Source organism: Erigeron canadensis, chromosome 1, assembly GCF_010389155.1.
Source record: "Erigeron canadensis isolate Cc75 chromosome 1, C_canadensis_v1, whole genome shotgun sequence".
NCBI classification, from domain to species: domain Eukaryota; kingdom Viridiplantae; phylum Streptophyta; class Magnoliopsida; order Asterales; family Asteraceae; genus Erigeron; species Erigeron canadensis.
The window spans coordinates 1,434,174-1,490,437 of record NC_057761.1 but is presented as its reverse complement, the minus strand read 5'-3'; the positions used below and the strand labels follow the sequence as shown (position 1 = coordinate 1,490,437).

Genomic DNA, 56,264 nt, shown 5'->3' with positions numbered 1-56,264 from the left:
AACAATTTCTTTTGTCTAATGATGAATTGTCAACGGATTTCCATGATTTATGCTATAAAGTATAGAATACAATATAAGTTACGAGTATATGTTTAAAAAGTATAGAATACAATATAAGTTACGAGTATATGTTTAAAAAGAACTTATAATTCTTCTTAAGATTGCTTGAAACAATTCATGATTTCATAATACTAGTTATGCATAAAAGGAACATTGTTCTTTGTAATTCACTAAAGTAAATCATAACGTGCTACGGTTATGCATTAGAAACTTCAAGGTTTCCTCAGTAATTGTTTTTTTTTCGTTATTCACTAAGGTGGATCATAACTACGGTTATGCATAAGAAACTCCAATGTTTCCTCACAAATTGTTTTTTCATTATTCACCAAGGTGAATCATAACTATAGTTATCATAAGAAACTTAAATGTTTTCTCTTTTTGGATTGAATCAATAATAACATAACTAGAGTTATGTTTTGAAGAGCATGAATTTTGATATAATTATTTTGCTACTCTTTGAATTATTCAAAGTATAAATAATTGTAGCTCATATATGTAAATAACAACGGTTATTTACAATGACAATTGACTTCAATATTTGTTAATAAACTAAGGTTTATTAAACAAGAACTTCAATGGACTACATATTCTCTTATTTTGTAGTAATAATGACAAATCTTGGAGAGGTAATAAGACCTCTTTGCAAGAGCGTGTAAAATCAATAATTTTTCTTTGACGATTTCAAAAGCGGATATATAACGACGAAAGACTCGTTGGAATTATGACAACACTTGCATATCTGCGGTGAAAGACCCGTTGCAGTTATAGGGATACATGAATATTTAACAGTGAAAGATCCTTTGGAATTATGAGAATACTTATATTTATATAACATGACTCACAATTATGTGCATTCCATGACCACAGTTATGTGCATGATACTTTGAATTCATTCAAAGTAAGATAATTATATGTCATTGATTACTACCACGTGTAGTTCAGATTTAATAAAGAACATGATGTTCTATTATGATTTCTTTGAACATTCAAAGCATGAATAACTATAAGTTATTATATAAATTACCGCATGTGTTTATTATTTGGTAAAGAACTTAAAGTTCTTGTATGATCCTTTGAACACGTTCAAGGCAAAACAAATAACTCTAGGTTACTGATTAAACTATCTCATGTAGTTAAAATTTGTAAATCAAAAGTTCTTAATGATTCTCCCCTCGAGTTATGATAAACGAACTACACTTATTTTTTATTTTGTTGGATCAAAAATCATAATCAGAAGTTACTGATTTATATGATTGAATTTTGATTTGCTAATAACATCAGTTTATTAGGCGACATGGTTATTTAATATCATGCAATTATGTCATATACTTGACATGAACTACCTAAATTAGTATACATGAATTTCATGGCTTGAACAATTTTTAATATATAAATGGCAAACAAATAAATGTTTGTAATAAATATTTTCTCCAAAAGAACAATCATAAATTTGTATTCAATTTTAATATAAAAAATTTATACTTATTCTTATTTATTGACTGAGGGTCAACTCTAATCATCAAGTCATTAAATTAATCGTTGTTGGTAATTCTGACTATTCTTGATACGATTCATCTTACTTCATATAATTATGAAGAATCACTGTAAGACCTCAATATGAGAGCATGTCCAAATACATGACAATGGTCATATGAACTATATGATAATCAAACATGTTATTCATTTTAAAGTCTCCTTATAAGTAGTTGCACATAAAGTTGCAAAAGTTATACAATACAAGCCAGTACAATTTGACATAGATGCTCATGAAGTAGCAACTTGATAGAATTTCTAAAGCCGTCTAATGGTGTTGTATCCATTCACTAAGGTGAATTCAATTACATATGATCAGAATGATCAATACATGTCTTGGTCATGCAAATAAATATAGTGTTTCATTTATGACCACGACATAAAACTCGCAATGATCGACTTCTATATGATTAAAGTCATATTATTGACATTTTGATGGTTTCTGATGTGCAAAATCGAGCTTTAAATTTATAAAACTTAAACTACCTAAAAACTCACTACTACGCACTCACGGGCAGTGGACCCGATCGTTTGTAATATAGTTAAGAGATAAGTCCGAGTTCGTTCTCAGGGATTGGAAATGACTAGTTGCTTATGAAATGGTTTGGAAAATGGGTGTTGCTTTGAAAATCCTCTTGACAATTAAAGTAAAATTAGTTTGCAAAATAATTGCATAAATTTGTAAAGAACTTCAGTCAATATAACTAAAAGTCATCCACCTTGACTTCCCTCGACTTCAAATGTGATTGCATTTAATTAAGAACAAATTCTCTAGAATTTAAAGATAATCGTGACAAGATTAAGGTGCTCACGTGGTACCACCAACCGTGAACAAAATATCTAATCACCTGACTGCTAGTTAAATTACCCAAGCCGGTACCACCAAAGCAAAGACAATTCTTCCAACAATCAGTTTTATTGACTATCAAATTATCAATTGAATCTATGTGACAATAACGTGGTACCACCAACCGATATCAATCACGTTGACAAAATTAATCTTTTCTTAAAATGATATTCATTATCATACCATGAACTAGTGATAATTACTCATAGACAAGTAACCGTTTTAAAATCACATACACATTCAACTGATACCACCAACGAAGAATCATATGCAACCAATATCAAAATTAATTAATAAAAAGAATTAAAGTCATCAAGATCACAGAACAACGATAATTAAATAAACTCTTTTGAATTAAAAATATTGCAATCACATTATCTGTCTCATTTCATCAAGGTGGATGATTAAACTCTTAGCCACTCATGATCAATCCACAATAATAATTAAAATAGAAGAGAAACATGATGTACCAATCGTTTGATGAAAAATAAATTGCAAGACAGTAAGTAGATACGATCTAGATGGGTACTCGTGAATCTTCAATGAATCCGCCTAAGAAATTATCTTGATTGGAGATTGAAGAACCCTTGTAGAACAGCTCCTAGAAAGATTTTTGATAACCTATTTTCGAACTAGGGTTTTTTCTTTTATACTCCTTCAAAATCTGATGCAGAAAATGATCCAACCCTTCAGCCCCCGTGCACCCACTGCGGCGCAGTGGGCTTTGTCTCCCCTCACTGCAGCGCAATGAGTCATGTTTGACTTTGACTTCAAGGTGACTGCGGCGCAGTGCGCACCCTCCACTGCGGCGCAGTCTGATTCCTCGGCCTTCTTTCCCTTTGATTCGACTGCGGCGTAGTCGTCCTAGTGCAACCCCCACTGCGGCGCAGTGGGGTGTGTTCCACTCTTTTCTGTGGATATGGACTGCGGCGCAGTGGGCATAACCTCCCTCCACTGCGGCGCAAACATAGCTTATCTAAGACAAACTTCTTTCGATCTCGAATACAAGCCGAGCTTCACCGTCTTTTCCACTTAAATCAACTCTCAATCATTCAATTCAACTTCTAGGCCAATAACCCTTCGTAATTGCACCAAATGAACGTGTAACCTGTTTAGAGCCTATAAACACTAACAAACACCATAAACGCGCCAAATGCATACAAAATATACTTAAAACGCATAAGAAATAGGCCAATAAGGATGTGAGTAATGGGTATAAATTAGTCACATCAGTTTCTAAAGATCTACTTAGATAGCTAATATAATATGATCAAGAGGAACCATATTTAAGAGTAAATGATACACTTTTTTTTTGTATCATCTTTGTATATGAATTATACAATGCATAATGAAATTGAGTCACATATGGTCATAACTAGAAGTTTATGAACCATGATTTTATAATTAATGTTTGGCATGACCGGCGGGACCATCTCGGGTCATTATGATGCAAAATATTACGTTAAGAATCCATGGATTCATCGATATATGAGATTATATGATGTTTATATGCTCTCAAAGATATCAATTATTCACCAATAGCTAGCCAAGTGTGGACTCATTTCCTTAAATATCTAAAGATGATACAAGGGGATGTATGTGGCCTATACATCTAATATACCATTTAGTTATTCAAAAGCGATGCATCGTCTAAATGGTCATATAACATGAATAGTGCAACATCAAGTTTGCGTCAAAAGTGGCTTAGCTAATAAGATTGCGAGTATTCATAAATGGTGGTGAATCTTAAAGCGCGTATTTAGCGTCTATTGCAAATGGTATGATTAGGAGAGCAAAACACCGAATTATATGTCTAGGCAAAATCATTATACAATATGAGCTTGCATCATGCCAACAAGATAAACTATTTCCTCCCCGTTATCTTGGATATGGTACATATTCTATAACAATGCGGAAAGATGTATTTCAACGGAGGAATTGATTCAGGGGGAGAGAATAAACAATTTAAAATGCTTATTGTGTGAGCTTACTAAAGAACATGAATATAAGGTTCATAAGGTAATTGATTCACTTGAGTTTGGGAATTGACTCACACGCTCACTAAATCCAATAAAGTCATATACATTTGAATTTCAATGTTCCAATGGTGATCGTATCTCATAAAGATGTCTTCTATAAGTCTATGTCACGCATGCAAAGTGGTATATATCGATTCCAAATAAAAAGCCTCGAAATAGAAAGGAACAATAATTGTGATGGTCATATCGAGGTGAAAAGACTCAGACATGTGTCTTAAAGAGAATATAGACATGATGGTTCATAAAGAACCGATGATATTTGAATAATGAATAGATCTCTTACATACATATATCATGTCAAGTATTGCATTAAATTGAAAGCATGGAATTGAAATAAGATTGACATCGACAACAATTATGCATACTATTAGGCGCTAAATACTATGCATGAAATTTTTAAGGGCATATATGCTATGAGGTGCAGAAATTGAGATACGTTGGCTAATATAGCAAGACACACATTGCTACTAAATATTTAAAGCCTCTTATCGTGCACAAAGTTTTGGACATGAAGTCCATTGTGAGTCCACCTAAACAAGATGTACAACGAGAACAAGATATAACAAGATATAAAATAGGTTAACAATAAACACAAGTATATCAAGTAACCCGACTGGCAAGTGGTTCGAATCTAGATAAAGACTAGTTACGAACCACGATCCAGATATGGATATGAACAATAATGAACAAGTGCTTGAAACTATATATATACTAATTATATTCAAGTATTATGGCAATGAGTCGATATGTATTTTTCAATGTATTTTATTTATTTCTATAAACAAAATACAAGAGTTGTTGCGGAACAAAGATAATCACACTTGTGAAAATATCTAAACAACCCTAGAAATACAAATGATCTATGCGACAAGGAATTACTTGTAAGAATACTTAGAGTAATATCACACGTTGCAATTGCCAAAATTCCCAGCAATTTTGCAAGTGTGAGAAGTCTTATATTTATAGGCAGATATGTCTGATGACATGGCAATCTGTCGTACAAATAAAGTATGTAAGTTTCTTTGATGTGACTTGACATACTTTATTCCCAACCTTTTGTCAAAACTATCCCGATCCCAGGTTTAAAGTTATTAACCGCGTAAAGGTAGTTTAAGGTTGCAAAAAAACTTTCCTCGTAATCAGTGAAAAAGTGTTGTAAATACTTTTTCACTGAGAGCCTTCAGATCTTCAATCAGGTAAGATCCTCTCTGAGCTCTGCTTCTGAGATGATCTTCTTCTTCAGTCTTTGACTTCAGTTTGAACATTTTCAGATATGTTGATCTTGATCTGAGGTGAGACTTCAGAAGAACTAATTCTGAGGGACGTCTCAGAATTTCTGTACAAGTATTTCTTCTAAGCTTCAATATTTCTTTACAAATTATACTTGGTCGATTTTCGACCTAACATCCATACATAAGAATGTATAGCTTCATTATATAAGTTGGTCTTTGTGCTAAAGCGAAATGAGAAATTGTTATATTGACATATATGACACACTTAATGCTAAAATAGATTTTCGAAAAGGCCTAGATATATTTCTCTCATTGTTGATAATATTATCGGTAAATTTGAATACCGTGATATACAAATATTTATTTGTATCTCTTTGTTATCATTAGAGCCCACAAATGGCTTAAACTTTCACATGGATATAAACTGCTTGGACCATGTATCATATTTTTAATGATCAACATATATATGAATGGTTCTTATGAACAATATTTATTTTGAAATTATTATGTCATTATATGGCCAAACAAGATATGTGTATGGCAGATAATTGTTCGCATGCAATATCATCAATTGCGTATTGACATCGTTATGTACTCTTTGCACTTCACTAGGCTTTTGCCTCATTGGGTTTACCTAGTAAGACTTTAACAAAGCGTAATATTGCAAGTGGACATCCAAGGGAAGATTAATAAGATAAATAAAGAATGGATGGTCCAAATTCATATAACTGAATCTCATGAAAAGCTGGATATACTACAACTTAAAGTTGTATTATCTCGGAAATCGAGCATTTATTGAATAAGGCTTTGTTTATTTATGAAAATATATTAACGAAAGGTCAAAGAGCCTCAATATTGGCAAGGCTTGCGCATTAAGCTATTATGGGTTTCGAACCGCAAATGGGATTTTGATGCATTTTACAGTACTACAAATAGTACTACATATCCCCGGTATCACATTTTTCTATAAATGTGTTAGCAATACATGGCTCCGAAACAACAAGTTATCACTGGATGAATCTAAAGACATACTTCGTTACATGCGATATCAGATTATTTGATCAAAAGAGTTCACTTAAAAGATGACTGAATATGTTGATGTTAGATATTTGTCTTATCCGCTCTAAGGACAGTCACAAACAATTTAGTTTTTCACACACGGTGACATTACAAATTGTAGAGATTAAGCAATCATCAAACTACGAAGATGATCATGGTCAAAGATCGATAATGAAGATGCCCAATAAGAATGTGTTCGCGATATTGGCAAGAAATATTCAATGGTATCATTTGAAGATCAATAGTGTGATGTATATAGATCAAGCTTAGACGGTGATAGATTCAATCTCAATATATGATTAACAAAACGGTGACACAGTCAATCATCATCAAACCTGATTGTGCAATAAATTGGCAGATTATTAAGTCATTTGTATACAAGATCCATATTCGATATTCTGAATACGGATTTTCAAATGAGGGGGAGTATTATACGCGCTGCACTCTTTTTCTCTTCACCGAGTTTTATATCACTGGGTTATTCTTTGTAAGGTTTTTAATGAGGCAGTAAACACCATATTTGCGTCTAATAACTTGTGAATATCTAAAGAGGAGTATTATGAATATTTTATTATTGTATAGATATTCACTTCCTTATTTATGTCTTGGCATATTCTCTAAAACATTCTATTGTAACCTATAAATATAAGACTATATTGTAATCCTAATTGATGATTAATAGAATTTCCTCTCAATCTCTCTCAACTCTTCTCTCAATATTATAACAAAAAATGTTAAATGTAAACTTATTAATACTTCAAGCCAAAGGGAATTGGGATGGGCAAGTAGGCCAATTGAAATAAATCAATTTATAAATTATAAACTGTAAACGGTGACACAATCAATCTTCATTAAACCTGATCGAGCAATAAATTAGCAGATTATTAAGTCATTTGTAACTTTGTATACAAGATCGATATTCGATATTTTAAAGACGGGTATCCAAATGAGGGGCAGTATTATACACGCTGCACTCTTTTTTCCTTCACCAAGTTTTTATCCCACTGGGTTTTTCTTGGTAAGGTTTTTCATGAGGCAACAAACACCATATTTGCGTATAATAACTTGTGAATATCCAATAGGGAGTATTATGAATATTTAAATATTGTATGGATATTCACTTCCTTATTTATGTCTTGGCATATTCTCTAGAACATTCTACTGAAGCCTATAAATACAAAGCTATATTGTAACCCTAATTGATGATTAATAGAATTTCCTCTCAATCTCTCTCAACACTTCTCTTAATATTATAACAAAAAATGTTAAATGTAAACTTATTAATACTTCAAGCAAGGAAGAGGCCGGAATTGGGATGGGCAAGTAGGCAAATTGAAATAAATCAATTTATAAATTATAAACTATAAACTAAAATAAGGGTTGTGATCATTTGAAAACTAAAATTTTCGTGAAAACTATAAAACTAGTATAACACACTGTGATATAAATTTAACAAAATGTGTTTTCTTTTTTTAGAAAACACATTTTGTTAAATTCATATCACATTGTGTTTGAACAATTTTCTGATTTTAATGAGCTATCCAAAACACAATGTGGTTTTGGATTACACAATAAAAACACATTGTGTTTTTGAAAATACAATTAAAACAAATTGTGTTAAATTTAGATCATAGTGTGTTTTGGTCAATTTTCTAGTTTTTATAGAAATTTTAGTTTTCAAATGAATATTTCATATTAAAATAAAAAGGAAAGGAAATAAGCCAATTAGCATAAGATTAGGACCATGTTTATAGAAACATGTGTTGGACAAGTATATAATGTCGGATAAGAATGAATAAGACATTTATTTCTGGATTCAATTGCGGTTTTTTTTATTGTTTAGTTTCTTATTAGCTTTTTCTAACATGAAGTATATAACGTTCGATAACAATGAATAATAACATCTCACATAAGTTTGTTTTATGTTTGTAACAATATATCATACTTTACCAAAAAGTAGGTAATAATCAAATACAGTGACCTCATTAGTAAAGAAATATCAAACCAAATACCAAATAAAGTGAGCACTATGTATTTGATTAAAAAAAACCCAACCACTCCCTCAAATGTCTTGTTTTCAACGAGCATACAATTTTAGAAGTCAATTTACTTCAACGATCTGTTTTTAATGGATTAAATATATATATATATATATATATATACTAGTATGGTACCCGCGCGTTGCGATGGATACCATGGTTCAAACTTCTCAATTAAAAGACCCGCATATGCTAATTTGGGTGTAAAATCTGCTTAGGGTGGAGGTGTATTGTTTTTATGGTGTATTGTATTAATAGAGGGTATTTCTGACTTTTTTCCTCCTATAACTTTCAACAGGGGTTATCCTTTTTAATAAGGAGTATATATATATATATATATACTCTCTCTCTCCCTCCCCGTCCCTCTCTCTCTCTATATATATATATATATTACTTTATAAAAAAATATAGCCATATATTATGAATTGGAACACACGAATTAACCATACTACCTTTAATATATTAAATCACATCAACCTTCAATGTTAAATTATATCATCACTCTTTTATATTATAAAATTTTTCAACTACCCCTTTAAATGAAACATTTTTACATCAATACTATATCATTTGACGCCGCTTCCACCATCACCATCGGCGTTGGCATCATCAAACCGCCACATTTACGCGGGTACCGTTCTATCATAATTTATCTATTACTATGTTGGCCGACCATGAAGTATTAATTGTTTTAAGTTCCAGGATATATAATTTTTTAGTTTAATACTCATAAGTAACACTTAGTGTCATTTTTAACTGGTTTTGGGTCTATGGATGAGATGTAAATACTTTTATCCCAACCTAAGTTAAAAATATGGCTTTCAGGTTCTATCAAAGATAAAAAGTGATCTCGATTCTTATTGGGCATGAAGATCGAACCCTTAATTTCTGTCTCCAGAAGCAAAGACTCCAACCACCTGATTCAACTCAATTAGTTTGTTCTTATTTTAATTTAGAGTATTTTTTGTAAGACAGTCTCTTGTTAAGCATTAAAGAAAACCAAACGTTGTACATTTTTTTATTTCTTTTTTCTTTCCAAATGTCTATAAAGAGATAAATTTAACAAAATTATATTAAAATAACTAATTATCATGGTCTAAATAGATACTCATTATTAGATGATGAAATGCAAGTCTCAATTTAAAAGTTGAATTCAACAAAAGAATAAAAAAAAAACCATTTAACTTGTGACTTTAAGTCAATTTTAAACCCATAAATTTATTTTGTTATTGACTTCAAGGTGTCCCCCATGATCCATCTTAATGTTTGATTGGCACGTGCTATATGTACCTCAATATACTATTTAAAACCCTATATAATAATTAATAATGTCATTAAATACCTCTCTATTATTTTTGATCATTAAATATCTCTTTAAAAAATCCTCATTTATTAGTTTTTTCTCTTTCTAATCATTACATATTTACATAAAATATTTTTTATAGTTTATTTCATTAACACAATATATCTCATAATAAATTTATTTTTCTTAATGGTTTATAGATATGTTAATCTTTATATATAGTTGTGTTAATGATATTATTAATAAAAATTCTTATGTTTTTTATAAAAGTCCAAAAATAAAATAAATAAAAATGAAATATTTCAAAAACAATAACATATAAAAACTTAAATAAAAAAGAAATATTTCAAAAACAATAACAAATATAATAACATTAAATTATGTAAGTGAAGTATTTATTTGAAAAATAAATATTTCAAAAACAATAACATATATAGTGACATTAAAATATGTAAGTGAAATATATATTTGAAAAAGAAATATTTCACTTAGATATTTTAATGTCATTATATTTGTTATTGTTTTTTAAATATTTCTTTTTTTATTTATGTTATTATACGTTATTGTTTTTGAAATATTTTATTTTTATTTATTTTATTTTTGGATTTTTATAAAAGACATAAGTTTTTTTATTAATAATATCACTGACATAACCATATATAAAGATTAACGTATTTATAAATTATTAAGAAAAATAAATTTATTATGAGATATATTTTGTTAATGAAATAAATTATAAAAAATGTTTTATGTAATGATTAGAAAGAGAAAAAACAATAAATGAGGGTTTTTTAAAAGATATTTATGATTAAGAAGAATAGAGAGGTATTTAATGACGTTATTAATGACGTCAAGATTACTTACAAAAGGTGTTTGTTTTTAAGAGTTTTTAAACCGTATATTCCAAAGAGAACGTTATACTTAGCTAATGACGCGTTAAAGGTATATAAAAAGGGAGGATATTAATATATAAAATGGATCCTTGGTGAAGCCTTGATCACAAGACATGTACACAGTATACCCCAAATAGGCAAAGTGGCAAACACTATGCCTATCAAACCGAACATGCCCGTTTTGCATACCAACAAACTATAAGTCAAAAAAAAAAAAAAAAACCACTAAATTTTCAAAACAGATTTCATGCATTGTTTAATGAGAAAAGATAAATCCTTTTAGTAATCCTCCTAATTCATAGAATGATGATATTTAGAAATTTAAAGGGTAAACTTAGCAAAAAGAATTATTGGATACCGCTTGTCACATTTTTATAGTTTTGAAAGGATTTTAAATCTAATTTTTAAAAAGATTTATCATTTTCCTAAATAATAACCAATTGTAACTAAAGATGTGAGCATTTATACAATACATTAATAATTTAGTGTCAGCGGTTTTTAGATTTATTAAACTATTTTAAAAACTATAATCCTATTTCTTGAGCTTTTAAGCTGAATCATTTTATTCAGGAACAATGAAGCCCAGGTCGAAAATTAATGTCATCTATTTAGGTTTATATTGAGCTTTTAAGTTAAAAAATATTACTGTTTGTGTCAATATGCTTTTAACTTTCACCCATTCTCTGTTATTTTAGAAATTTCACAACCACTTTAACATTTCAGTTTGTGACTTATTAAACAATTATCAGTAAAGTTTTTTAGGCATATATATCTTTACTTGGTTTCGACTATATAATCGTTGCTGGTATATTAAAAACAAAGAAAAACACAACTTTGATGTTGGTATGTCAAACCATTGATTTGATTTGATATAATGATTTTAATTTGAATGGAACATATGAAATATTTTCAATCCATCGATTCAATTTGGTATTGGTATGTCACTTTCTTTGAAAAATCTCTAACAAAATCACTTTCATAAAGTTATAATTTGGTTAGTATAACATACAGTTATAATTATAATTAAATATTATTTGACAAACATAAATTGTAAAATTGTCATTACAATCACCATTGTTGACATTTGACAAGCTAGACGCTAAGCTTGGGTTGTATAATTTGATTTGTACGGCCAGTGCCAACTCGTCGTCACCTCGTGAAGAGCCTCGTCCTTGCCATTCGTCGCCTTGGAGAAGAGGAGATATAGACGAAGTGGGTTGGAGATGTGTAAGTTTTACATGTGTAGTTTATGTCAATATCTCTCTATCACTCTTTCATTTTTTTCTCGACTACTTAATTAGAAAGTTTGAACTTGAAACAATATAAAGACCAAGTAGATATATGAACCATTGCTTGAAAATGTATATCATTAATTTCGAAATACAGCCATATGATATAAAAAACACATCCATTATCCATAATTAAAACCATTAACAATTCAATTTAATAAAACATTATTTTGAAACAGGCTCAAAAGTAAAAGACGATAAATCTCAAATTATCAACTATTGACTAAACCACAAAAAACACCACCTAATCTTATTATAATTATTTTGTCACTATTACTTCTTAAAGGTCGCATTGTTATTATAGTTTAATCTTCTATAATAATAACCAGATTAGAAAATCGATTTTGTTATAGGGTATATTATATACTATATTTTAGACTCGTGTCCAACACTGGACACGAGACTTACGACATTATTAATATTAAATATTAATACATGTAACTCGTAAAAGCTTATAAAGTAAAAGTTAAAGATATAAATAGATACTGAGTGTTCAATTCAAATACAACCACTACTAAAATCTTAATATATTTACAATAAATTTAATTTATCTTTATATATATATGATAGAACGATATATATTAGTTATTATTTTATTGGATAGATATTAGCTATTATTTTATTGGATATATATAAACTATTATTATTTATTTATTATATTCAAATTATTGGGTAAAAAGTGTAAATTTCTGATGGAAAACAAAAAAGTGTAAATTAAAGTCAAAATTGAAAACAAAAGTCAACATTTAAGAACTTGTAATTTTATTTATATGATAAAACATATTATTGGATATATACTAGTTATTATTTTATTGGATAAATATTAGCTATTATTCTATTGGATATATATAAGCTATTATTATTTATTTATTATATTAAAATTATTGGGTAAAAAGTGCAAATTTGTAATGGAAAACAAAAAAGTGTAAATTAAAGTCAAAATTGAAAACAAAAGTCAACATTAAAAAATTAAAAGTTGTGATTGAGCGATAAGTTATTAGAACAACTGTGATTTAATATAATAAAAATTTATAATAAAAGATCCTATATTCCTATTTTAATTTTATGGTTGGCCAGGTCAAACAAACTTTCAACGACTATAATCTAAGTGGTCTGTTTAATTGTTGTAATACATATTTAATATATGATCCATTTAGATGGGTTGGCCAGGGGTATTTTCTAAATCTACTATGTGGGCCCTAGAGGTGAATCTCCCCAAGGTCTCGGGTTTGAGTCTTGGGTTTCTCATCTCAAGGTATTTTTCATGAGGAAGAGGTTGGAGGTCCAGCGATTTGTTGGTTAAAATTGCCTCCAGCACGTCTGAATCGAAACTAACCTTACAAAAAAATTTAAAAAAAATAAAAAAATTCTTTCTGTTGGTACGTACACTAATAGGAGAAAAAAACATAAGTTTTTCTACGATGAATGAGTTAAGAAATCCTTCCTTTTTTATGTAATTTTAATTAGAATAGTTTCATGTTTGTGCAATTTATATGTTTGTTTGTTGCGGTATAAATTTTGAGCCGAGGTAACTTTTCAATTGCAAAATTTCAATTATGGAGTAGTAGTCCTTGTGGCCTCTATAGTCATGTTACTTTGTTGGGTTAACGAGTTAATCTCTAGTTCAAGACCGACTTGATCAATCATCAAAGTCATATTTTACCAACCACATGGGTTAATGTTTGGGAGGATTTACAACACGTTTTTGCTGAATGGATACAAAACATCCACGTTTAAACATCAATTAATTGGGGTCAGTGATTTAGTAACAGTGGGTGATAAGGTGATGATATATCGAAAAGTAAACCGAATATATCTAAAATAAAGTTAGATATATTATAGAGACAAATTGTTCTATAAAATTGTTCTATAATTTAGTTCATCAACAAATAATATAGTTCTTTCGTTCTATAAAATTGTTCATATTTTAATTTCGATGGTTCCAAAACAACATATTGAATAAACGGAATTAAACGATAATAACTAGAGTTGTAAGTCTTAATGTATTATTTTTAAGGGCATCAACCTTGGTGGTTCCATGAAAATATATATAGATAGTTAAAAAAGATTTATTATAAAGTAAATTTTCATAGTATAATAAGGTTTGAGAAAAGTTCATATATATGAATCTTTTTATATATTAATATGTATTGTACTTGTGGGAAAGTAACATTAGGAACCCAAATATTTTAGAAATTTTCAGGATTTTTTTTATATTAAACTTATTTATTGTATGATTGTTTATTCATGTTTATATAATTATATAATTATTTACAAATGTTTATATGACTATTTTTATACATTTGATCACCACCTATTTCATGAAAATATTTATTTACAAAATACTTGCATTCATATAATCGACTTACATACATGTGCTTATAACACTATCCATGCACATATGATCATAGAATTTATGTTTCCACATAATTGTATAACTGATGATTATCTATATCTCTACATAATTGTAAATTTTAAAATTACACCTAAGTAGCTCAAAAAACAATCAAAAATAAATCTCCATATTCTAAATAATTAGCTATTGAGTTTGATTTAAAAAATTTATAAAAATTCCTGTAATTTTTAGGTTCTTAAAATAATTTTCCATTGACATGTACGTGTTTATAAAACTTTTAAAAGTTTATTACAAAGTGAATATGTATTTATAAAATCAAATTTATAAATTGATAACATATCATGATTATAAACTTATGAAAAAGTTTAATATTAAAGATAGTCTAATTCTTCTATACCTTGAGTAAAGAAAGTTCAACTAAGATACATATTTTACGATTATTTTCAACTCAAGTGCGTGAATCAGTGAGTGTACGTGTAACTAGGTTACACACAATAACGTGAGTGTTTCCTTTTCATTCTTTTTGATATGTAAGAATTAACTGAAAGAAGATGCTTTTCAATCATTATTTACTTTTTCTAAATTTGAAAATGCAATTGTTTTCTTTTTATCTATTACTAGCGAATTTACCCGGATTTAACCCAGGCCTTTTAATTAAAACTATAAAATTAAAAAATATGCATGTAATTTTTTTTATAAATATATTATAAATCGATATGGAGATAGTAAATTGAATAACACAGTATTCTATAAGTTAAAGTACCTATTACATTAACAAAATATAAAAAGATATTATACTATATAAAAGGGATTTCTTTGTTTGTAATAAAAAAAATTAAAAACTTTAAATAAGCATTTAGTGAGCTATCTTTAATTAAAAATATTATAAATTATTTATGACATTATAAAAAATGTAGACTTTCCACATTACACTTTTTTAAAAATACTTTTGAAAGACAATTGTTTTTTATTTATTATAGAGATCCTATTTAATTTGGACAATATATTGAATCTAGATAATCATGTACAAGTCTGATACGAACAGTTTTAAAAAATGTTACTAAAGTATTATCACATACTTTGCCTTCCAAAAAACAAATGAAAATATTATTACATACTTATTAAGTTGTACATTTGTCTCTAATTATCAAACATCTAACTTATGTAACCATGTTACACAGTTTATAAACCTTGAAATGACATTTTAATGAGAATATCAATATCAAAACCCATAAGTTTAATTATAATATTTATAAAAATAGTTAATTAGTTTACTACCGCTCATGACCAACATGAGTGTAAAGTATATAATACAAGGTTTTGTGGTTAAACCACAAAAACCTCATAGCCATAACGATTAAGTGAGGGCCAAATTTTTTTTTATGGACTCTGTGACAAGTTAGCCCGAGTTATTTGATGTAATCTTTATAGTTTTCGGTGTCTTGCCGAAATTTTTATTTTATACGAGATGGGTACTTGCACAATGCGGCGACAGTGGCGGCAACGGTTGGTGCTAGTAGTGGTGGTGGTAATTATGTGATTATTAATCTAAAAGTAATTAACATACATGGTAGTGTAGTTATTTTATGGTTAAAAGATGTATCTTTTGTAAATAACTTTATTAAGGATATTATAGAAATATTAGGTATAAATATCAAATTAATTAATAACGGAGATAGATAGTTTGGACAAATACGATTGTAAAATATTTTAGGGATATATTGGGTAGATTAAGTGTGTGAGTTAGGAATATGTTAAAAATTAAAGGTATTTTGGGTATTTTAAAAGTAGAGAGTTGAAAATAGGGATGATAGTTTGTTTATTAATATAGTATAGAGATTTAGTGTGTTAGTTAGGAATGTGTTGAAAAATTAAAGATATTTTGGGTATTTTAAGATAGAGAGTTGAAAATAAGAGAGAGTAGTTTGTTTATTAATATAACTAGCGTTGTACCCGCGCGATGCAGCGGGGAATAAGAAAAAAACGCCGGTGATTTGTGGGGCGGCGGCGATGAAAAAGAAAAAAAAAATAAGCCGGCGGCAGTGGAGGGTGGTTTTTGGGGTGGTGGTGGATGGTGTTTATGGGGGATAGCGTACATAGAAGGTGGATTGCGGCGGTGGATGGTGGTATTTGAGGTGGTGGTGGATGGTGTTTATGAGGGGAGAAAATCAGAGAACGAGAGAGGGAGAGAAAATCGGAAATCGGCTGAACGTATGTGTGTGTGTAATGAGCGTGATGGAGAAAAAAATAGGGTAGTGTAAATTAAGAGGGCATAAAAGACATTTTAAAAGTAGAGGTGTTAAAAGGAGGGTGGGGTAGTTTGCTTATTAATGGAGTATAGATATAGTAATTCAGTCGTTAAAAAAAAGTGAGGGCCAAACATTGTAAATATACATCCGATTGGGGGTCTCATTTAGTTGTTTACATTATCAATTATTAAACTCTTTGAAAAATATATAAAAGAAATGTAAAAGCAAAAAAAAAAAATTTTCTTTGAAGTTTCTAAAAGTGAAAAAGTAGATCGAAAAAGAATGAGTGGGTTTATACCTACCAACAAGTGAAACGGTCCCACATTGATCCACATCGGCTAGTTGAGTGGAATCTTGATATAGCACCTGCATCTATCGTAAACAACAAAAAAAAAAAGTAAAAGTCATTTAATTCATTTTTTCTGCCTGCTATCCCAATAGTAGTAATAGGGGTTGAGAATCTCGATCCAATCCGAAACTCAACTTGAAAAAAGTCAGGTAAGAGTTGGGGATTTTTGACCCGTTAACCCATCAACTCGTTAACCTGAATTTTTTTGGGTTGGGTCTGGATTAGGTTGTTGGGTTATCAGGTCGACCCGCCAACCCGATATCTTAAAAATATTTGATTTATATATAATATCTTATACTTCACAATTTACTTATCCATACGCCCCATTCTCATTTTCTACATATCTAATCTAACCTAACTTCACATCTAAAATAAAAGGATGATTTAAAGTTTTGTGAGATGCTAACTGATGTTGGGTGGGACACTAAGTTTATTAACTTTGTGTCAAGTTCTAATAATACCCTCGAATTTTGTTCTTTTTTTGGTACTTTTTGTTTTCAGCGTACCCATCAATGATAGAGTTATATATATATTGGTTGATTTATTCCGTTATATATTTATATATATTTGCTTATCAGATCATATGAGTTGGGTCATGGATTGACAGGTTGCGGGTTACGTTTGAAATTTCTGACCTGAAATTTTTAACCTGTTTTGTTATTTATTATTTTAATATTTACCTTTATATATATATATATATATTGAGATTATATGTCAAATTTTTTTATATAGAAAAGTAATATTATTTTTTTCATAAATTACAGACATGTTTTGAAAAGCTTCTCATGCCTTTGTAATAGTTTCTACTAAGGGTGAGTATGGGTCGGTTTTTTGCTAAAACCGAAACCTGAACCGATCATTTCCGTTTTTAGAAAACCAAAACCATTGGATTCGGTTTTTATTCGGTTCGGGTTTTTTTTTCGGTTTGGATCGGTTTCAGTTTTTGTTCTTTTTTGTTTATAATGTTATAAATTTAATTTTCAATTGTTAACAAAAAAAAAACTATGATATAGAAACTAAAATATAGAGATATTTTTTTTTTGTTTAACTAATTATGGTTTTTTAGGTGTTAAAATTGATATAACTTTTATAAAACGAATTGATTTTATTGTATGTTTTCATATAAAACATACAATTTATATAGATTTGTACACTAAAAAGACAAAAAGTTTAAATATATTAACATATTTACAAATTATAAATAATAAATATAAATGTAATATGACATAAATATAAAATAAATTTAAATATAATAAGTTCGGTTTGGTTTGGTTTTGATCGGTTTTTTGGCATATAAAACCAAAACCCGAACTGATCCGTTCGGTTTTTGGAAAACAAAAACCAAACCAATGGATTTTGTTCGATTTTCAGTTTTTTCGGTTCGGTTTTGTCGGGTTTTTTCAGTTTTTGGTTTTCCGGTTTGGTTTTTGCTCACCCCTACCATGTAGCGTGTCTTGAGTCTTGACAATTGCATATGGCTTCTTGCAATGTGATTTGTGTCGTTGGTGTCCATCACAAGTTCACCACCACGTTAATTAAAGGGGAAGTGATATTTTTACAAATTACAACCAAATTTAATTATTAACAACAATTTCCACATGACACTTGTACACTGCGCTATAAGTTTTGTACTTTAGTTGTAGATGGTTAAAACTTGTATAAATATCACTCCCCTAATATACGTAACATATGGATGTAATCCATGTAGGGTGTCTTGAGTCTTGACAATTGCATATGGCTTCTTGCCATGTGACTTGTGTTGGGGTTCATCACAAGTTCACCACCACGTTAATTAGAGGGGAAGTGATATATTTATAGCCAAGTTTAACTATTAACAACAATTTCTGTGCCTCATGAATTTATCTTGAATCGAGATCTTTTGGCTCAACTTTATCCCAGTTTTACCGAGGGAGCAACCCCATTTTTCACTTTGAATTGGTCAAAATATGCGGACTTTCTTACTTTTCCCCCATAACTTTCTTTCTTCCTTTACTTGTTGTTTGTTGATGTAAGTTAGAATTTCCCATTCAATTTCTATTGAATGTAATGTAAAATCATCCTGGCCATTATGAGTTTAGAGCTAGAAACTGACGCCTGCTACTCGAACATTGGCTCGGGGCATTTTCTCTACCCCTTCTTACCCTGAAAAAGCAGGGTCACCTTACGTCCTTGAATCGATAACCCATCTTTCGGCTAACCTAGAAACTAAAAAAGGGTATCCTGAGCAATTGCAATAATCGGATTCGTGATTCCATCTACTTCGGGAGCTTGCGCTTCATTTTTCTTTTTTCTATGTATTAGGAAATTCCCCTTTTTAGTTGTTGAAATTGAAACTTTAGATTCAGATAGATCATATCTTGTAATTTTTTTAAACCTTCTTTTTAGACTTAATGACATGACGAAAAATGAAAAATTTGGATCTCTTATAATGTAGCCAATTTAAAGCCTTCACTTTTTACTAAAACATTGTATCGATCCTTACCACACGGTACATATATCTAAAGTTTTTATTTTTAGATACCTTTTCAGACCTATTGTCGACGCGGATAAGATTTCTCGTAGATCTATTCCATTTTCCAGGTTGGTTAATCAAAAGAAGTTAATAAAATGAGTTTCAAACTTAAATCTTAAGTTTGGATTAAAAAACCGGTTTAATTTAGTTTTATCTTTTCTCTTTAAGGAATAAAAAAAGAAAGGGAAAAATATTCATATTAAATTAAATAAGTAAATAAAAATGAAGTAGAAGAACTCAGATTTCAAATCATTCAGGGCTCCTTTTTTATAATTAGCAAGAACTTGTTTCACTTGCATATCATAAGGAATTCGAACAACTGCTTTAAATACAGACACCGACACAGACTCGGTTGTTCTAGGACAGCCACTCCTAGATAGTATTGATCCCACGGTCTTAGGCATGTTAAAGCTTGAGGATAGAATGGTCGAGGGCATCTTTTTGGCCCCAAAATCGTATTGCTACAAAAAGAGAGAGGAAGTATGACACAGTTGTACATTGCGCTATAAATTTTGTACTTTAATTGTAGATGGTGTACGAAACGAATATCACTCCCCTAATTAAAGCTTTGAGTTTTAATGGCTTCTTTTTACTTCTCTCCCATTATATATGTTGCATTAAAATTAAATTCAACTCAATTATTCTACCGTGTTATAAGTCGATTGTAAAAATTATCACGTGCGTCAGTGTACATGTAACTTGCATACACGCTCAATAACGTTTATAATTTCACGATATTAGCAAAAGCAAATATAAATGTAAAGAAGAAAAAAAAAACATAAAATACATTGAAGTTGGGTGGGGCATGTATTGTGTAACAACCAAATATAATAATAATAACAATAATAATAATAATAATAATAATAATAAAGAGAAGAGTGGTAATACTTGTATCATAAAATTCGATAAATGTAACACATCTGTATACTAAATATTGATACAAATATGTCATATAAAATTATAACTAAATTATTTTTTCACGTAATATGCGAGATAAATATATTAAGTTTTCATAATAACATAATTAATGGTTATAAAATAACATTTTAAATTAATTCTATTATGCAATTTCTTTTATTTTAATCATAATATCGTCAATAATTGTTGCACATAAATATATTACAGATCTTTGCAAAAGGTATTTCACAGTAAAATTGTCATCGAATGACATGTACTAATACTTTTATATTGCATGTCATTTTTGCTATGAACACTTATTTTGAGTTAGATCGGGTAATAATAATCAATCTTAGCCTTTGTAATATAAACTTTATTGTAATTGTCATATTGTTTTATTAGATACACAGGATAATATATTTTTGAGCTTTTCATTTTATTACATTAGATAAACATGTTTTATCTATTTTTAATTTTACATTGTCATTATATAAAACTACATTACAAAGCATTTATTTCCGCCAAATTTTTCAACTTTTCGACTATAATACTCTTAGAGGAAATTTCAATCTCTCATTTTCATCTCTTTTTTTAAATTTTAATCACTCATTTTTTTCTCTCTCTTCCATAAATTATTTCATTCCTCTAATTTATTCAAAATCTTTTATCTTAAAAACCGTTCGATAAATTATAAATTATAATTATATGGGTGTTCTTAAAATCACATGCTCTTTTATTAGAGATATAATTCGATATACTTTCGACGAACTTTTAAATCCGAGGGCGGAGCCCGTACGACTAAAGCACTTAACTATCACATTCAATGACCTATCACATTTTATGACCTATCACCCTCACCATCTCACCGCTGCAACGCGGGGATAGTTTCTCTCGTACAATATTAATCATTTCAGATATCAACATTTTTCAACATGTAGTACCTTTTTTGAAGCAACAAATTTAAGTTCAGTGATATTGTCTATTATTTTAACCATAGAATTATGGTTAAAAGAAACAAAAGACATAAAAGACATAGTTTTTTCTTAGATTTATGGTTATAATAATATATATGTCTTTAGCCCGGGAACATTTTGTCACATCTGTATTTAGAATCAAATTTACCCCATCATACAAAGACATGTCATACATATCATACTAACCATTTTTGACATAAATACTTTTTTGAATAATAACATGATGAGGATCCTCTAAAGTTGAATATAACTTTACTAGAGAAGTTGGTTGAATCATGACTCTTAGATCAAAATTAAAGGTCAAGATTCAAAACTCATCTTTTAATCATGACCTTTAATTTTAATCTAATGAACGAGATTCTCAACTTCATTAGTAAAGTTAGTTTGAACTTCAGATGATCTTAATCCATAATAATATCTTCATACTTCAACGTATTTTATTTTTAATTATTGATCACATAAATAGATGGTTAAAGTTGAATTAAAAATAAAAAAGACATTATGTATTATATATTAGGTGTGAATCTATATCTATAACTAAATAAAAATAAGGAAATGATTAATCCTCCTAATATAATGGCCTAAAGATCCTTCTAACTTTTAGATTAGGACATGTAGAAAAATCAGGGGTGAAATTAGGAAAGAGAATTAGTAGTATCCATCTGTCATTATCTAAAGCTATTAGAAGGATTTTTAGGCTAGTTTTTTAGGAGGATAAATTATTTTCCATAAAAATATTTATGATTTTATGTGATGTTTCACTTCTTTTGACAAATAAAGTTTTTTCCTATATGACATTTTATTGTTAATTCTTCCTTTGTTGTTGTCATATCTTTTATTTATATAAAAAAAATCTAAAAATTAGCTAGCATCAAATCAAAATTGATATTGTTACGTGAAGTTCACATAATCTAAATGCTTTAATTGACATAGTCAATAACATATTTTTGAGTATTGGTTAGAATATATGTATATATATATATATATATTTCTTAATAAATTTATCACATATTAGTCTTTAAGGGTCTAAGAGTACTATATTATCTAACTATTATAATATTATCGTTTATTATAATTTTTCCGTCTAACGGACGGCGTTAATCTAGTTACTCATAAATCAAAAAATCTAGCATACGTTGTATTAACGGGATTTGCGTTAGAGATTTAGCTAACAATATGGATCTTCAATTTAAACTTTTTCGATGAGAAGTCTTTATCCCCAGTTAAGGAAACATTATGTATGTTATATGTATATATTATAAGTTTTATTAAACTATTATATTATTATTTTAAAATGTTATATATAAGAATAACTTATCCTAATATATATACATGATTAAATTATTATATTATTAGATGCAAAAGTAAGATGGGTTATTCACAATTGTTGCATGCATAGTGCGTCAGACATGAATGCGTCAAATTAAATTTACGGTCCTTTATTACAATGATTAAGAAGGGTATTTTTTGACTAATGATATAAAATATAAGTATTAATATCGTCATTGTCTAAAGATATAATAATTAAATTTGATCTAGTGCTTTTAAATCAAAATTGGAACTAATTCAAGAGTTCTTATTTGTTTAGAAATGAATTTAGGACTTTGTTATATATACTGTATATTGATAGATAATATAATATATTTCTTTGATGCTATAAATATCACCACTTTAAACAATAATCAATCCTCCTAAAATGATTTTCTAAAAAATCTATTAATCACATGCCAAATGTAATGAAACAAACCTTTTAATGTTCTCATATCAAATATTTAAAAAGATTTTTAAAAATATTTGTTAGTTTTTGTAACAATAATATAACAAATAATATAATCTTAATGTAAATTACCTTATAACGCATTTACTTTGTATTAATTTTAAAAGAAAGCCTTGATAAACCCAAATTACATATCTCAATTATTCATTAATTTAAATTAAATATCTTTAATGAAATTATTTATTAATCACACCCTTTAATTATGAAAATAAATAGAGTATCATTTTTATATCAATTACTTTTATATTAATAACACACGGTCACCGCCATCGCCATCGCCATCGCCAGTGCCTTGACCGTCGATATTGCCGCCACCACCGTCACCGTTATCACCACCATCCATCATCGCCGCGACCGTCGTCACACCACTGCATGTCTATTATGATAATAAAAGTTTAATAAAACATAGACCCCACAATGGTCAATCGCGTCAGCGTTAAAACAGAGAACAGCCGTTGAGCTATGTGGACTCCGTTTTGTTTTCCACTTCACATCACCCGTCCTTCCTTTCCTTTGTATAATTTATTCTATTCAATTCTTTAGTACTCCTCTGCTTGCTTTCTTTCCCCAATCTCTCTCTCACACACACACTTTTCTCATTGATTTACAACCTTTGCTCCGAAAAAACTCCTTATGGTAAGAATCCAAATCCCGATAATTCAATTCTTCAGCTACCTGATTGTTTCTAATACTTACTTTTGATATATCTATTACATACAGCAGCTACGTTATCTGTATTCAAATCCTTCCAAATAAGTACTCGTATTACTGTTGCGTTTTTACTAGCTTCTTCTTCCGTAATAATATTATAATGTTGATATACTACAATAATTAAGCTCATTTTCAAATACTATTTGTTATTTATATATATGTTGTACAGTATAATTGTATATATGCTTCTTTTTTGTGTTCTTATATTCAACATAGCATGTTTTTTATATAGTTTCCACGTGAACGGATCAAATCACATGTAAATTAAATCGGCAATTTCGTGTTTTTTTTTTCCTTCTCTCCTTTTTTATATACAGTATAATTTAAGAGAAAATGGTTAGTGCTAGCAAATTTTATTATTTAGTTAAAAAAAATCGTTATGCCAATGAAATTTATTAAATGTACACGCTGATACGTTTGGGTGTGAGGGCAACAAGACCTTTAGTTCAAACAGTCAAGTTAACATATACTTTTGTGGTTATTTACTTGACTTATTTTTGTTCTCGTTTAAACCTTCGACGATAAGAACCACTAAATTTACGTGTTAATTCACATGTAAAAAGGCTTGTAGAATCAAATCATATGTATTTTCGGATTTGTAGCCGTAAGGGCTATGAATAACACACAGTATTGTGTTGTACATACATATAATCACTCTCTAAAAGATCATTTTAAACGGTCATGTACTATACTTTTCCATAGTATTAACGCCTATGAAAACAAAACTCCATGTTCTTTTGGGCTATTTATTTAGTAGCATGTGAATTAACATGTTTTTTCAACTTGGTTTTTACTTTTCATCTCCACGTTTTTTCATATGCGAATTAATACATAATTTTGTGGTAGTTCTCATTTGAACTGCACTTATGATACATACAAATGCGTTCGACACGGTTGAATTATGTATTATTATGTATACATTAGCTCAATTAATAGTCCACTGTCGAATTTGTTTGCAAGTTAGTTTTTTAATTGTTATCTATTGATGATAATCTACTCAAGAGTAATACAATCTTTGTTTGAATTTTCTGATGTGTATTTAAGTAATTTTAGTCATTTATTGACAATGTGTACATAAGTTTGAATTTTCTATATTTAGGTGTGTTGCAACTAATTCGGGCAAAGTGAGCACTGAGTGTCACTGTCATCATATTGTTATCTTTGCTTCTACACAAAGAATTTACCTAATGCACAATTTTACCTTGAACAGCCTAACTGCCTGAAAGGATACTTTGAGAACGCTATATTTCCTCTGTAAATGAAGAGGAAAGTGAATCAGATAAGATATATCTTTAACCGGGCTATTGGAACAAATTCCTTTTACTTCAGTGAGGATGAAGCGATCATATATTTTTGTGAACCTGATCACTGTCTTACTTATGGTCGATAGATTAGAAGGGGTGCCTAGAAACCAGATCGTCCAATTATCATGTAATAATGAGACAGAACACAATCAAACAGCGTTCGCCCAAAATTTTATCCAAACAATGGAGAAGGTTGGCGCCCAAATACAATCTTCATTTTTCGGAGCAGCAACTACGGGTACAGGACCTGATGCTAACTATGGACTTGTTCAATGTTATGGCGATCTTTCTCCGACCGACTGTATCTTATGCACTGACTCGGCGCATTACATTGTTTCCCGATGCTTTCCTCATACTGGTGCTATTCTTTATCAAGATGGTTGTTATATGCGATTCCAGAACTACAGCTTTTTTAATGAGTATCTTGGACCTAATGACACTTTTATTTGTGGGAATACCACGAGGAAGAGTAGTGGGTTTCAATCTTCAGCACGGCAGGCCGTGTCGAATGCTGCAAGGGATGCATTGTTAAGTGTTGACTACTTTGCACGACAAGGAGTGAAGCCTCCTGGCTCGGTAAATGAGTCGGCCTATGTGTTGGCAAACTGTTGGGGGACATTGAATGCAAGTTCTTGCAGGAGTTGTTTAGAGGCAGCATCTCAATCAATATTGAAATGCTTGCCTTGGTCTGAGGGGCGAGCATTGATGACCGGATGTTTTATGAGGTATTCTGATACCGATTTTCTCAATTCTATACCAGTCATACGCAGAAACCAAGGTAACAAAATTGATGAGTTGTTCTTTATAAAATGATAATTAGGAATTTGATTGTATTGTTCAACTTGATAAGTACTACTAGTAAATGGTACCAAAAACGTCATCTATGTTATCAATGGGTTTGCTAGCCCATTGGTAAGGTCTTTGACCTTGGGGGGATCCACCTGGGTTCGAGTCTCACTTCCCACATTTGTGGGGGTGGATTAGTAGGGATTTTTGAAGAGTCCTGGGTTTCATTCCAGACATGCGTGTAATTTAGGAGTAGAAGTAGATTAGAATGCCGTTCTAAATAAAAACGTCATCTATGTTGAAGTTCTCCTATGAAGTTTAGGATGGTAGGAAAAATCTATAAATTGTGGATTTTATAGTGATGATTGTATTCTTGGTAGGGCTCCGCAATGAGATATTCTTTGTTGATTTGGTTATTCAGGGAGGATGATAGCTATTACAATAGCCGTTGTTAGTTCCATCGCGATTTTTGTAGTTGCATTGTTGATTGCTTTGTATATCCGGAGACTAAGATGGATACAGCGGAAGAGAACAGGTACATACCTTTGGGAACAATCTTAACTAGCATTTTTGAGTTCCTAGAAGAAAGCATGCTTTCATCCTACATATTTAAAGTGGTAAAATGCCAAAATGGGATGACTGAGTGGGTTGGGTACTGGTCAAAATGGATTTGGGCCAGAACACTTATTAGTAATTTTCTGGAATGGTCAAAACAGTTTTAGTCAGGTTGACCTGGAACTCTTTTGTCCAGAAGTTGAGAAATTTTGTAAAACCTAGTGTGACAAATGTGTTTATAGAATTTACTTCGTGACTGTAAATTTTTTGCATAAACTATATGCTTTAGGTGCTTTTTGATGCATAACCCATTCAGCCCTTTTCTATTTAGACTGTTATTTTGTTTCCTGTTTGACCCATCAGATATCTAATATAACCCGAATTGAACCATTCAGAACAGCACAAGTATATATGTGAAAATTGCCACCTACCTAATGGTAGAAACCATTATATACCATATGGGAATGCATCATTACACAAGCAACCTACTGATATCGTCATTTTTACAAATAATAATGTTCAGGTTCATATGATGCCAAGAAATTGGCAAAGATTCTCACTGATAGTAGTTTGAACTTCAAATATTCCACTATTGAGAAAGCCACGGACTCTTGGGATAATAATAATAAGCTTGGGGAAGGAGGATTTGGGGTCGTCTACAAGGTAGTACCTCATGTCACATTACATCTTATCAAAATCATTTATTTTGTTAACCACAAGGTTAACAGCTCCTTACACTGGTTTTACCTGCTACTTATAATCACTTTATTCTACTAATGTATCTTAGGGAGTTCTTCCAGATGGAAGAGAGATTGCTGTCAAGAGGCTTTTCTTCAACAACAAATTCAGAGCAGCAGATTTCTATAATGAAGTTAACATGATTAGCAGTGTTGAACACAAAAACTTGGTCAGGCTGTTAGGATGCAGCTGTTCAGGGCCAGAGAGTTTTCTTGTATATGAGTATCTACCAAACATGAGCCTCGATCGCTTCATCTTTGGTAAACACAACAAATTTGATTAAACATCATGCCCACCATTCTGCCTTTACTATAGACTAGAAGTGGTCGTTATTACCCATTTGCTTAAGAAAGACTTTGCTCAGGGTAAATTTAATCTGATATAGTCAAAGAGATAAAATGAAATAAAATTGGCTAAAAAGGATACGAGTCAAAGTTTGCCTAAGATGTATTTCATTGCATATAAAACCTCCTAAAGCCTTTATAATAAGAAGGTTAGAATAAAACTTAGCAAAAAGTTTGATTTTTCAGACTAACCCTTGACCCGGAGTTCCTTTGGAACCTGCATAGCATTTCCTCAAGGAAAAGAAAGTAGAAAATTATAACATATATCTTTAATACACTAGTTGTAAATTAAAGTTACAAATTTTGGACTGTAAGTGTTTGAATTCAAGCCAACATGTTTCAACTCACACCATTAGGTAGCTGCTTTCATCTGTTACCCAACCTGCCCGTTCTGCCACCTCTACTTTAGACCATATCTTCTCATTAAGAATCATGCATTCATAAATTGAGGGAATTGAAATTATCCTATTGCAGATTCAATAAAAGGTAAGGAACTAAGTTGGGAAAAGAGATTTGATATCATCATCGGCACAACTGAAGGTCTTGTGTATCTTCATGAGAATACGACATCTCGGATCATTCACAGGGACATTAAAGCTGCTAATATTCTGTTGGACTCGAGGCTTCGTGCAAAGATAGCTGATTTTGGTTTGGCCAGATCTTTTCAAGGAGAGATGAGTCATATCAGCACTGCCATTGCAGGAACACTGTAAGTGCCCTTACCCCCCCTCCTTTCTCGGTCTAATGAGTCGAAGTGGTATATAACAGGTCAACAACTTTTCGAAGTGTATGTTAATGGATGCTATGTGTTACTCTAAAAATTGTAAAAAGAGACTTCGGGAAATTATTTTCATTGAATTGAATCAAATGAACAATTACATGGATATAGATACATCATTAGACTAAGCTAACCTAATAACATAATTAACCCTCTAAAAATCAAATATGTACAATTATACTCTATAATATACAAATTTAAATCTACATATATATGAAATTCTTCCTTAATGCTATAGATTTATAAACCGCATTTAACACATCATATTAATAAAACCCTATTCAACTGAACAAATATGCACTGAATTATTTATCCCGCACCTCTAGTATGCCTACCAAATGAAAAGGAAAAAAAGAACTACTGATGTATTTTCCTTTGTTTCTCTATCACATTATAAGTGGCAAAAAAGAAATAGCATTCATTAGATGCCTAAACAAGATATCTGATGTAATTACCTTTTCAATTTTACCAGTGGATACATGGCTCCAGAGTATTTGGCCCTTGGTCAGTTAACCGAAAAGGCAGACGTGTACAGCTATGGTGTGCTGTTGTTAGAGATAGTTACTGGAATACAAAACAACAGAAGCAAAAATTCTGAATACTCAGACAGCTTAGTGGCAATTGTAAGTATTAAACTTCATTTTCTAAATTTCTAACCATTTATCGAAAGTGGTCGTTTTGGGTGTGTATTTCCTCCAATAGGTCAAAAGTGCAAAATCTCTAACCTTGGCTAAATTTCAGGTCACATGGGTTGAAAGTCTCCATTATGCTTTCAAATGCTTAAAACATTAACTACTTGTAAATCTAAATAAATGTTGGTGGGTCAACCCAACCCATTTGGACCTACATTGGAAGTTACCCCTTTTAACCCAAACCCGCTCTGACCTAGTACCCATCTCCCTGAATGCATATCTAGAACCATACACTTGCCATAATTACTGTAGTTTCAGTTTTTATCCACAAGTAACAGAGTTGCAAAGGTACTTGAACAGAACCAAACAGAATCGGATGGGGTATTCGAGAACAAAATTTGGATGGAACCACAAATCACAGACTGAACCAATCAGTTTATAATATTTATTCCAAACACTAATAACATTCTCTAAAAAAAACTTCTTTTTGAAACAGGCATGGAGGCATTTTCAGCAAGGTACAGTGGAAGACATCCTTGATCCAAACTTAATGTTTCACACTTATGCCAAGCGCAATTTTAAAAAGGAGGCCATAAAAGTGGTACATGTAGGGCTCTTGTGCACCCAAGAAGTTCCATCTTTAAGACCAGCAATATCAATGGCACTAAAAATGCTAGTAAAAGATGATGAACCCCTACCACCTCCCTCAAATCCCCCGTTTATGGACGACGATGAAACCCACGAGCTAGAAGCAACATTACAACGTTTCCATGATGACAATGATTTTGACTCGGTTGCTACTATTTCTCATAGCCAATTCTCCCCAAGGTAAAATACTCGAACTTACAAATTTCTCCGTTGAATGAACTATCCTGTAGTGATATCTTATGCGCAAATATCGTCAAAAGCTTAAGGGAAACCGATGAGTGTTAGAGTAGCGAGTCAAAGGTAACTTTTGTATCAGAGCTAACATGGGTGTACAAAGAAATAAATGGGTAGCAGCTTATATGGGATATACAGGAAATGGGATCAAAAGGTGGACGGTTTACAAGGGAAAAGATCGTCATTTGAATACAAAGGTAGTTAGTTTGCGGTCTTTAGGTTTGTATACAAATTTTGATTGTGATCTTTGTAATTTTGTGTTGTTACATACATATATACAAGTTACTAAAATTGATATATTACCTTGTTTTGAAATTTGAAATGCTTCAAATGCATCGAATTAGTAATAGTTTTTCATCCTTAAAATCAACACAAGAATCTATGGAGTTGATATAATCATTTTTCTTTCTAAAAAAAATGACTTCTTAAGCAAAAATACTCTGAATTCTTTGACTTAACACACATCAAATACCATTTTTAAAAAATTGGATGTAAAATACTAAAATTCCTTCGTCCCATATTAAATGTTCAATTTTGACTTGTTAAGTTTTCTGCTACAACTTTGACCGTAAATATTTTTATTTGTGTTATATAATAGTTGATGAAAATTATATCAATGAAAACTCAATCCGTCAATATATTTTATATGGAGTGTTATACAATATTGACAAATATTTTTATGGTCAAAGTTTAAAACATAAGACTTGAAAAGTCAAAATTGGACATTTAATATGGGACGGAGGGAGTAAATAAAAATAAAATTAGCAAAAATGAAACAAATTCATTTACATTTTCAGATTTTCATAACAAAACTAAAATTGTCTCTTTTCTATTTCAACTTTTTTGGGCCAGTGAAACGCTCACGAAACTAAACATTGCATGGTCTCAATGTCTCATGGGCCATGGAATTATCTCTTTACAAATATTTCTACCATGTGGTATGTAAATCAATCGTTAATCAATAAAATAAGGTTTAGACGAGTGAAGAAAACCTGACGTCGTGGTCTTTAATTTGGATCCAACTCGATGTTCAAAACCTCTCCTAAGCATCGCATATTACATAACTAGTAAAGCATTATCGCAGGGTTCGAACTTATGGTAAATTGGTAACCATATATGCTAAGCAAATGACACAATTAAGAATCGTTAAGAGGCAATATACATATTTGATCATAGTTGATTAATTTTGAAATTAAATATATATAGTTTATATATAATATGATATAGTTTGTTTAATTAGCTGAGAATATACATGCATGAAAGCATGCAAGAGAGTGTTAATTAGTTTTTAATCGTCATAATTATGATGATGCTCAGGAAGACCACCCCCCATAAATGCTAATTGCATGGTTTCTGATGGTTTCCAATGCCGCTTCCTTTGGTTTATAAACCAGTTGTTGATTTGCTTTGCATCTAATCCTGTTGTTTCCGCCATTGATAGCTTATCACCTTCCTACATTTCGAATGATTATATTATTAAACATAAGTAACAAAATGCAGCCCGTTAATCACAAACAAGAAAAACGACCAACACTACTACACACATGATCATAGTATATAAGTGGCCGATTAATTAGGTGATCATCCAAAAATGATTGATATTAAGAAATTAAGTTATCTGTTTATTGAGAAAACTTTAACTTGTTATAAGTTCTTGGAAATTAGTCAAATTACTATCTTGTAAACTAGGTAGCACCAATAATGTCATGAATCAAGAAGGAAAAACAAGTGTCAAATGATATGATACTTACAGTAGGATAAGGCCATTTATTATGTGAATTCCACCAGTCAAGTAATGTTTGCCTTGCCTCTTTTGGGAGCTTCCCTTTCTTTTTCTTCTTTGTAAATTCTTGTTTTAGGGAGCTTATTTGACCTCCAAATCTACGCAACAGCGTTTCCTTCAGTTCCTGGCTCATCTGTGTTCTATCCGTCTCTCCTCCACTAAATTCTTCTTCTGATGAAATGGTACCTTCATCTTAACCACCAAATATGGCTTGAATAAGAAAAAAGTCTTTAGATGGAATTCATAGACACCCATTTAGCAAGATTGGCGCCTAATTATTAAATTAAGTTGCAGGATTAATTATTGGTTGGGTAATTCGCCAAAAAATGGCAACGAACTTTACCTGAATTCTTAAATCTATTTAAATCAGAGTATAAACTTTATCCAAAATATTAGGCAACTTTTGATTTTTATCAATTGTAGAAATTTTTTACAGTGTTAACATCTGGAGTGGCTTTCTATTTTGTGCGGTCGTGCGGAGTATTATTCTGGTACTTCATTTCTGTTGTAAACTTATGACCTAGTTGAGGTTCTGACTGTCGACTGGATGACGACACATCTAAATTTACACTGCACATGATGCATTTAGCTTGCATATCTTGATTTTTCTATGCACTTAATAATATACTTTTTTATTCTTTCGAAAAGTATATATAGTCGGGGGCATCAAATAGTAAATGACTCCCCACAAAAAAACTTGCCATCGTCTACAGGCGTGTCCACGGATGTCAAAGAGTATGTTGACATCAAGGCATGTATTTTGCAACGACAGTTAGTCATTTGGGAGATCGATTGGCATCACCACGCCAGATATATTTTACCAATTTGAGATAAAATTTACAAATCTTTAATCCTATCCTACTAGAATTTAAAGTTTACCACATTAATTATGATTCACAATTTATCTTAAAGTTACTATATACCGAGTATATACTTGTTTGTTTGGGTTGTGTATTGAAAAATAAGTATTAAAGTAAAACAAATAGAATAAGATCTTGACCCTTATATTATGGTTAAATTGATGCATAAAGATTCACGAAGCAATTGATGTATGATGATTTTCATGATGCACGGTGATTTTCAGTGAAGAAATCCTATTGTTTTATTTGTTTTACTATAATACTTGTTTTATTTTACCTAAAACATGTTTATAGATGATGCTATATTAGTTAAATATTATGGAATGCCTAGCTACGTGGAAATGTTGTCTTTATCTTTATGTAAATGAATTCGTTATTGCATATACTTGTGCTTGGTCAGTTTGTTGGCAACGAGTTACTAATTAGTTTGTTGGCAACGAGTTAGTTATTGGTACTCTCATCCCTCTAAATTTGTCCACTTTTAAATTTCAAAGTCAAACTGACCACAAATATTTTATATTTGTTATATAATAGTTAGTGAAAGTTATACCAATAAAACACATATTCACAATCAATCAATTCATATAACTTTAATCAAATAATATATAACATAAACAAAAATATTTATAGTCAAAGTTAGTAAAATTTAACTTTGAAATTTAAAAGTGGACAAATTTAATAAGACAAATGGTATAGTATAACAATTAATAAAGGTAACAACATGCATCATATTTCTACTCATACCACTTTAATTATTTGATACATCAACCACAATGTACACACTTCATAATACACTATACTGTCTATAAAAGTATTTAATGCACAATTATAATAGATTTATCAAATTTTGTGTTACAATATCACTTTCTCTGACTTATATATAATATGTTGGTCAAACAAGTTTAGAATATATATTCTAATATATAATAAGCTAGTATTGGTAAGTGATTAATTAGGTATCATCATCCATGCATATCTATAGACTATAATCATATACACCAATTTATATTCGATAGATATGATGAAACCCCATGATGACCACGACTTTCTCTTATCACTAAAAAGGAAAAGCAAACTACACGTTCAATATCACACGAATCAATCTTATGTGTTTGATGAAAGGAAATGTAGACTCAGATAATTTAGTTTTCAATGTCAATATCAACTATACCTAATTATAAATATATATTTGAAGGGTGATTTTCGTTTGTAATTTGTAAACTTCGTGTCGTGATTCGACAACGGCAGGTCCAACATATGTTGTCTTAACCGGGTCCGCGCTATAGAGCTCTCTCGAAGTAGAAAAGCCTATTTCAAATACCCGATGAAGTGAAGAACCCTTACTAATACGTCCCAAGGTGACATATATATCTCTCGAACTATACCTAATTATATATGCGTAACTAAAATATACAGAAGGTGAGATATATATACTTTCTTATCATTATTCGCGAATAAATAGATTATTTACGAATAAAAAGATTCCTTTATAAAATTTTCGGATCAGAAAGTGCAATTGATCATTTTCTTCCAATATCATAAATCATGCTAAAAATGTGCCAAAGTAATATTTTTTCCTTCAATGACATTTATTCATTTAATATGACTTATCGTACTAAAATCGAGGTTGAGGAAGTTGTGATTCGGACTCGACTCGAAAAGGGGGGAAGTCAGGATTTTTTGAAGAATCGGACTCGACTGGGGAGAACTCGAATTGAAATTTTATATACAAACCTAAGTATTTTTTAAATTATATTTAATAGAACTTTAAAAATATTTTCAAACTTCAAATTTAAACATGATTGATAAAAACATTAACATAATAATTCAAAATTGAAAACTAAACGTTAGATTATTTGATAGATTCACGTTTCATCATTATTTTGGCTGTATTAAGGTTGGATAACTCGTAACCCAAACTCGACTCGACGAGGTAAGAAATCAGAAGTTTTATTTTAGATATTCGGTCGACCCAGGCAAGTTTTACAGCCTAAACTAAAATTGAAAGTAAGAGAATAAAAATCCAAGTTGTTCCCAATTCCCATTAAAATCGTGTTTTTATTTTTATTTTCACTAAAATCGTGTTAAAGAGATTGAGTACAATAACAACAAAACAGTGCACCTGGGCAGACCATGTCTTATTCACAAGTCTCATTCCAACATGGTAATAAAAGTTACATTAGGCCCTACCACAAATTGTAGAAAACACACAAGCTTAATGCATAGAATCGACACGTTCGGTTTATCTTCGACTGACAGTAACTATATATTCCATGAACCAAACAGTTCATGAACAGTTTATAAACCGTTCGACGGGAAGTTCATTCATGTTCGTTCATATAGTTGAACGAACATAAACACAAAAATTTGTTTGTTTAGTTAAACGAACGAACATGAACACAACTCCCGTTTGTTCACTTATGTTCGTGAACATTCGTTCATTTATGTTCATGAACATCCATTCGTTTATATTCGTGAACTTTATATTTTCTATATATATATATATATTAACATTAATATCTAACTATTTATATACTTAAAAGGAAAATTAAATACAAATTTTAAAGATATATACTCATATTATATTAAACCGTAAGATATTTCACTTTCTAAAGTATGGAAATTTCTTAAAAATTTTAGTCGATCAATAATTTGTAACCTTAAATATGAAGTTTAATATTTCTAATTATATGTTTCTAAATACTTTTAATTATATGTTTGTTCATTGGTGTTTGTTTGTGTTCGTTTGTGTTCATTCACTAGTGTTTGTTCGTTTGTGTTCTGAACATGTCATTATGTTCGTTAATTTGTTCCTGAACACAACATTATATTCGTTTATCCATTCGTGAACTGTTCATTAAATTAAACGAATAAACGTGAACAAGCTTTCGTTCGTGTTAGCTCGGTTAGGTTATAGCCCTATATATTATAACCAGAAAATAAACAAAGCATGCAATTTTTTTTCCCTTTTTGTTAAGGATAGAGTTGGATTTTTTGTTTAGAACGACAGATAAGGATAGAGTTGGATTATTGATGTATTTTTGGCCTATCCGATTATTATCAATCTACCATTATAAATGACAGAAAATATAACATAAAACTCTTATTTTATTTATCACGTTGGAGAATTCAAACTTAAGAGGCAAGGGTGTAATGCTAATATTTGGCAAATTAACAAGTTGTTGTTTAGCCAATAAGTGTCCACCACATGTTAAGCCAAAAACTTGTCAATTTTTGCTAAATCTTGTTAAGTTGTAGAGCGTAGTGCCAATTCTTGCTAAAGGAAGCCAATGTTAGTTTTGAAAATTTAAAAGGGGGATAAATATTTGCCAAAAAGCTCCCAACGTTGCTACAATCGGCCAAAAAGAGCCAATCTTACGAGCCAAAAGGAGTCAATTAAGGCTGGCAATTTTGACACGGAACATGTTAAAACGACACGACACGACCTGTTCTTAACAGGTTTCGTGTTTGACCTTAACAGGTTTCGTGTCTTAACAGATCCGGACCTGTTAAGACATGTTAAGATTATAAATATATATAAAATAACAAGAATTGATATTATGATTTGATATATGATTTTTGTAAAGTAAGATGTTTATGAACTTTTGTAATGTAAGGATTATTGTCGCTATATAATAGTTGAAATCTGTAAGAATTTTTGTATCCTTAAGGTTTTTTTTTCAATATTAGTCAAAAATTCTATAATATACATGTTAACAGGTTCCTTAACAGGTCTTAACAGGTGCACCTGTTAATTTTCGTGTCGTGTTCGTGTTTGAAAAAAATGGCACGATTAGTTAACAGGTCGTGTTCGTGTTTAACCTTAACAGGTTCGTGTCTTAACAGGTTTCGTGTTACCTGTTATGCCAGCCTTAGAGTCAATCCTACTTGTAAATACTTGCCAATGGAGGGGTGTAATGAAGCCAAGAAGCCCAATTCTTACCAATTGAAGGAGCCGATGCAAAGTGCCAATTACATCTTTGCCTCGAAACGGTAAAACCTTTTTATAACTAAAATCATTTGATTATTTTAGCTCGACCACTTCATGTGTGAGTGTAAGAGAATGAGGGTGGTAGTGATGGTGCATTAATTGATTGCAAAAAAGTTGGGGAAAAACAGGAAGCGGAAAACACGGAAGTCCATGTGAAAGTGTGGTCTAGACCACCCGATGTATCCGGGGCATTCTGCTTTAAATTAATTGGCATTACATGCATATATATTACATATACATTATTATCTATACAAGAAAAAGGCCTATGGATTCAAACAATTTTTTTTTCGAACATTGGATTCAAACTATTTGATTGGCTTTAGTTACATATCTACATTATCTCATCGTGGTCATGTTTAAATAGGAGTTTTTATAAGGAAAATGATATCATATCATGATTTTTTATGTTTGTATCACAACGTACAAATTTTATAGCTGATTGTATAAACCATTATTGTATAGTTGTGTTAACTTTATTAAAGTGAGTGATACTAATTTCACTTTCCTTTTATAAAAGGGTGTGTAATGGTAGACACAACCCGACCAAAGTTACCTATCACGACCACGCCACAGTCATAAAAATAATACAAAAAAGTAGACCATATAATAAGCAGGTTGATAAGCTAATATATCAATCAAAATAAGAGTCATAATATCGAAATCCAACTTAACATTAATCTTCACCTTTTTTTAGGTTCGGTTTATCAATTTGAACGAAAAGATCGTCAAAAGGTTAACAAGATGGTATTTTGGGCCTAGTGGTCTAAAATTCCATAAAGTCGTCAAAAGGTCAAGATGATAACTTGTCCACAAGGACAAAAAGCCTACCCGTCTACAATTCTACCAGTATATTTTCATAGGTCTTTAGCTAGCTAGGAGAGCCCCTTTTGTCCACTAGGACAAAGCCTACTGGTCTACAATTCTAACAGTAGTATTTCATAGGTTTTTAGCTAGTTGTTAAGTGAGCCCTACACAAATTTTAATATTAATGTCTCTTTCAATAAAAGAGAAAACTATTTTCCTTATTAGATTTGTCATCAAGTTTTGATAGATTTACCATTGAAAATAATTAATCGACCTAAATTTTATGTCTAAAAATCAACCTAAAAGCTTAAAAATTTGATATGTGGATTCCACTAATTCTTTTTCATAATCTTGCCCTCTGATTTTTTTCACATGTTATCATCTTACTATTATACATATCTTTAAACACACCAATTAAATTGATTTATCATTATCCATGGTACAAATATCACCTTCTTTAAAACATATATATATATATATATGGAAAAGGGAATATAAGGTTGTCCGATATCTAAGCTTAGGTGGAGAACCTTTCACATACTAATATGTTATTATTTATTGTTTAATGAATAAAAGCCTAGGCCCCCATGATTTATATGTTTTAAAAAATTAATATGTGAGTGTCTGATATCTAAGTTTAGGTATATAACAGTCTTATATTCTTATCCCCATATATATATATATATATATATATATATATATATTTATTCAGAAATGAAGATATAAGGTTATCTGATGCTCAGTTTAGGTTTAAAACATTCTCATATTATTTTTTAAACTAAAAAAAAATATGTGGCTCAATATTTTATTTATTCTACAATGAAATTTATAAAAAAAAATTAGTATATAATGAGTTTCACAGCTAAACTTAAGTGTCAGACAACCTTATAATCACTTTTCACCATATATATATATATACACAACCACACGCTCTTCCCTTTCTGTCGTCACTCCACCGAAAAACAAACCGACCACACACTGATCGATTAACCCGTATTGGTGGTATCACCGTATCAGTTTGGAGTGGAGACAGAAGATCGAGAGCTACCGGCGACTACCGTTGGCACGTATCTTTCATATGATCGACTCTCCTTCGGTCCCCTAATTATATATTGTCACCTTCTCTTCTCAATCCCTGTCCATACGTTCTCTTTCCATCCTCCATACTTCAATTATTATTCTTATGATGACAACAACTTAACAACTGTTTTCTTTGTCGATATATATACTAAAATATGTTTGGCATCTACAAACTTTTAAGGTCAAAAGTTCTATTTCTTCTACTCTAGCTTTTCTATAGAGCCAATGTATATTACGAAAGAAAACATGACACTAAACAAGTTAGTACAATGACAAGTTGTAGCATATATTGAGAAGTTTCATATATTGCATTCTAATTAAGACCTTTATGTAACATAGAGTTTAATAATTATCAGTAATAAGCATCGAGTATGCAAATACAAAAGGGCTCTTATTGTTACTTCTCAATTGAAACAACACTAGGTCGATCCACCTCTTAATTAGGACAGCTCTAGTTCCACCCAGGGTGAAAATAGGCACTATAAATGTTACGTGTAAAATATTAGTTAGCCAAATATGATATTTTGTAAAGTTGAGGGACTGTTTCAGTAACATCTGGAGTCTGTTAGGGAGTTGGTTACAAACTTACAACTCATGCAATGTATATTAAAAACCCAACTCAAGTTCTATAAAAAAATCATAATTGAATTTGATCACAAATATCTCTTTCTTTTCTCTATAATTCTGAAATCCATCGTATCAATAAGGTGTGTTTGGTTTACAGAATATTTTTGAAAGAAATGAAATCTATCAAATGAATTGGAATTTGAAGAAATGAAATTGGACGAAATGTTTTTGATTTTTTGGAAATTAAAGTGACGAAAGAAATGAATTTCATTCATCCATCCCTAAGGAATGGAGATTTCATCAATTGATGGAATGTTTACAATCCCATTGAATGAAATTCCTGCTAATCATATACACTAAAGAATGAATTAAATTCCAAATTATGTGAACCAAACATGACCTAATAGTCTAATACACTGAACCTTATGTGAAAACGAGAAAAGGAACATATAGTTCTATCTACTAAAATAATTTCAATATATAGCATACAGAAAATATATTCTGGCTACACACCACACTTCACTTACTAGCTACGCACATGATTACATTCCTTTGAATGCAGTACGAGTAGAAAAGAATCTTAAAAAGTGCAAACAAAGAGCATAAAGATCATCATAAGCGAAAGTTAACTTGTACTTGTAAACATAACTTAATAATTAATAATTGCCAACCAACCATAAGCAATCTTAATCCACATTTTTTCATTTTTTATAATATTGGCTTTGAAGTTTTGAACATCAAAAGGCTGCTTAATTAAGATGTGGACTGCATGATCTCCTCCACCATTCTAATATAGTAGATGCAGACAAAGAGCAGAAATTTTCTGACCAAAATGCATTACATATGACAACTAAAGGTGCTAAAGAACAAACCATCATGTACTTGGTCCAATTAAATATATTGGGATAAAGATAAGATTTGCTAATTAATAGAATCGTGGGTGTAGAAAATAAATAAATTTATAGAGGCCAGATCAAGAACTGGAATTCGAACTATAGTACTCCATCAAACCTTAAATAAGCTTCTTTAGGAAAGGTGATTCATGAATTATATATATACCATCACGTGAAAGAAGTATATAAAATAGAAGATTACATGTGTCAACCAATTTTCCTTTTTTTTTTTTTTTCATTTGACTTTATCATAAGCGAAAAAAGTATTGTTCCATTAGAGGATAACTATGGTTAGGTTATTATAATTATACCCAGCCTGATTACAAAAAAATTGATCAACACCGGGAAAATGTCCAGACTCCATAGTTTGTGGTTTGGATGACTTCACATCATATCATTTTAAGAAGTTATAACATATGAAATTAAATTCGCATAATGGAAAATAATTACCTACATTTTTCTATGTATTTTATATCCTTCTATACATACATTTGATGAGAAGCGTCCGATACTCGGCTCATCTTAATTTAATCGTGTATCACAAGACAAATATTTTTGGGTTGGGTAAAAATTAATATTGTACACACATAAACAATTGTACATTCTATCTGGTCAATGTAACACATGTACAGAATTTATTACCCATGGACCTTTGATTTTGAATAAGATTGGAATGATATGATTAGACTAGCTATATCTCTCTTAAGGGGAAAAGGAAAATTGGAACTTAATTTACCCCTTATTGGTTGCCTATATTGTGTCCATTACTGGTCCACGGTGTTGTTTTGGGGTCGTTGGGCCGAAGTGGTTTCAGCCATGATGCTATGATTGTTACTAATTAATGCCCGTAATCAGTAAAAGCTAGGATGATACATACAGACAATTATTAGAGGCCAATATTTATTTAAGCTAAATGCATGATGTAAATTTCTTTTTTAAACATATGACTACTTGAAATGAACCACTGCAAGCATGACACAGCACTACGTACTGCCACAAATTGATACTCAAAAATAAAGATAATGTTTGAATTCGATTCAATTCACTATCTACTGTTTAATTTAATATGGTCCATGATTCCGCCAGACATCTGATGACAATTTCTTTCTTTAGTTTGTTTCTTTCTTATGAATGATGACTACATTTCCTATACAACTCACGTACATTTACAAAAGCGATCTATCACCTAACAACATACTCCGTATATAATATAGCTAGTATACCACTTGTATAATAATTATAGTACTGCAGGCAATGAACTGTATGTAATAACATGAACACATCTCTATCATATATATATAGCGCACTATATATATTTTTTGCATCAAACCAGGTAACTATATAGCTAGCTAGTTAAATAGGTGTTTTTGTACATGATTGAGTAACACATACTCTACATATATAGTACGGTAGTCAGATTAGATATATATAAATATAAACGCACGTACCTTTGGTGAGATTGTGAAGTTGTGTTTCAATGTTGCCTAGAAACACCGTAGCTTCTTGAAAAGGCCTTATGAGATCAGATTTATACTTCACCAATACATGGCAGAAGGCCTCCTACAAAAGTAAGGATAAGTTTAAAAAATCTTCTTTTCAATTGATTGGCTGGCTTGCTTGCAGTATACATGACATATGATATATAAATAGAAATTAAATTAAATGAGACGTAACGAACCATGAATGCATCAAGCTCGGGATCAAATCCTAATAAACAAGTATCCGCGTTGTTTCGTTTAGCCAAACGAATATCGTCTAACAAACATGATATTTCCGGAGGTGCTCCTACCTGTTAATTCAACATATCAAACAAAATACGCCACATATATATATATATATATATATATATATAGCTTTCTTTAAGTTAATTCGATCAGGCAAACGCCTACGTTTTGATTTTATACAAGTGAGTATGTATACATATATCGTTTCTTAATTATTGGATTTCTGGAAAGTTATTAATAAAAGTAACAAATCAAAGCTAGCGGCCACAGACACATATTATGATGAAAGGGAAATAGTGTAAAACCTTTTGGCAATCAATATAAGCATCGAGCAACTTGGAATAACAAGGATGAGACGCGATTTTATACTTGGTCATCATCATCGTCATCATCTCACGATCATCATCATCCGAGCCGTTAAATTTAGTAGTAGTAGAGACCGAACGATCAGTTACAACAGAAGCAGCGACTGATAACAAATCATCAGCCGATGATCCGCAAATCAACGGCGGCGGCGGCGGCCAGTAACTATGATCAGATGATGAGTGATGAAAGCCGTGTTGGTTTTCGTAAAAAGGTAAAATTAGGTTGTTGTTGTCATTTTGATGATGATCATCTTCGGCTGCTGAAGTTGTGTATCCTGAATACATTATTTCTTCCATAATCAACAATCACAGGATGATCATAAGTTTCTCATATGTATATATATATATCTATATCTATCTATAATGATGATGATGAGAGATGATAAAAGCTGATGACCGAAGTGAGGATGTATATATCTATAGGTATATATCTACAGGGGTGATTAAGAAACAATTTAAGATGGGAAAAAATGAGAAAATTTAAAAACTACATTTTGATGCATTAAAAGTTTATATAGTGCATCACTAATTATCACTATTTAAGTGTTTAACAATACATGGATCCGTCAAAATCGAAAAAAATAACGTTTTTTGTTGGATGCATCATTTTGATAGTATGTATCCAAGATGGATGCACAAAACAAAAAATATGATTTTTTCGATTTTGAAGTATTAATGTGTTGTTAAACACTTAAATAATGATAATTAGTTATACACTATGTCAGTTTTATGGACTTTTAATGCATTAAAATGTAGTTTTTAAGTGTTCTCATCGTTCTTATTTTAAAAGTGTTCTCATCGGAGTATGTATCGTACATGCTTTATGAAATCAATGTTTAAATTTTTTAAAGATTGTTAGGGCTAGGGAAAGCATGTATGAAACATGCTACTAGAAGCAAGTTTGTTATTCCATATATATATACATATATATATATATGGGGGAAGGAAATATAAGGCTGTTAGGCACCCAAGTTGGGTGAAAAACCCCTCATATATCTTTTTTTAAAAGGTAAAAATCATGGGGGCCATGCATTTATTTAAAATATTAGTATGTGAGAGGTTTTTCACCCAAGTTGAGTGCATAACAGCCTCATACTCACTTTTCCCTATATATATATATATATATATATATATACTAGTCTTAGAACCCTAAGTTTGGTTACAGATCCTTTCACATATTATCGTATAATATATTTATTTAATTAGATGATTTAAACTTAACATATATCTTATCTTTTAAGATAGTTGTATTCTGTATTGGTGTTGACATAATTAATTTTTTTCACAAATCATATATATAGAAACTTAATATATAAATTATACATATTATATATTAAATTTAAAGATTAGTATTTGATTACTATTTAGGCTATGAATTAGAAATTTTTTTTAGTTACACCAAAGTGACACATGGCGTGCAAGAAATGCACCAAGTGTCGATTAAAAATCCTTTTTATATTAAATCTAAAGAAAGATTAGTATTTGATTACAATTAGGTTATGAATTAGAAATCGTTTTTTAATTACACCAAAAGTGACACATGTCGTGCAAGGATTACGCCAAGTATCAATCAAAAGAATACACAATCCTGTCTTAGTATATTGGTAGATATATATATATATACCAATATACTAAAACAAGATTAACACATTAATTAAACGACACTTGGCACATTTTTTATGTGACATTTGTCCTTTTAGTCTTATTTTTATTTTAAGAATTAAAATTATTAGATTAATATTTTAATAAACTAGTACTAATACCCGTACAATGTACGGATTAATAATTAATTATATATAACGATTGATTATTTTGTATACAAAAACAAATTTGAACATGAATCATCAAAGACATTTGATCTCTTTAATAAAAACGATCAAGAGACATCATATGAATCTAATATTAATAATGAGTTTTTCAAAAGTCTTAGAATTTAATTTCAAACATGTGTCAAGTTTAGAAATAAATATATAACTGTCTTTCTAATAATAATAATAATAATAATAATAATAATAATAATAATAATAATAATAATAATAATAATAATAATAATAAATATACCTGATAATGATAATTAAAAACAAAATCGTAAAAAGAGAATTAGAAGCTCTAAAGCTTCGTGATACAATATAATACAACATACCATATATAGGATCAGTACAACTTCTAATAACTTTAGGAAACTAACCGATATTTTAGTTTAAATAATAAATTTATTGTTATCCTATCTTAGTTTAAATTTCTATATTAAATAAAAGACAATTATTTTTTAAAAGTATTTTTAAAAAACTTGTGATGTGTCATGTCTATATTTTTTCTTAAAAAGTCTTTATTTTAATTATGATGTCATAAATAATTTACATTAATTTTAATTAAAAATAGCTCACTAAATATTTATTTAAAGTTTTTAATCTTTTATTACAAACAAAGAAATTTTTTTATAATTATTATGTTATTCAATTCATCATCTCCATATCGATTTAGAATATATTAATAACAAAAATTACATGCATATTTTATAGTTTTATAATTTTAATTAAAACGTCCGGGTTGAACCCGGGTAAATTCGCTAGTGTATATATATAGATTAGAATTAAATAAGTTTTTTATTTAACGAATATGACTAAAAGAACACTTGTCGTTTTAATATATCGCCAAGTGTCGATTAAAGAATCCTACAATCCTGTTTTAGTTTATTGGTAGATTATTTATAGTAGGGGTGAGTATGGATCGGTTTGATTCGGTTTTTACCGATCCATTCGGTTTTTAGAAAACCCAATCCATTAGATTCGGTTTTTGTTCGGTTCGGTTTGTCGGCTTTTTAGTTCGGTTTGGATCGGTTTCGGTTTTTGTTCGGTTTTTATTATAATTTTTTTTTTAATTTTTTGTTTATTATTTATAAATTTAATTTTCAGTTGTTAACAAAAAAAATATGATATAGAAATTAAAATATAAAGATGTTTTTTATCGACTAATTATATTTTTTAGGTGTTAAAATTGATATAACTTTTATAAAACGAATTGATTTTCTTGTACGTTTTCATCTAAAACATACAATTTATATAGATTTGTATACTAAAAAGACAAAAAGTTTAAATATATTAACATATTTACATATTATAAGTAATAAATATAAATGTAATATAATATAAATATTAAATAATTAATATATAATTGATTCGGTTCTTTTTGGTTTTTTATCGGTTTTTTGGTATATGAAACCGAAATCCGAACCGATCCGTTCGGTTTTTAAAAAACAAAAACCACATCAATGGATTTCGTTTGGTTTCGGTTTTTTCGATTCGATTTTTTTGGTTTTTTTCGGTTTTTGGTTTTCCGGTTCGGTTTTTGCTCACCCCTAATTTATAGTATATCCCTAATTTCATAATTCTAATACAAGTTTTCCTATTGTACTAAATGTCAAACGCCTACGTACTTTCAGTCTTATATATACACCTATTTAATTTATTTGGTAATTTATACATATGTACATATTTATAATTAACTAAGTTTTTCATCGAGAAGTTTTATTTAAAATCGAATCAACAGTTTAATTCAAGGTATTGTAGTAATTTGATTAATAGTAATATTTATACTTTTGTGTGTTTAATTGCTTATTGGATAATAAACTTATACCTGTATTATGTGTATGTGTGTTTTGTGTGAACATATGGTTTTGATTTTGTGTCTTTCGAATACATCTTAAACAATAACCAACATGATAATAAAATTATAGGTATGTTTAAAATATCTTTAGATTTAAGTATTTAAAATCAATTACAATAATATTTATGAGTCAACCGTGTATCGCACGGGTATTAGTACTAGTATATATATATCAGATAAAGCTCACGTGATAACCATTTTAAATTAGAAAAATTATGAGAACTTTCATATTATTGATATTTTTGAATTATATATGTAAACGAATTCGTGGACATATGAACACATCAATTAAAACTAGACAAATTCTTTTGCGATACGGCGCTGATGATGGTAGCACGATAGCGAGTAGTGGTTGCGGCGACGAATAATGTATGGTATTGATGTAAAAGGCTAGTGCAGTCATTTTAGGAATTAATCGGTAGATAGTAAATTAATTTTATTAAGGATATATATATTGGGTATTCAATAAGCTCATAAATAATGTTAGTTATAAGTAAGGATATATTAGGTACTTTTAAGAAAGAAAAGTTGAATAAAAAAGAAGATGATAGTTTGCTTTATAGTATACTAAACATAAGATTAGTGTTTAAGGTGAGTAAAGACGATTTTAGGTTATTGCTTTAGTTATAGTCCCCACTATAATAAATTTGTCGTTTGTACGCACTTTTTCTATGCGTTTCTAAAAATTTGTAAAGTTTTATTAAATTGCTCGCACTTAGAATTGTGTACAAATAGTATATATTAAAAGGTGTGAAAATTGTCGCAAGTTTCACATATAGTCTAAATCTTTTTTTTTTTTCCAGATTTGTTATATGATAGCACACTACCCACATAATGCGGCGGTGATGGTGGTAACGACGCTCTCGTGGTAAGGGCTACGAGTGTTGATGGTGGTGACTATTGGTGGTGGTGGCAGTGTCGAGTGGCGTAGGTTGAAATTTTTTAGAAGATAAAAGCTTGGAGTGTAAATTAGTAAGATTATGATTTAGGAGGTAAATTATTTTATTAAAGGTAATTGAGTAACTTCTAATAACTATTCCATTAAAAGGGGTTCATTGAGGGCAATCAGGTCATTTTCAATGTAACTTTTTTGTAATTATTTTTAAAATGAGAGGGACCTAGATTGTCTATAAAGGTGTAGAGATAAATCATGTAAAATATATGAATAGTTTGAGTTTCAAATATATCTTCATTTATTACTTTCTATGAGGTATTATATAACGTAAACAAAAAATATTTACAGTTAAAACTAAAGAAAAAAGGCTCAAAACATTAAACTTGGACATTAAAATGGGACGGCTAAAACATTATCTTTTAAAATAGGGTTAAATGCAAATTTCGTCCCTGTGGTTTTTCGAAAAACGGCTTTTCATCCCTCCGTTAGTTTTTGAGTTTTTTTCATCCCTTCGATCTTACTTTTGTTAAAAACCATTCGTCCCTGTCGTTAAGTCCCCCCACGTGAAGGGCATTTTTGTCTTTTTACCCACCTGCAACCTTTGTTCTTCTTCTTCATTTGTTGTTCTTCAAACCTTTCTCAAACAAAACAAACCCAAAAACAAAAAAAAACTAACAATTTAATATTTTTGGCAATATACAAAAACCATCGTTATACATATTTACCGGTTATTTAAGCCAAGTTCATTCATTCACAATCTAAACAAAAATACAAACAGAAACAAAAAAAAATAGCAGTTATCAAGTTTCCGATAATAACCATCCACCCATCACCACCGCAGAACCCCACCATCATCCACCACATAAAACCTCCCTGGCTTCATCACATTATGTATCCTGATGAAAACTCCATCCACAACCACTACACCACACCACTTCCACCACCCCAGAATCACTCCTTGCCGCCGCTATTGGCCATGCTATCTTCAACATCACCGCCACAAACCCGTTGTATCAAACGTTATCCGATGCTTCTGTTAATCAATATTCTTCCATTACCACCACCACAACACCATCCGAGACTATGTTTTCAAGATTATAAATCGTTGAGAAACCCGATGAGAAAACATACCATTGTTTTCGACCACCATTACTTTGCCACCTTATTGGCCTTTTTACAACGAAAAACCATAACCCGATGAGAACCCCACCACCAGCTCCACCATCTTTATCAACAGATCGGGTCAATTTACGTACCCAGATATGTATCGAGATAGGTGAACGGAAAAGTAGGTGGCGGGTGGTGGTAGCCAGAAAAGTTGCCCCTTTACTGTTTAGTATTCACTGAATCAAAATCCAAGGTCTTCCTTTCTTCCTTCCTTCCTTTTCATTACTAATTCTTTTTTTTTTTTTAAGTTTGTTAGTGTGTCTAATGTTCAAAATCGAGATGATGATTACGATGATGTGGGTATGGAAATGCTAGGATTTGATATAAAGATCTGAGTGTATGTAGGTGTATATATTGATATATAGAAAGATCGGGGATATAGATTTAGATACATAGATCGGAGAAGATGATGGAAATGATACAAATATTTTGAAACACAGTCGATGGTGGTGTTTTTTCCTGAGAATTTGGGGGACTTAAAGATAGGGACAAAGGCTGCAGGTGGGTAAAAAAACGAAAATACCCCTCATGTGGGTGGACTAAAAGACAGGGACGAATGGTTTTTAACGGAAATCAGACCACAGGGATGAAAAAAACTCAAAAAATAACGGAGGGATGAAAGACAGTTTTTTCGCAAAACCTTAGGGACGAAAGTTGCATTTAACCCTTTAAAATATTTGTTTAATAATGTCATGTTTTTGTTTAGTTCGATCATTGCTTAGACCATCTCTAACTCAATTGATGTAAAGGTAATAATTAAAATTTTTAAAAGAAAATGGTTTAGAGCGTAAATTATTAAGATTAGGGTATAGGGTGTAAATTGATTAAGGCAATTTAAGTAATTTATAATAGGGAAAACCCATAAAAAGGTAACCTACTTATTCAAAATTTCTAATAAGAGGAACCTATTTAGGTTTCATCTATTAAAGGATTTCATTTTGAAAAAGTTCTCAATAAAGATAATGCCGTTAGTTTTGATCATTAGTCAACTGTTAAATGCCATGCCAACATGCCATGTCATTTAAATCTCCACGTGGACCACTGAGTTGGGTTATTATTCATCATCATTAATATATAAAAACCCTAAATTAATTAATAACATCATCTGCAACAAAATAATAGCCGATCCTACACCCCAATTCACCCATATCTAACAAACAAACCACCAACACATATATGATATATCTCCCACACACATAACATATTCTTATAATCTTATCAGACACAAACCAAATCCATATTTTACTATTAATTATCGATTAAAAATGAAATGTAAATAACACATAAACATTTAATATTAAATATTATTTATTATACTATGTGAAATCCAGGTGGGTCTATGACCACCACCCTGTGCAAATTCCAAAAAATATTAAAAGGTGTGTGGATAAATTCAAGTTCCAAATTGAAGGTTCGTGTTTGCAGAAGGTGGAAACAAACAGCCCTAGTCGACCACCACCAAATCAAATCCAATAATAAAATGAAACAGAGGTTTTGGTGCAGCCAACGAAGAAGAAGAAAAAGATACAATGGATCGAAGATGGTGGTGGTGACTGTTGTTCACAGCCGTACACACCACCGTAGTCTCAGATCGAGTCGCAAAAGCCGCAGATTTGGTTGGATGGCGGTAACTGCGGAAGTACCAGAATCAGTCAGAGTTGCGGTGGATGAAGACGACAGAGGTGACCGAACGTATTGTTTTGAGATATGATATGTGTATATGAGGGTAATTAATTGATTAGTTGTACATATTTTGTTCATTTAACTTGAAGATGATGAATTAAAAGGAAATTGAGGAAGGAGGATATGAGGCTAAAAGGATGAATATAGATTCATGGAATGGCAGATCAGACATCCACGCGGACATTTAAATGACGTGGCATGTTGACATGGCACTTAACGTGGCACTTAACGAGTGACTAACGATAGAAACTAACAATATTATCTTTATTGAGAACCTTTTAGAAATGGAATTCTTTTAATAGACAAAATCTAAATAGGTTCCAATTATTAGGAATTTAAAGTAAGTAAATGACCCTTTTATTGATTTTTCCCTTTCTAATAACTCTTTTTATAGATGGTGTTCATTTCGTACTTTCGTAACTAACTATTGTGTAACATTTTTCAATAATGAGGGGCGAAATAATTTTTATGAAAAGAGCATAGATAACTTTGGTGATGACCACATTATGCGGCCATAGCGTTGGGCTCGTTGGCATGAAGCGTTGGGCTCGTTGGCATGATGCGTTGGAAGGCCAACACCAAGGTTGGTGCTATGGCCAGCCCAAAGCATAAATGTAGGTTTGTCATAACAGGTCACATGAAACCTGTTAACACACGAACATGTTAAGTTCAAACACAAAACCTGTTAAGAATTCGTGTCATTTTTTCTAGACATGAACACAATATGAAAATTAACAGATACACCTTTTTAAAGACTTGTTAACACTAATTCTATATAAGTTAGTCTGAATGTATATAGTTCAATAAAAAAAATAAAAAAGGTAAAAATTGCAACACCACCATCCACAAGAACATGTTTGGAAGCAGAAATTTGTATTTTGAAGTAAAAGATGATATAAAAATTATAAAAAAGTATGTACAATGATTATCAATTACATGTACTAATTAGAAATATGAACAATAACATTACGAAATATTAAAGAACTAGCTAATAAACCCGGGTTTTGTAACACCCCAACTAAGGCGGAACAATGAGATGTACAGAAAGTCGAGTATTCAAAACAAAGGATTATAAATAACATTCACCATAGTTTTATTTTATAAAAGAATTTACAAATGTACAAGCATGTGAACCAATTTCCAAGTACAAATGCGTCCACCGTACTTGAATATTAAGTTCACGAAAGAAATAACAAGCACATGAAGTTGTATACTACAATGATCAAGGCGGATTCCATTGCCTATCACAAGGTTTGATCTTTGACTCCAAAGGGCAACACAAATAATCATGAAGCATATAAATCCTCAATGCTTAAGCTTATTTCCTGAAAAGCATGAAGAAAAAGTGTCAACTACGAAAACGTAGTTGGTGAGTGCATAGGTTTTTATATAAATCTTGGTACATCACCGTTTTAATACTTAGAAAAACTTATTACTATTACATTTCGAAATATCCAAACCATATGATCGACAAAATTTTCATATCATGTTATCAAGTTTCCAAATACCATAATGTCATATCAAGACTTGGAGAATCTATAGTAAAATTTCAGGTTCTCATTTGTCAAATCATCATGAGAGAAAAAGTATATAAATCGATTAATCGTATATCATACCAAAATCATTTCAATATCACCAATTTCAACTTCTTTCAAGATATCATATGAGGGACGATACCCAATCCGTATGTCCAAACAATTTCCAATTATCAACAATATTAATATCAATTTCACTTAGCCACAAGGACATAATTCAATATCAAATTTCATTTAGCCACAAAGGCATAATTTACATAATTTTGATGAGTAAATATTTGAGCCACTACTACTACCATTTTTTCAAAGTCCAATAATAAATAATACAAATCTTGCACAAGCTGTCAATCAAGTGCCGTAATAATAATAATAATAATAATGGGTCGTGCCATGGAGACGACCTAAGTAAGGTAGCTAGAACACCCGTGGTCGGATTGGAAGTGGAGGTTGTCACAAAGGCAACCAACCTTCCACCGTTACACTAATGGGTGGGTGGACGAAACCTAGTTGCGCAACTAACTAACTACAGGCCTCCACTTTCGGAGTAAATAGTAGTGTACCGAACGCCGCGGTTTGACAGAACTCAAGCTCATCTCATAAATCCTTTATTATCATGAACATACGAAACAATTTTATTTCATACTCATATATCAAGAATCATTTCATATAACAAACTCTCTTTCAAGAAACATTGCGTATATAGAAAGCAGTTTCATTTATCATGCTTTTCACCCCGAAAGTAAAACACATAAAAGAGTTTGAAAGGGGGCTATGACTCACCTTGATATGCCGCATATTATACTCATTTATCCAAAATGGGTACTTCCCATCTATAGCTTCCTTGACCATATATCCATTATGTTCCTCCATCATTTTTCAAGCCAAGACTATCCCTACGATAGGACTAATATACGTAAGTTCCTATCTTAAGCCATCACTTAGAAATGTCATTTTCATTATGTTGCTATCAATTGTGGGGTCCAAGTATATTGGTAACACTCGCATCGTTTTGGTTGTAGAGATTGATGGTGTAAAGGGTTACTTTTATTACATGTATAGTTATAAGTTGTTAGATTTTTGGCAACTTGGCTTCATTTGTGATTTCACTTGATATATTAGGTTATTATATAGAAATGCCATATTAAGTTATGTTATTCTTATTCATCATTTGTTGTGTAACCGATTTTGGCGTGAATAAACATTTGTGATATCAATATATAGCTTGGTTAACATAATTACTTATGTCAATCTCACTTAATTATCTTTGTTTTTATTTTGATTATACTTATCTTCAACTCGTATATTCCTCGATTTGTCTTACGATTACTTGGTTCATGAAGTTCGTTTAAGTGTTATGGGTCATTACCAATTGGGCCTTAAGTGTCATGGGCTTTTAAATGTTTTGGGCTTACATTAGTTATTGGGCTCTACCTTATTTGGGTTAGGTGCTTAATGGGTCATAGTGGTTATTGGGCTATAAGGCTTATTGGTCCAAGTGGGCCTACTGATTTGTGTTCCTTATGGGTTCATTATTTGGGCCGGGTTAGCCCATTATGGTTCTTAGTTCATTACCTAGCCCATTATGCCATTTATAAGATTACTTACAAATTTTCTGTTTTATACTTTATTTTTAAGAAATGATAGCTACTATTTTGGGGTCAAGACGAATTATTTGGACCTTCATGATTTTTACACAGTGACTTACATGTATCTAGTATTTTTATGAATTTTTGGTGAATTTTTAGATGATGTTTGGTGTCCGTAAAAATTATCCAAACACAAACTGTCCCAAATGGGCACTGCTTGCGACATCAGAAGTTTTATAAAAGTTCTTGATGTTCTGATTGTTAGAAAAATCCCATGATTTTATTTTAAGTTCAAAACACATTGAAATTACTTTCCACCAAGTATGACCTCCTGGAACTTTATGGATTAGGAGATAAAAATTATTAAAGTTTATAAAATATTCATACAAAATTATAGTTTTGACCAGTTTCAGTAGAAAAATCATATCTTTCGTTTGGTTTAGTATTTTTGAGTAATTCCAGTTGGAGGTTAATCTTAACTCATTTTTCTACAACTTTTATTTTGATAGTTTTTCTTGAAAATGTCCTCAAATGTTCAGTTTATTCGTTACAAGACAGAAGACCAATTCTGTCAGAATGTTTATTGGTTAATGCATCCCACCAATGGTTTTGTTTGCTTGCTTTAACCTCTAGATTCCCACTAACAAAATTATTACTTATTTTGTATCTCTTAACATCAAATATACAGATTTCAATCAATTTCAAGTTCATCAATCATCCTTAAAAGATCCATCTCAAGTCCCATATCAAAACCAAATTAAACTAGTGCAAATCTAAGCATGCATGTAATCATCTCATCATTTTAACAACAAATCTTTATCCATCTTCAATTCAACAACTTAAAAACATATTTTTATGAAAAACTCCAGAAATATATTCATCAAAATATATAAAAATATGACCATATTTCAAAGGAAGAATCACTTTAAAATCTATTTAATCTATGACAACACCTTTGGGTCTTAAACTAGTTGAATCCTTGAATCTTTCTTCTAGATTTCAACATGCATGAGCATGAGGAAGAAGATTCTATCAACTTGCCTTCATCAAGTGTATTTTCAAGAAGAAAATCAAAGAAAAACATGGTCTTTGATAAAGACCTTTTAGTATATACAAGAACAAGATAGATTAAACAAAGAGATGAAGATTTATACCCTTTTTGCACTCGGTTTTGGAGATGAATTTGGGCAGAAATTTCGTGGCCTTTATGCTCTATATAACCCTTATTCCAAGCTTAAAATAACCCTTAAAAGTATCTTGAATCAACCCTTGTTTAATCCTTTAAAAACCCTTATTATTACTATAACTTTAGATTGATTTTTCTTGCCTTTTTGTTGCTTTCTTTGAACCAAAAATGATGAAGAGAGGAAAATGATAATGTGCAGATTTTTGAGAGAAAAATGAGAGAGAAATAAGAGATTAAGTGTATTGGGAAGTGTTGGAGTGTTTAGGGAGTGTAAAGTGTGAGTTGGAGTGTAAGTATGGGTGTAGCATGCATTGGAAGTGTAAGAATAAAGAGACTAGTTAATTTTTGATTGATTGAGTTGTTTTGGGAAGGGGGAGGCTGGTTTTGGGGTAGTGTTTTGGAAGGGATTTTGAATTTTTTTGATGTATGAAGTGTATGTATGGATATAAGTTTGTATTTTTAATTTTGTAGTTGTTTTTCCTAAGTTTATAAATATATTTGTATGGATGGATGTAAATTTAGTTAAGTGCTTGTATATATCTTTGTTAAGTTGTGTTTGTATGTAAGTATGCATGCCGTGTATATACATATGCATGTACGTTTGTATTTTAATTTGTTACTTCGCTCTTTATTATAAACCGTTACTCATGTTAGACGTATATATGCTCATTATTATTTAAACTCATTTTATGTACACAATAGTTTATAAGTATGTATTGTAAGATGGTCATTATATTTCTATATTCAAATGTACTTCAATTAGCTTGGTGATTTAGATTGTTGGACATTTCCTAAGATTTATGATTGTTATCACAACTTGTGAGTCTTACCTTATTATTTATATAACTTAACTTCTTGAAATAAAATTTTTGATTCATTGGCATTTTGTCAAGCTCAATTAGATATAATATATGTAGCTTGAGATCGGCTTGATTGATTATAGTTATTGGTTATAGCATTTCTAAGATAGCTAGTTATCTATGGTATTTCTAAGGCATCTCACCATACCATAGGGCAATTATCACTATGCTTTGATTGTCTAAAAGGTCGACTCTCTTAATAAATCTCTAGGGATAAAGTCCAAGTAAATTATCCTACTCGAAATTTGAGGGTTGTTACAGGTTCAACCCGGGCTGCTTAATTAAAATGTTAAAACGAACAAATATATAGACTTATGTATGTAATTTAGGAGAGTTTTATGTATGTCTGGTTCAACCCTATTTGCTTCTTTGGTTTGCTGGGTGGGGGTTTAGGGGAGTTCTTACACATACCGCTCGTAATTGTTGGATTCCTGCTTGGTTGTATGCACATGGACATGTTTAATAGGTTTAAATGTCCTTTTTACTATGTATTGTCCATTTTGCGCTAAAGTGTGTAATGTGGTATCTGTTATTTTTCTCTAATTGTAATGTAGTCAGACGATATTCGACCGACATGTATGGTTACTAAAATTTTTACACTCTCTATCTTTTGCCTCTTGTTGGCGAGAAATCCTTTTGGAAGCAACCTCTGTACCTTCATGTAGGGGTAAGGTTGTCTACATTCTACCTTCCCCAAACTCGGCTTTTGCCGGATTGGGTATCGTTGTTGTTGTTGTATGTAATTTGTTGTCAATATATTACGAGTATATTTTTTAATATGGAGATAACAATATACTTATAAAGATGAAAATTAATATATAAACTGATTAGGGTGATGAAAAAGTAAAAAGTAACTAACATAAATCAATGGTAGATATAAAATTAAAATTAACGAACTTAAGAAAAACTAAGAAAAATAATTTGTAGAAAATAAAGAGCTTAAAGAGTGAAAATTAATTATGACATCATAAATTTGTAGAAAAATAGCTTAACAAAAAATGTTGACATGCCACATAAGAAAAAAAGTTCTAGAAAAAATTCTCTTTTATTAATATAAGAGATCAAGCTTTGTTCAATATTAAAGAATTACATGGATACGGTACGGGCCAGAGGCCCTTAAACGTTCTAAACTAACCGTCAAGGGACGCATATGGGAATCGTATGTATTTGATGGGCGGCGATCGAAGAGATGGTTATAGTTTGCTAAGGTACGGGCGAAACCCTTGCTATCGGCGTCGTGGTTAGGGTGGTCGGAGATGATGGTGGCTGGTGGTGGTTGTTTCACGAAGGAAAAAACCTAGAAATTTTAAACCCTAAAATTCTAAAAACATTGTACTTACACATGTGTAAGTCTTACCGGAGATAGTCGCCGTTGCCGGAGGATCATGGTGGTGGTTGGAGATGATCATGGTGGTGGTGGTGGTGGTCGGGGATGGAAAGAAAAAGGAAGAAGAAGTGTGTAAGTTAACTTACACATGTAC

The 56,264-nt window shown here is 30.7% G+C and overlaps 2 protein-coding genes across 2 annotated transcripts; one reads left to right on the top strand and one right to left on the bottom strand.

The window, feature by feature from the left end:
* The first annotated feature begins 23,951 nt into the window (after window positions 1-23,951).
* On the top strand, window positions 23,952-30,487 carry LOC122584987 (cysteine-rich receptor-like protein kinase 2). The gene is made up of 8 exons (XM_043757082.1): window positions 23,952-24,044; window positions 25,330-26,201; window positions 26,631-26,744; window positions 27,288-27,427; window positions 27,552-27,762; window positions 28,321-28,555; window positions 29,097-29,247; window positions 29,753-30,487. Exons 2-8 carry the CDS (start codon window positions 25,454-25,456, stop codon window positions 30,086-30,088), a joined length of 1,935 nt encoding a protein of 644 aa, XP_043613017.1. The 5' UTR covers window positions 23,952-24,044; window positions 25,330-25,453; the 3' UTR covers window positions 30,089-30,487.
* An 883-nt stretch (window positions 30,488-31,370) lies between these two features.
* LOC122585077 (homeobox protein knotted-1-like 6) lies at window positions 31,371-42,520 on the bottom strand. Its single transcript, XM_043757174.1, has 5 exons — window positions 42,146-42,520; window positions 41,795-41,905; window positions 41,565-41,676; window positions 31,890-32,113; window positions 31,371-31,591 (listed from the first exon to the last, which is right to left on the bottom strand). Exons 1-5 carry the CDS (start codon window positions 42,500-42,502, stop codon window positions 31,427-31,429), a joined length of 969 nt encoding a protein of 322 aa, XP_043613109.1. The 5' UTR covers window positions 42,503-42,520; the 3' UTR covers window positions 31,371-31,426.
* Between the last annotated feature and the right edge of the window lie 13,744 nt (window positions 42,521-56,264).

Excerpts from the sequence above, each read along its gene's own strand:
- LOC122585077 (XM_043757174.1), bottom strand. The coding sequence starts at position 42,502 with ATGGAAGAAATAATGTATTCAGGATACACAACTTCAGCAGCCGAAGAT. Across the intron at positions 41,906-42,145 it reads CTTATATTGATTGCCAAAAG|GTAGGAGCACCTCCGGAAAT; the intron begins GTTTTACACTAT and ends TTGAATTAACAG. Across the intron at positions 31,592-31,889 it reads ATAAATGGCCTTATCCTACT|GAAGGTGATAAGCTATCAAT; the intron begins GTAAGTATCATA and ends TTCGAAATGTAG.
- LOC122584987 (XM_043757082.1), top strand. The coding sequence starts at position 25,454 with ATGAAGCGATCATATATTTTTGTGAACCTGATCACTGTCTTACTTATG. Across the intron at positions 26,202-26,630 it reads AGTCATACGCAGAAACCAAG|GGAGGATGATAGCTATTACA; the intron begins GTAACAAAATTG and ends TTGGTTATTCAG. Across the intron at positions 27,763-28,320 it reads CCTCGATCGCTTCATCTTTG|ATTCAATAAAAGGTAAGGAA; the intron begins GTAAACACAACA and ends ATCCTATTGCAG.